We start from the raw sequence: 72,089 nt of genomic DNA on the forward strand, positions 1-72,089 counted from the left end.
ATGGCTACCCCCCCAAACAATGCTATGGTGCTAGGAGTCAATGTGAATGACTACAATCCACAACATGACAAACTAATACACTACCAATTTCCTTTGCTTATGGATTAGTTTGGTGAGAAGGTTGACATTTATAGGAATGAGTATTTTCCTGGAGGCAGCACTGAGCAATTTCCAGTGTCAAAGTCAAAATTGGCTATACATTGTGAAAATGTAGGGGGGGTAGATTTTAATTTAAGGTTAGGGTTAGGCACAAAGTTAGCAGTGTGGTTAAGGTTAGAGTTAAGGTTCGGTTTAAAATCAGATTGTATGACTTTGTGGCTGTGCCAGCTAGTGACTACCTGCAGAGCTGCCTTCAGTACGTGTCATCCTAATAAATGCCAACCTGCATGTGGCAAGAGCCTTCACATTAAATATTTCAGTTATTTAACTTCCTCTTAATGTATTTCATAGAGAGCACCGTTTATGTATTTTGGAGCAAAAGTACCAACCAAATCCTCATAGTCTTTCAACCCTGGAATTTAATCAGTGTTGAATGCGCCTTTGATGGAATCACAGCCTGGGTAGAAATTCAAGAACTGAAATATTTCATGTGAAGGCTTTTGCCAAACGCAGGTCTTTTTTTTCTCTTCTTTGTTTTTTTAACAGTCTTCATTCTATAAATAATTGAGTTGAATATTTTTCTGGTAATCAGGGGCTGCAGAGTCTGCTTAATTGATCACCTTTTCCAGACACAAGCAGACACTCCAGACACCAGAAGACTCTGCAGACACCAGCAGACATCAGACACTGCAGACAACAGCAGACACTGTAGACACCAGAAGACAGCAGCAGACACTTCAGACACCAGCAGACAACAGCAGACACCAGCAGACACTGTAGACACCAGCAGACACAGCAGACACCAGCAAACAGTGGAGACACCAGCAGAGACCAGCAGACACTGCAGACAACAGCACACACCAGCAGACACTAGCAGACACCAGCAGACACTGCATACACTAGCAGACACCAGCAAACACCAGACGCTGCAGACACTTCAGACACCAGCAGATACCAGCATACTCTGCAGACACCAGCAGATACAGAAGACACCAGCAGACACTGCAAACACTGGAGACACCAGCAGACAACAGCAGACACTTCTGACACCAGCAGACACTGTAGACACCAGAAGACACCAGCAAACACCACCAGACAGCAGACATTTCAGACACCAGCAGACACTGCAGGCACCAGAAGACACCAGCAGACATCAGACACTGCAAACACCAGCAGACACTTCAGACAACAACAGACACTGCATGCACCAGAAGACACCAGCAGACACTGCAGGCCCCAGAAGACACCAGCAGACACCACAGACACCAGAACACACCAGCAGACACCAGAATACACCAGCAGCACTGCAGACCCCAGTAGAGACCAGAAGACACCAGCAGACACCAGCAGACACTGCAGGCCCCAGAAGACACCAGCAGACACCGCAAACACCAGAACACACCAGCAGACACCAGAATACACCGGCAGCACTGTTTGCTTATGGCAGAATACAGCTCATTCAGTGCGGTCTTAGTGCCAGCATCAGTCTGTGGTGGCACTATGAAAAATACAGATGAAAACTCTAGGTAGATAGTGTGGCCTACAGCTTATCATTAGATACTCTACCTCAGGTGAGCAAAACCTTGAGACTTCCTTATATATCTTGCACCAGCTGTTATTTACAAAAATACATAGTCCATCGCCCCTTGTCTTACCAGACACCACAGTTCTATCCTGCAGATACAGCATATAACCAGCCAGCTGTATGTTGATAATGTCGTTTTTCAGCCACGACTCCGTGAAGCTTAAGATATTACAGTTTTGAATTTCCCGTTGGTAGTTTAAGAACAAACTCTCGGATAGCCTATAAACACCTTTTGATTATTTGCTGACTATTTATGATACTCTAGTTTGATTTAAGGACAGCTTTGGACTGTCAGAAGTATGAAGCATTGGCTGTAACAAACGTCAAAGCGTCACGTGCTATTCATACAGTTGTTAACGTCCCATAGTTGGTGCAAGATTGCAGTCTTCAGAGGGACCTACTGCTCTGTTTACTGTATTTTACAGGAAAGTTTAATTATGTTTAGATATAATCCATATAGCCTATATTCAAACAAATCCAGCATAAAGTGTTTGAACATCATCTTTCATTATGACATGGTGGTTGCCTACTAGAAGCAAGTTTGAACGAGTCTTTTTGAAGTGCAAATGCATTACAGCTATGCTGGAGTGGCAAGGACATATCCCAACATGCACCAGCTGCAGCACAGCCTGCCCAATAGGCTACATTTACAGAGACCTCATTACTTGTGTCACGCCCTGACCATAGAGAGCCCTCGGCACAGCCCGGTACGTCCTGTGCCGGCTCCCCGCACTCGCCTTGAAGAGCGTGTCATCAGTCCGGTGAAACCTGTGCCGGCTCCACGCACCAGGCCTCCAGTGCGCCTCCCCAGCCCGGTAGGTCCTGTGCCGGCTCCCCGCACTCGCCCTGAGGAGCGTGTCATCAGTCCGGTGAAACCTGTGCCGGCTCCACGCACCAGGCCTCCAGTGCGCCTTCCCAGCCCGCTACGTCCTGTGCCGTACAGACCGGAACCTCCAGCGACGGTTCACAGTCCAGAGCTTCCAGCGACAGTTCACAGTCCAGAGCTTCCAGCGACGGTTCACAGTTCAGAGCCTGCAGTGACGGTCCACGGCCCGGAGCGTCCAGTGATGGTCCAATTATTTATACGACGGTCGTGACAACTTGCTTCAGGTAGAAGTGACTGAGTATTTATTCCTGTCAACAGGGTTGGGGAGTAATTGATTACACGTACATATAATTTGATTGCAAAAAAACTGAAACTGTAATCTGTTATGTTAGCAAAAATATTGAAATCTGATTACAGATACTTTTGAAAAACGAGATGATTACTTATTGGATATTTTAAAGGCCCAGTGCAGTCAAAACGTGATTTCTTGTGTTTTATATCCATTTCCACACTATGTTGGAATAATGCTGTGAAATTGAGAAAATTATGATAATACCCTTTTAGTGTAAGAGCTGTTTGAAAGGACCACCTGAAATGTCAGCCTGCTGTGGTGGGATGGAGTGTTGGCCTGCCTGGTGATGTTACCAGGCAATAAGAAAGAGAGCTCCAAACCCCTCTGCCAATAACAGCTAGTTTTCCCCACTCAGACCACTCCCAGACAGTCCTAGAAAAATTCTAACTTGAGAAATTGCTCTTTGCTAAGAAGCTATTTTTGTAAAGAAAAAAAAAAAAGATTTTAATTGTAAACAATCACAGTAAGGTACTTAATTGTTACCCAGAAATTATTTGATAATGAGATTAAAACCGCTGCATTGGACCTTTTTAAATTCAGCTACCGTCATAGGGTGGATGGCTGTAGGTTGGTACACTCTTTTTGGGTGGGGCGAGATGGTCGAAAGCCATTATTGGAGTTAATCTTAAATATCTGACCGTTCAGCACAGTCCACGACTGAGTCAAGAGGGTATTTTTGACGGCGTAAGAACAGTGGATGAACTGCCTTTTTCAGGGGCAGAACGGCAGATTTGTACCTTGTCAGCTCGGGGATTCGTTCTTGCAACCTTCCGGTTACAAGTCCAACACTAACCACTAGCCTACCTACCGGCCCAACGTATTGTAACGTATGATCTGGAGCGTTTTCCTAAAGTTAGTTTGATTATTTACACTCTGCTTATCCATTGAAGAAGGTATTGTAACGGTTTATGCTTATTATTAGCCACCCAGATGAATCAATTATCGAAATACGCATTAGCCTAATTTTACATGCAATTATAGAAATCAGTAGGCCTACCTCGTTTATATTTTTGATACCTACAATTTCCATTATTTGTTGGTCTTATTAATCTAAAAAGTGAAAATAGCCTACATTAAACATGTTTCCATTGACACAGGTTTATTCGACAAAAGCAAAGTCGCAAAAAAATGATTACGACGTCTAATTGAAGCGGCAGATACAGGAGAAACCTTCTAAAGATCGACAACATTTTTATTCGTTCCACAGGGGGGGTGAATATTTGTTTTGTAGAACTTTCTTTATTGCGACAAATTATAATGGAAACTGTGTTTTTCGAATAAATGGTGATTGCCGAATCATGTTGAAGGTAGCTACGTTGGGCACGTTAGGTCACCGTGTAACTAACGTTCCACTTCACATTTAATTTTAAATGCCTACTGCTTGCAAAATAAACATTCGACTATACAAATAATGTGTATATGCAGGACAAGGATTGTACAGACTTTCAATAATGCCTGAATTGCTTCGCCTTACTTTTGTAGTTGGCTGGCAGGTTTAACCATCCACTTGTTTCCGATCTACAGGAGTGCACGTTTCACCATGGCACGGACCGTGGCGATACTCTGGCACATTATAATTTTTAGAATATGGCAAACATTACTCAATTCTTGCATTATATCCGTTCGGGCTTTTACGGGCTACCGGAGACATGAAACTGCGCAATTGGCCTAAATGGGTAATGGAAACACTTCAATCACCTCATAATTATTATTAGACACTATAGTTTTTTGCTAATATAAGGGCTCCGAAAGTGTTACAATTGTAATCAATCATGAGCGTTGAAATCCTACCTTGAGAGAACTGTCTTGCCTGTATTGCTATCAGCGCTGTACAGAGCGCATCAGCCACTGAAATAGCCGCCTTGCTAACGTTTCAATTATTTTCAATCACCATATTTGTCACTTTGGTCCAACATAGGCCGATATGTTCGCCTGCAATTTAATTGATGAATGAATTATCTGTCTTTTATTGCACTGATAAAAGATAGCTATTGCGACAAAAGGTGGTTAAATGGAAATGTACCATAGCTGGCTGGCAATTGTCGAATTTATTTTCTATATGCTGCTTTCTAAATGTCGACAAAACAAAATCACTGGACAAGTTCACGTAAACTAAGCAAATGACTTCCCTTTTCCGAGTATGTAGACTACTCAGTCCTTTACTTTTTTGTACCAGATTGTCGAGATGTGTTCCCCCCCATCTTGTTTCCCATGAAAGAAACAGTATGTTTTGTGTAATTTAAGTACATTATTGTAAAATAACAGTAATGGTGGTTCTCTTCACTAAAGCAGTGTCATTATCAGACCTATATGAATATTAGGTTAATGTATCTAATGCATCAAAATGTTTTCATTATTATTATTATTTACTTCAGTAGGCCTATATGGATTATCAATCATGGTTGTTCAGCCCATATACAAAAGAGCATAAGAGCCTACAGTGACAGTTTTGAAGGTATTTCGTACACTTTGTATTTTGGTGATCAATAAGGAAAAATATCACTCTTGGATTGAAACCTCCATTTAATAAGAACAAACTCTCGGATAGCCTATAAACACCTTTTGATTATTTGCTGACTATTTATGATACTCTAGTTTGATTTAAGGACAGCTTTGGACTGTCAGAAGTATGAAGCATTGGCTGTAACACACGTCAAAGCGTCACGTGCTATTCATACAGTTGTTAAGGTCCCATAGTTGGTGCAAGAGGGACCTACTGCTCTGTTTACTGTATTTTACAGGAACGTTTAATTATGTTTAGATATAATCCATATAGCCTATATTCAAACAAATCCAGCATAAAGTGTTTGAACATCATCTTTCATTTTGACATGGTGGTTGCCTACTGGAAGCAAGTTTGAACGAGTCTTTTTGAAGTGCAAATGCATTACAGCTATGCGGAGTGGCAAGGACATATCCCAACATGCACCAGCTGCAGCACAGCCTGCCCAATAGGCTACATTTACAGAGACCTCATTACTTGCTTCAGGTAGAAGTGACTGAGTATTTATTCCTGCCAACAGGGTTGGGGAATAACTGATTACAGGTACATATAAATTGATTGCAAAAAACCTGGAACTGTAATCTGTTATGTTTGCAAAAATGTTGAAATCAGATTACAGATACTTTTGAAAAACGAGATGATTACTTATTGGATTATTTTAAAGACCCAATGCAGTCAAAAACGTGATTCCTGTGTTTTATATCCATTTCCACATTTATGAGGTTGGAATAATACTGTGAAATTGTGAAAATTATAATACTCTTTTAGTATAAGAGTTGTTTGAAAGGACCACCTGAAATGTCAGCCTGCTGTGGTGGGATGGAGTGTTGGCCTGCCTGGTGACGTTACCAGGCAATAAGAAAGAGAGCTCCAAACCCCTCTGCCAATAACAGCTAGTTTTCCCCACTCAGACCACTCCCAGACAGTCCTAGAAAAATTCTTACTTGAGAAATTGCTCTTTGCGAAGAAGCTATTTTGGTAAAAAAAAAAAAAAACGATTTTAATTGAAAACAATCACAGTAAGGTACTTAATTGTTACCCAGAAATTATTTGACAATGAGATTAAAACCGCTGCATTGGACCTTTTTAAATTCAGTTACAGTCATAGGGTGGATAGCTGTAGGTTGGTGCACTATTTGGGTGGGGCGAGATGGTCGAAAGCCATTATAGGAGATAATCATAAATTACTGATCATTCAGCACCGTCTACGAGTGCGTCAAGAGGGTATTTTTGTGGAGTAGCGCTTGTTGTAAGGTAGCCTACGACCTTTACGTCGGTAAGTACAATATACTTTCAAAATAATACCTAGGGAATAAAGGAGACTTTGGAGAGTGGATGGAGAATATTATTTCATATCCGTTTTGTAGGTTAGGCTACCAGACATAATGAAAAATGGTAACATTTAACGTATGATCTGGAGCGTTTTCCTAAGAATAGTTTGATTATTTACACTCTGCTTATCCATTGAAGAAGGTATTGTAACGCTTTCGGTTTATTATTAGCCACCCAGATGAATCAATTATCAAAATACGCATTAGCCTAATTTTACATGGAATTATAGAAATCAGTAGGCCTACCTCGTTTATATTTTTGATACCTACAATTTCCATAATTTGTTGGTCTTATTAATCTAAAAAGTGAAAATAGCCTACATTAGACATGTTTCCATTGACACAGGTTTATTCGACGAAAGCAAAGTTGCAAAAATTTTTATTACGACGTCTAATTGAAGCGGCAGATACAGGAGAAACCTTCTAAAGATCGACAACATTTTTATTCGTTCCACAGGGGGGGTGAATATTTGTTTTGTATAACTTTCTTTATTGCGACAAATTATGATGGAAACTGTGTTTTTCGAATAAATGGTGATTGCCGAATCATGTTGAAGGTAGCTACGTTGGGCACGTTAGGTCACCGTGTAACTAACGTTCCACTTCACATTTAATTTTAAATGCCTACTGCTTGCAAAATAAACATTCAACTATACAAATAATGTTTATATGCAGGACAAGGATTGTACAGACTTTCAATAATGCCTGAATTGCTTCGCCTTACTTTTGTAGTTGGCTGGCAGGTTTAACCATCCACTTGTTTCCGATCTACAGGAGTGCACGTTTCACCATGGCACGGACCGTGGCGATACTCTGGCACATTATAATTATTAGAATATGGCAAACATTACTCAATTCTTGCATTATATCCGTTCGGGCTTTTACGGGCTACCGGAGACATGAAACTGCGCAATTGGCCTAAATGGGTAATGGAAACACTTCATTCATTATCAAACAACACTTCCTCATTATTATTCGACACTATAGTTTTTTGCTAATATAAGGGCTCTGAATGTGTTACAGTTGTAATCAATCATGAGCGTTGAAATCCTACCTTGAGAGAACTGTCTCGCCTGTAATGCTATCAGCGCTGTACAGAAGCGCATCAGTCAATCAGCCGCCTTGCTAACATTTCAATTATTTTCAATCACCATATTTGTCACTTTGGTCCAACATAGGCCGATATGTTCGCCTGCAATTTAATTGATGAATGAATTGTCTTTTATTGCACCGATAAAAGATAGATATTGCGACACAAGATGATTAAATGGAAATGTACCATAGCTGGCTGGCAATTGTCGAATTTATTTTCTATATGCTGCTTTCTAAATGTCGACAAAACAAAATCACTGGACAAGTTCACGGAAACATAGGAAATGACTTCCCTTATCCGAGTATGTAGACTACTCAGTCCTTTACTTTTTTGTACCAGATTGTCGAGATGTGTTCCCCACATCTTGTTTCCCATGAAAGAAACAGTATGTTTTGTGTAATTTAAGTACATTATTGTAAAATAACAGTAATGGTGGTTCTCTTCACTAAAGCAGTGTCATTATCAGACCTATATGAATATTAGGTTAATGTATCTAATGCATCATTATGTTTTCATTATTATTATAATAATTATAATTATTTACTTCAGTAGGCCTATATGGATTATCAATCATGGTTGTTCAGCCCATATACAAAAGAGCATAAGAGCCTACAGTGACAGTTTTGAAGGTATTTCGTACACTTTGTATTTTGGTGATCAATAAGGAAAAATATCACTCTTGGATTGAAAACTCCATTTAATAAGAACAAACTCTCGGATAGCCTATAAACACCTTTTGATTATTTGCTGACTATTTATGATACTCTAGTTTGATTTAAGGACAGCTTTGGACTGTCAGAAGTATGAAGCATTGGCTGTAACACACGTCAAAGCGTCACGTGCTATTCATACAGTTGTTAACGTCCCATAGTTGGTGCAAGAGGGACCTACTGCTCTGTTTACTGTATTTTACAGGAACGTTTAATTATGTTTAGATATAATCCATATAGCCTATATTCAAACAAATCCAGCATAAAGTGTTTGAACATCATCTTTCATTTTGACATGGTGGTTGCCTACTGGAAGCAAGTTTGAACGAGTCTTTTAGAAGTGCAAATGCATTACAGCTATGCTGGAGTGGCAAGGACATATCCCAACATGCACCAGCTGCAGCACATCCTGCACAATAGGCTACATTTACAGAGACCTCATTCCTTGCTTCAGGTAGACGTGACTGAGTATTTATTCCTGTCAACAGGGTTTGTGAGTAACTGATTACACATACGTATAATTTGATTGCAAAAATCCTAAAACGAATCAATTAATTTACCAGCAAAACGATTGTAATCAGGTGACGGATACTTTTGAAAAAATAGATTATTACTTCTTGGATTATTTTAAAGGACCAGTGCAGTCAAACTAGATTTTTCTGTGTTTTATGCTGCCTAGAAGGCCAGCATCCCGGAGTCGCCTCTTCACTGTTGACGATTCTGGCTATTTTGAGCCTGTAATCGAACCCACAAATGGTGATGCTCCAGATACTCAACTGGTCTAAAGAAGGCCAGTTAAATTGCTTCTTTAAACAGGACAACAGTTTTCAGCTGTGCTAACATAATTGCAAAATGGTTTTCTAATGATAAATTAATCTTTTAAAATGATAAACTTGGATTAGCTAACACAACGTGCCATTGGAACACAGGAGTGATGGTTGCTGATAATGGGCCTCTGTACGCCTATGTAGATATTCCATAAGAAATCCGCAGTTTCCACCTAAAATAGTCCTTTACAACATTAACAATGTCTACACTGTATTTCTGATCAATTTGATGTTATTTTAAATGGACAAAAAATGTGCTTTTCTTTAAAAAACAAGGACATTTGTAAGTGATCCCGAACTTTTGAATGGTAGTGTATACAGTTCAAATCAAATCAAATTTATTTTTATATAGCCCTTCGTACATCAGCTGATATTCTCAAAGTGCTGTACAGAAACCCAGCCTAAAACCCCAAACAGCAAGCAAAGCATGTGAAAGAAGCACGGTGGCTAGGAAAAACTCCCTAGGAAAAACTCCCTAGAAAGGCCAAAAACCTAGGAAGAAACCTAGAGAGGAACCAGGCTATGAGGGGTGGCCAGTCCTCTTCTGGCTGTGCAGGGTGGATATTATAACAGAACATGGTCAAAATGTTAAAATGTTAAAATGTTCATAAATGACCAGCATGGTCAAATAATAATAATCATAGTAGTTGTCGAGGGTGCAACAAGCACGTCCGGTGAACAGGTCATGGTTCCATAGCCGCAGGCAGAACAGTTGAAACTGGAGCAGCAGCACGGCCAGGTGGACTGGGGACAGCAAGGAGTCATCATACCAGGTAGTCCTGAGGCATGGTCCTAGGGCTCAGGTCCTCCGAGAGAAAGACAGAAACAGAGAAAGAGAGAATTAGAGAGAGCATATTTAAATACACACAGGACACCGGATAAGACAAGAGAAATACTCCAGATGTAACAGACTGACCCTAGCCCCCCGACACATAAACTACTGCAGCATAAATACTGGAGGCTGAGACAGGAGGGATCAGAAGACACTGTGGCCCCATCCGATAATACCCCGGACAGGGCCAAACAGGCAGGATATAACCCCACCCACTTTGCCAAAGCACAGCCCCCACACCACTAGAGGGATGTCTCCAACCACCAACTTACCGTCCTAAGACAAGGCCGAGTATAGCCCACAACGATCTCCGCCATGGCACAACCCAAGGGGGGGCGCCAACCCAGACAGGAAGACCACGTCAGTGACTCAACCCACTCAAGTGACGCACCCCTCCCATGGACGGCATGGAAGAACACCAGTAGGCCAGTGACTCAGCCTCTGTAAAAGGGTTAGAGGCAGAGAATCCCAGTGGAAAGAGGGGAACCGGCAAGGCAGAGACAGCAAGGGCGGTTCGTTGCTCCAGCCTTTCCGTTCACCCTCACACTCCTGGGCCAGACTATACTTAATCATAGGACCTACTGAAGAGATAAGTCTTCAGTAAAGACTTAAAGGTTGAGACTGAGTCTGCGTCTCTCACATTGGTAGGCAGACCATTCCATAAAAATGGAGCTCTATAGGAGAAAGCCCTACCTCCAGCCGTTTGCTTAGAAATTCTAGGGACAATTAGGAGGCCTGCGTCTTGTGACCGTAGCGTACGTGTAGGTATGTACGGCAGGACCAAATCGGAAAGATAGGTAGGAGCAAGCCCATGTAATGCTTTGTAGGTTAGCAGTAAAACCTTGAAATCAGCCCTTGCCTTAACAGGAAGCCAGTGTAGGGAGGCTAACACTGGAGTAATATGATCAAATTTTTGGTTTCTAGTCAGGATTCTAGCAGCCGTATTTAGCACTAACTGAAGTTTATTTAGTGCTTTATCCGGGTAGCCGGAAAGTAGAGCATTGCAGTAGTCCAGCCTAGAAGTAACAAAAGCATGGATTAATTTTTCTGCGTCATTTTTGGACAGAAAATTTCTGATTTTTGCAATGTTACGTAGATGGAAAAAAGCTGTCCTTGAAACAGTCTTGATATGTTCTTCAAAAGAGAGATCAGGGTCCAGAGTAACGCCGAGGTCCTTCACAGTTTTATTTGAGACGACTGTACAACCATCCAGATTAATTGTCAGATTCAACAGAAGATCTCTTTGTTTCTTGGGACCTAGAACAAGCATCTCTGTTTTGTCCGAGTTTAAAAGTAGAAAGTTTGCAGCCATCCACTTCTTTATGTCTGAAACACAGGCTTCTAGCGAGGGCAATTTTGGGGCTTCACCATGTTTCATTGAAATGTACAGCTGTGTGTCGTCTGCATAGCAGTGAAATTTAACATTATGTTTTCGAATGACATCCCCAAGAGGTAAAATATATAGTGAAAACAATAGTGGTCCTAAAACGGAACCTTGAGGAACACCGAAATTTACAATTGATTTGTCAGAGGACAAACCATTCACAGAGACAAACTGATATCTTTCCGACAGATAAGATCTAAACCAGGCCAGAACTTGTCCATGTAGACCAATTTGGGTTTCCAATCTCTCCAAAAGAATGTGGTGATCGATGGTATCAAAAGCGGCACTAAGATCTAGGAGCACGAGGACAGATGCAGAGCCTCGGTCTGACGTCATTAAAAGGTCATTTACCACCTTCACAAGTGCAGTCTCAGTGCTATGATGGGGTCTAAAACCAGACTGAAGCGTTTCGTATACATTGTTTGTCTTCAGGAAGGCAGTCAGTTGCTGTGCAACAGCTTTTTCTAAAATTTTGGAGAGGAATGGAAGATTCGATATAGGCCGATAGTTTTTTATAATTTCTGGATCAAGATTCGGCTTTTTCAAGAGAGGCTTTATTACTGCCACTTTTAGTGAGCTTGGTACACATCCGGTGGATAGAGAGCCGTTTATTATGTTCAACATAGGAGGGCCAAGCACAGGAAGCAGCTCTTTCAGTAGTTTAGTTGGAATAGGGTCCAGTATGCAGCTTGAGGGTTTGGAGGCCATGATTATTTTCATCATTGCGTCAAGAGATATAGTACTAAAACACTTTAGTATCTCCCTTGATCCTAGGTCCTGGCAGAGTTGTGCAGACTCAGGACAATGGAGCTTTGGAGGAATACCCAGATTTAAAGAGGAGTCTGTAATTTGCTTTCTAATGATCATGATCTTTTCCTCAAAGAAGTTCATAAATTTATTACTGCTGAAGTGAAAGCCATCCTCCATTTGCGAAGGCTGCTTTTTAGTTAGCTTTGCGACAGTATCAAAAAGAAATTTCGGATTGTTCTTATTTTCCTCAATTAAGTTGGAAAAATAGGATGATCGAGCAGCAGTAAGGGCTCTTCGATACTGCACGGTACTGTCTTTCCAAGCTAGTCGGAAGACTTCCAGTTTGGTGTGGCGCCATTTCCGTTCCAATTTTCTGGAAGCTTGCTTCAGAGCTCGTGTATTTTCTGTATACCAGGGAGCTAGTTTCTTATGACAGATGTTTTTAGTTTTTAGGGGTGCAACTGCATCTAGGGTATTGCGCAAGGTTAAATTGAGTTCCTCGGTTAGGTGGTTAACTGATTTTTGTCCTCTGACGTCCTTGGGTAGGCAGAGGCAGTCTGGAAGGGCATCAAGGAATCTTTGGGTTGTCTGAGAATTTATAGCACGACTTTTAATGCTCCTTGGTTGGGGTCTGAGCAGATTATTTGTTGCAATTGCAAACGTAATAAAATGGTGGTCCGATAGTCCAGGATTATGAGGAAAAACATTTAGATCCACAACATTTATTCCATGGGACAAAACTAGGTCCAGAGTATGACTGTGGCAGTGAGTAGGTCCAGAGACATGTTGGACAAAACCCACTGAGTCGATGATGGCTCCGAAAGCCTTTTGGAGTGGGTCTGTGGACTTTTCCATGTGAATGTTAAAGTCACCAAAAATTAGAATATTATCTGCTATGACTACAAGATCCGATAGGAATTCAGGGAACTCAGTGAGGAACACTGCATATGGCCCAGGAGGCCTATAAACAGTAGCTATAAAAAGTGAGTGAGTAGGCTGCATAGATTTCATGACTAGAAGCTCAAAAGACGAAAACGTCATTGTTGGTTTTTTTTTGTAAATTGAAATTTGCTATCGTAAATGTTAGCAACACCTCCGCCTTTGCCGGATGCACGGGGGTATGGTCACTAATGTAACCTGGGGGTGAGGCCTCATTTAACACAGTAAATTCATCAGGCTTAAGCCATGTTTCAGTCAGGCCAATCACATCAAGATTATTATCAGTGATTAGTTCATTGACTATAACTGCCTTGGAAGTGAGGGATCTAACATTAAGTAACCCAATTTTGAGATGTGAGGTATCACAATCTCTTTCAATAATGGCAGGAATGGAGGAGGTCTTTATACTAGTGAGATTGCTAAAGCGAACACCGCCATTTTTAATTTTGCCCAACCTAGATCGAGGCACAGACACGGTCTCAATGGGGAAAGCTGAGCTGACTACACTGACTGTGCTAGTGGCAGACTCCACTAAGCTGGCAGGCTGGCTAACAGCCTGCTGCCTGGCCTGCACCCTATTTCATTGTGGAGCTAGAGGAGTTAGAGCCCTGTCTATGTTCGTAGATAAGATGAGAGCACCCCTCCAGCTAGGATGGAGTCCGTCACTCCTCAACAGGCCAGGCTTGGTCCTGTTTGTGGGTGAGTCCCAGAAAGAGGGCCAATTATCTACAAATTCTATCTTTTGGGAGGGGCAGAAAACAGTTTTCAACCAGCGATTGAGTTGTGAGACTCTGCTGTAGAGCTCATCACTCCCCCTAACTGGGAGGGGGCCAGAGACAATTAATCGATGCCGACACATCTTTCTAGCTGATTTACACGCTGAAGCTATGTTGCGCTTGGTGACCTCTGACTGTTTCATCCTAACATCGTTGGTGCCGACGTGGATAACAATATCTCTATACTCTCTACACTCGCCAGTTTTAGCTTTAGCCAGCACCGTCTTTAGATTAGCCTTAACGTCGGTAGCCCTGCCCCCTGGTAAACAGTGTATGATCGCTGGATGATTAGTTTTAAGTCTAATACTGCGGGTAATGGAGTCGCCAATGACTAGGGTTTTCAATTTGTCAGAGCTAATGGTGGGAGCCGTCGGCGTCTCAGACCCCACAACGGGAGGAGTAGAGACCAGAGAAGTCTCGGCCTCCGACTCCGACTCGCTTAATGGGGAGAACCGGTTGAAAGTTTCTGTCGGCTGAATAAGCGACACCGGTTGAGCATTCCTACAGCGTTTCCCTCCAGAAGCCATGAGAAAGATGTCCGGCTGCGGGGACCGTGCGAGGGGGTTTATACTAACGTTACTATCTGTACTTACTGGTGGCACAGACGCTGTTTCATCCTTTCCTACACTGAAATTACCCTTGCCTAACGATCGCGTCTGAAGCTGGGCTTGCAGCACAGCTATCCTTGCCGTAAGGCGATCGTTCTCCTGTATATTATAAGTACAACGACTGCAATTTGAAGGCATCATGTTAATGTTACTTAGCTTCGGCTGTTTGAAGTCCTGACGAACCATGTCCAGATAAAACCTCCGGGGTGAAAAAGTTGAATGAAAAAAGTTGAGTGAGGGAAAAAGTAAAAATATACGGTAATGAAAAAGTAAAAAACCGTCAGGTATCAAAGTAAGATCGGCAACAAAAACGCACAGCAGCGTAAACAAGTCTGCAAGTTGAATTCGGAAATACACTCAATTAGTATTTGGTAGAATTGCATTTAAATTGTTTAACTTGGGGTCAAACGTTTCAGGTAGCCTTCCACAAGCTTCCACAAGCTTCTCACAATCAGTTGTGTGACTGAGTCAGGTTTGTGGGCCTCCTTGCTCGCACATGCTTTTTCAGTTCTGCCCACAAATTTTCTATAGGCTTGAGGTCAGGGCTTTGTGATGACCACTCCAATACCTTGACTTTGTTGTCCTTGATACCTCCAGTATCTTCACAAGGTCCTTTGCTGCTGTTCTGGGATTGATTTGCACTTTTTGCACCAAATTACGTTCATCTCTAGGAGACAGAACACGTCTCCTTCCTGAGCGGTATAACGGCTGCGTGGTCCCATGGTGTTTATACTTGCGTACTGTTGTTTGTACATGAACGTGGTACCTTCAGGCGTTTGGAAATTGCTCCCAGGGATGAACCAGACTTGTGGAGGTCTACACATTTTTTCTAAGATATTGGCTGGTATCTTTCTATTTTCCAGTGATGTCAAGCAAAGAGGCACTGAGTTTGAAGGTTGGCCTTGAAATACATCCACAGATACACCTCCAATTGACTCAAATTATGTCAATTAGCCTATCAGAAGCTTCTAAAGACATTACATAATTTTCTGGAATTTTCCAAGCTGTTTTAAAGGCACAGTCAACTTGGTGTATGTAAACTGCTGACCCACTGGAATTGTGATACAGTGAAATAATATGTCTGTAAACAATTGTTGGAAAAATTACTTGTGTCATGCACAAAGTAGATGTCCTAACCGACTTGCCAAAACTAGTTTGTTAACAAGAAATTTGTGGAGTGGTTGAAAAACGAGTTTTAATGACTCCAACCTAAGTGTATGTAAACTTCCGACTTCGACTGTGTTTCCACACTTTGAGTTTGGAATAATAGCCTACTGTGAAATTGCCAAAATTATGATAATGCCCTTTTAATGTAAACCTTTTCAGACAGTCAGCGGAATATTACCGAGTTCCCTGGTCTAGGTGACCAAAGCCACGAAATTAACAAACAAACAACAAATCAACATGCAAAAAAGTATTACTTTAACACCATAAGCATGCATAAAAAGGTATTTAACTGCAACAAAATGACTAATCCAAAACATAGATTTTTATTGGTAAAATGACAATGTAAACTGATAGTGTTAGCCAGCTAGCTAGGGTGGGCAAGTTAGCTGGTCCTGCTGATGGACATGGGTGCTGACGTATCACCACCCATACAATGTTTTCTACTGTGATTAGTCTTCTTCTTCAGTGAGGGTTAACATGGTTGGCGTCCAATAAATGTTGCATTACCGCCACCTACAAGACTGGAACGCAACTCCCTTATTCTTTGCTTGAAATAATAAATAAACAAACAAATACCCTACCATCTAACACTACACTCACAAAAAAAATAAAAATAAATAACCCCACCCTACTACACTATTTAAATCTATTTAGTCCTATTTCAGGCCAACAACTGGAAAGGATTGGACACCACTGCTCAACACACCCTGTAACTCTTCTGATTTCAAGTCTCGCACACCCAAATATCTCTCTGCAGCTGCCACCACAACCTCAATTTTCTGCGACTTATGTTCTATCCCTGAAGTACCGTTGCTATAAATGCAAAAAATCCAATCTTACTGAAACACATATCAGCTGTTGGCCTATCCCTCTGTACTGGTACAGATCTACTACTCCCATCACTCCTCTCAGGATCCCTCCCCCTTGGGCACCCCTACAATTGACACATACCACTACTTTCCCCAATGCTACACATTCCTTTGTCTCATGCCCTTCTGCACACTTCTCACACCTAAGAACCTCTCTCCTACACACTGCTGCCACATGCCCATAAGCTTGACACCTGTAACAACTTAATGTATTCGGCACAAAAGCTCATACAGGATAACTTACATATCCTAACATCACTTTGTCGGGCAAAGACTCAACATCAAAACTAAAAAAGAACAGACAATGACTCTTCTGTTTCACCACTTATGCCACCGTCTGCGTCGCACCAAACGACGAGTATCACAAACACCGGGAATCTTCCCCTTCAGTTGGTCAACTTTTACATTTACTGCTACCCCAGTATTCATTCCTTTCAATGGCGCCCTTTTCTTGAGAGCGAAACAATTCACATTTCTTGCTTCCATTCGTTTAACGCGGGGCACCTTCTCCCTCAGACCAGCAGAAACACAAATAATTATCACAAAACCACTTCTGGTTACCGTCACCGATTTTCCCCACAACCCAACTCTGTTTTCACGCACCCTTAAACCACACCTGGATCAGCCAAAAGGCAAGGGTCCACTTTTTCCAAAAACTTCACTCCTACTGTCACTTGTGATTGGTCAACAACGACAGCATCACTTCAAAAATAGAGCAGAATCCTATTTTCTCCGCCTTATCTGAGCAGCTTCCATTGGCACGAGCACTGCCGACTGCCCCACCTGGATATAATTTCTATCTAGAATTTTTATTATACAGCCGATTTTGACTTTGTCTGTGGTAACTAGTGGAAACGGTTGTGCCTGTTGTTCACATGCGTATCTGCCCTCTCATTGGCTAGAATTGTCCCACCTGATCTTGGCTCCTCCTGACTGCCTTCTATTTTTGAAGACATTTATTTTCCTTGTTAGAATGGCCACTAGAGTATCATGATATGATTATTTAGTGTCTCATAATTATTACTTGCATATCGCATAATTTTGAGATGGCCTACTACTCATAATGGATGAAAAAAAATTGTGTGTGGGGAGTGGGGTGACAGGAACTGGCTTCCATTAGATTAGACATCCATGTACCCATGAACAAAAGATTTGGTGCAAACCATGCATGTAAACTAGTTTTGGTTGCAGCCCAAGGAGTGGCAAGGAGGAACCTTTTGAGTAGGCTTAACAGAAAACAGCAACAGGGCGTCATCATTTTTACAGTACAGTGATAAGATTTCCTCTTTTTTTTGGGGTCATTTCATTTTGACAGTTTTTTTCCATCACTTTAGTGCAATTTTCACAAGTGTGTGTGTGGTACATTTTCAAAGCTCTTAAGCACATTTTCTATTGACTGAGTACAACAAACAAATTCACAAAGTCACTTGTTCACTGCACCAAATCACTCTTTCAATTTGCATACATCTGCTTTTCACAATGCAATATTCACATTCAATTTGACAAGATTTTCTTGTCATTTGTTAACAGTACATTTAACTGAATAAATACTGAACCAAAATGGAATAGTGTCAATATACATATACAATGAACACTACAAACAATTGAGACGAGCCTGCTACAGTTTATTTTATTTTTATATTGTTTTTGTGAAATACCATGTCAAGATTTAGTCACCAATACATCAGATAATTATAGGTTCATCATTTAGTCATTTTATATTCCACAATATAATACAAATGTCAATTGTGCACACAGCCTGGAATCAAACCAGGGTCTGTAGTGACGCCTGTAGCACAGAGATGCAGTGCCTTAGACAGCTGCGCCTTATAGAGTGACTCTTTCCACTTTGTCCTATTGAAGCACACTGGCTGATGGAGAATGATGATGTAGTATTTACAGCCACATCCATATAGGATTTGGTTTTACCTTCCAACATAAAATGTCAAATTGATACATGTATGATGAGAGAACCTAGAAATTAACAGTGTTTAGCAGTTATCAAACTATATATATGTTAAAGCTGCAATATGTAACTTTTGGGCGACCTGACAAAATTCACATAGAAATGTGAGTTATAGATCTGTCATCCTCAATGAAGGCAAGTCTAAGAAGCGGTAGATCTGTTCTATGTACACTAGTTTTGTTTTTTCATCCTTTACTTTCAGTTTTGTACACCAGCTCCAAACAGCTGAAAATCCAATCTATTTGGCTATGGAAAATGTATATTTCAGAGGTTTAGAAGGTACAATGATTCTCCAAGAATGTTTTAAAATTTAAGTAAGAAAATATTTGCTAAAAAAAACACTTGAGGCTGAGGAGCAAGTTTCACACATCCCCATGTTCTACACTGAAGCCTTGTTCACACCGCGGTTCTTACTGCTCAAATCAGTTGGGTTTTTCAAATCCGTTTTGGAATACTGACTGTCTAAACAGCAAGTTATGTGACCAAGTCAGACTTGTGTGTGTTCAGATAGTCATTTGCTAACATGGCTACGCTATTTGTCATAGTAACGACTGGTGTGTGTTCGGTAGTGTAGGCTGATTGGTGGTGGTGCTTGTGCTTCCTATCACTCAGAAGTTATGTAGCAAGCCAAGGTGACAACAATGCCTTCCATGGACGTTTCCCAGTTGCTTTGAATGTTCAAAATCATAGTGTTAGAACAATTTTATAGCCTCAAAGGATAAGATAATCCAACTTTCAAAATGTGTCCTTTTTGGCTAGCCACAGCAGTCAACTAGCCATCTATCTTATTGTTTAGCTCATATCACATTTTATTGGTTGCATACACATATTTTGCAGATGTTATCGCAGGTGCAGCAAAATGCTTATGTTTCTAGCTCCAACTGTGCAGTAATACCTAAAAACACAAAACACATAAATCCCAAATAAAGAAATGAAGAAATATCAGAACGAGCAATGTCAGAGTCCAGCACATTCACAAAAATGGATCGCACCTACAGACAGTGAGTCATGTGGCCGTGGCTTGCTATATAAAGCAGGCAGACAGGCATCGAGGCATTCAGTTACTGTTCGATTGAACGTTAGAATAGGCAAAACAAGTGACCTAAGCGACTGAGTGTGGTATGATCGTCGGTGCCAGATCCAGTATCTCAGAAACGGCCGCCTTCCTGGGCTTTTCACGCAGGGCAGTGTCCAGTTAGCGGCAGTCTTGTGGGCAAAAACAGCTCGTTGATGAGAGAGGTCGAAGCAGAATAACAAGGTTCGATTCCCACGGGGGGCCAATACGATTATTATTTTTTTAAATGCATGAAATGAAATGTATGCAACTGTAAGTCGCTCTGGATAAGAGCGTCTGCTAAATGACTAAAATGTAAATGTCTAACAGACGGGCCACAAACAGGCAAATAACAGTGGTGTGTAGAACGGCATCTCGGAATGCATAACTCATCGATCCTTGTCATTGATGGGCTATTGCAGCAGACGACCATGACGGGTTCCACTGCTATCAGCTAAAAACAAAAAGAAGTGGCTCCAGTGGGCACGCAATCACCAAAACTGGACAATTGCGTAGTGGAAAAACATTGCCTTGAACATGACAGCTAGTTAAATTTACTTGAGTGGCCTGCGCAGTCCCCAGACCACAACCCAACAAAACATATTCGGGATGAGATTGAACGGGCTGTTCTCAGCATGAATGTACCTCTGTCCAATCTGGAAAAAGTCTGCTCATCCATATTAACAAAAATGCTTGCTATTCAGATTGACTAACGTCACATATAGAGGAAGGAGCCCGATATCTCACAGGATGTATAAATCAGAAATGTCCCTTTTAGAACTGGCCACCAAATAGGGTAATAAGAGGAAGTCCAGCAGCGGGAAGAGGGAGAAGGTAGATGAAACTTGGCCGAAGTTCTACACATTTTTTCGTCGATGAAACATTCAATCTCAATTTAGTTTTCTTTTCCAGAACTATAATCTGTTACGAACAGAGTGAACTAAGTTTTGTGGAATTTTTGTGGTTTAAAAGTACAACGGCGAATTTATTTATTGCACTCGCGCACTTCACAGAGAAGGCGTTCCCTGATGGAAATATGCAAATACATGCTAAAACGTGCCAATAGGATCTCTCTAACTCTTGTTTGGCTCTGCCCACCTCCTTGCTTGTTCTGCACAATATGCTTCTTTTGCTCCCATCGGAAATGACACTGATGAGATATCTTGGGTTAGTTACCAGTATCTTTGCTAATGTTCTTGTCACTTGCTAGCAAACTAGCTAGCAAACTTCAGCTACCACAGTCATGTCAAACATTGCACCTGGAATGACACACTAGCTGCATTTTTGTTTGTTTGAGCTTTGTTCTATTGGTATTTACTTGGATATATCCATAATGATGTTAACCCCCTCTGTTACAAAACAAATAGTAGCCTTCAATATAAAGTTGTTTTTGATCAAATAAAAACCTGTCACTTTTTTTGTGCTTTTACCCATTTTTCGCGATATCCAATTGGTAGTTTCAGTCTTGTCCCATCGCTGCAACTCCTGTACGGACTCAGAAGAGGCGAAGGTCGGGAGCCATGTGTCCTCCGAAACACGACCCTGCCAAGCCTCACTGCTTCTTGACACACTGCTCGCTTAACCCGGAAGCCAGCCGCACCAATGTGTCCGAGGAAACACAGTACACCTGGCGACTGAAGTCTTCTTGCAGGCGCCCGGCCCGCCACAAGGAGTCGCTAGGACAAGGAAATCCGGCCAGCCAAACCTTCCCCTAACCCGGACGACGCTGGGCCAATTGTACGCCGCCTCATGGGTCTCACGGTCACAGCTGGCTGTGACACAGCCTGGGATCGAACCCGGGTCTGTAGTGATGCCTCAAGTCCTGCGATGCAGTGACTTAGTACCGCTGCACCACTCGGGAGGCCCACTTTATCACTTTCACAAGGTTGTAGTAATTAAAGTTTCAGCTATTATGACATTGGCTGAAATCTAGGTTTTGCCTTTAGATTTCGAGAAAATGAACAACAATAATATAATTCAGTTACCATGACCTTTATGAATTATGAAACCTTTCTGCTTTAAGTGATTTTTGGATTACATAAATGCATCAAGATTTACAAGAACTTACATTAGCTGATGAAGGTCTCCTAAACTTGTGTTTACCACAGACCTTATTTTTGGCATTTATCCAAACAATTAATTTCCCTATAGGCTTTGGCCAATGAGCCATGGTGGAGTTAGTGCCTACAAAAAGATGCCATTACTATTGCTCTCTATTGAGCCTCCAGACAGTGCCCATCTGCATCTCCTCCAGTGCGAGCACGAGCTGCAGTATATAGCTTCATGTAGGCTAGCAACAACAGTTGAATTCGCAGCTCTCTATTTTGATCAAGAACAAGAGTGGTAGGCTTTACCAAACAAAACTGAAAATGTGACCAGACAAGCAGCAAGTTGACAAAACAATGCATGCAGTCAGCTAGATAGCTAACTTTAGCATCCACCATCCTCATGTGTTTCTCTCTAGCAGTGAAGTTCTCTCCAAAGTCCAAGTACAAAGCAAAGCATATTGTTGATTTGCCCCATCCATCCTGCTGAGAACTTGATAAATTCAGCTTCCCCTCTGAGAATAAACCAGACCTACATTATAGGTCCATTCTATTAATTTACACATTTTCATTCATATTTGTATAATTGTGAATGTTTATTATTACTGTACTCAAGTTCACTTTGATGTTCTCTTTAATTTACCAACAGATATATGGAGGATGGGAAGACTGCTTCAGCTACTGATATTGGCTTTGATTCTATTGATCTGCATTTATGTTTTATTTGTAAGTTCTGAAATGGAACCCAAGCAAAATGTATAAACAGAGCTTCAGATGTTAAGACTGGCATGCCATCCACAGGATAATTTTAAACATTTTATTTTGTTTTAACCATTGTGAAGCTATACATTGTTTACGACAGCATTATTGATACAAGATTATACAGTGCATTCGGAAAGTATTCAGATCCTTTTCCCAAATGTTGTTACGTTACAGCCTTATTCTAAAATTGATTAAATAAAAAAAATCCTCATCTACACACAATGCTCCATAACATTTTAGAAAATGGATAAAAAATAAAACATAGAAATACCTTAAGTATTCAGACCCTTTGCTATGAGACTTGAAATTGAGCTCAGGTGCATTCTGTTTCTGTTGATCATCCTTGAGATGTTTCTACAACTTGATTGGAGTCCACCTGTGGTAAATTCAATTGATTGGACATGATTTAGAAAGGCACACACACTGTCAACTGTGGGACCTTATATAGACAGGTATGTCAGAGCAAAAACTAAGCCATGAGGTCGAAGGAATTGTCCATGGAGCTCTGAGACAGGATTGTATCGAGGCGAAGATCTGGGGAAGGGTACAAAAAAATATCTGCAGCATTGAAGGTCCCCAAGAACACAGTGACCTCCTTCATTCTTAAATAGAATAAGTTTGGAACCACCAAGACTCTTCCTAGAGCTGTCAGCCTGGCCAAACTGAGCAATCGGGGGAGAAGGGCCTTGGTCAGGGAGGTGACCAAGAACCCGATGGTCACTCTGACAGAGCTCCAGTTCTGCTCCAGTTCTGCAGCACACCACCATTCAGGCCCTTATGATAAAGTGGCCAGACGGAAGCCACTCCTCAGTAAAAGGCACAACAGCCCGCTTGGAGTTGAACAAAAGGCACCTAAAGACTCGCAGAACCTGAGAAACAAGATTCTCTGGTCTGACGAAACCAAGATTGAACTCTTTGGCCTGAATGCCACGCATCACATCTGGAGGAAACTTGGCACCATCCCTACGGTGGCAGGTAGCCTAGTGGTTAGAGTGTTTGGCCAGTAACCGAAAGGTTTCTGGTTTGAATCCCCGAGCTGACAAGGTAAAAATCTGTCATTCTGCCCCTCAACAGTTATCCCACTGTTCCCCGGTAGGTCGTCGTTGTAAATAAGAATTTGTTCTTAACTGACTTGCCTAGCTAAATAAAGGTTAAATTAAAGCGTGGTGGCAGCATCATGGTGTGGGGATGTTTTTCAGCTGCAGGGACTGGGAGACTAGTCTGGATTGAGGGAAAGATGAACTAAGCAAAGTAAAGAGATCCTTGATGAAAACCTGCTCTAGTAGACTCAGGACCTCAGACTGGGGTGAAGGTTCCCCTTCCAACAGGACAATGACCCTAAGCACACAGCCAAGACAACACAGGAGTGGCTTTGGGACAAGTCTCTGAATGTCCTTGAGTGGCCCAGCCAGAGCCCGGAATTGAACCCAATCGAACATCTCTGGAGAGACCTGAAAATAGCTGTGCAGCAATGCTCCCCATACAACCTGACAGAGCTTAAGAGGATCTGCAGAGAAGAATGGGATAAACTCCCCAAATACAGGTGTGCCAAGCTTGTAAGGCGTCATACCCAAGAAGACTCGAGGCTGTAATCCCTGCCAAAGGTGCTTCAACAAAAGTACTGAGTATAGGGTGTCTGAATACTTATGTAATTGTGATATTTCAGTTTTTAATTTGAATACATTTGCTAAAATTTCTAAACCTGTTTTTGCTTTGTCAATATGGGATATTGTGTGTGTGTAGATTGATGAGGGAAAATAACAATTTAATCAATTTTAGAAGAAGGCTGTGACTTCTCAAAATGTGGAAAAGGTCAAGGCATCTAAATACTTTCCGAATGTACTGTGTTTGGGGTTTTGATGGGGTAAGACAGCTATACTAAGCTCAAGAGGTATTAAGGTACCATAATTTCCGGACTATTAAGCGCACCTGAATATAAGCTGCGCCCACTTAATAAAAAAAAATATACACTGCTCAAAAAAATAAATGGAACACTAAAATAACACATCCTAGATCTGAATGAATTAAAGTAATCTTATTAAATACTTTTTTCTTTACATAGTTGAATGTGCTGACAACAAAATCACACAAAAATAATCAATGGAAATCCAATTTATCAACCCATGGAGGTCTGGATTTGGAGTCACACTAAAAATTAAAGTGGAAAACCACACTACAGGCTGATCCAACTTTGATGTAATGTCCTTAAAACAAGTCAAAATGAGGCTCAGTTGTGTGTGTGTGTGTGTGTGTGTGGCCTCCACGTGCCTGTATGACCTCCCTACAATGCCTGGGCATGCTCCTGATGAGGTGGCGGATGGTCTCCTGAGGGATCTCCTCCCAGACCTGGACTAAAGCATCAAAACTAAAAAAGAACAGACAATGACTCTTCTGTTTCACCACTTATGCCACCGTCTGCGTCGCACCAAACGACGAGTATCACAAACACCGGGAATCTTCCCCTTCAGTTGGTCAACTTTTACATTTACTGCTACCCCAGTATTCATTCCTTTCAATGGCGCCCTTTTCTTGAGAGCGAAACAATTCACATTTCTTGCTTCCATTCGTTTAACGCGGGCACCTTCTCCCTCAGACCAGCAGAAACACAAATAATTATCACAAAACCACTTCTGGTTACCGTCACCGATTTTCCCCACAACCCAACTCTGTTTTCACGCACCCTTAAACCACACCTGGATCAGCCAAAAGGCAAGGGTCCACTTTTTCCAAAAACTTCACTCCTACTGTCACTTGTGATTGGTCAACAACGACAGCATCACTTCAAAAATAGAGCAGAATCCTATTTTCTCCGCCTTATCTGAGCAGCTTCCATTGGCACGAGCACTGCCGACTGCCCCACCTGGATATAATTTCTATCTAGAATTTTTATTATACAGCCGATTTTGACTTTGTCTGTGGTAACTAGTGGAAACGGTTGTGCCTGTTGTTCACATGCGTATCTGCCCTCTCATTGGCTAGAATTGTCCCACCTGATCTTGGCTCCTCCTGACTGCCTTCTATTTTTGAAGACATTTATTTTCCTTGTTAGAATGGCCACTAGAGTATCATGATATGATTATTTAGTGTCTCATAATTATTACTTGCATATCGCATAATTTTGAGATGGCCTACTACTCATAATGGATGAAAAAAAATTGTGTGTGGGGAGTGGGGTGACAGGAACTGGCTTCCATTAGATTAGACATCCATGTACCCATGAACAAAAGATTTGGTGCAAACCATGCATGTAAACTAGTTTTGGTTGCAGCCCAAGGAGTGGCAAGGAGGAACCTTTTGAGTAGGCTTAACAGAAAACAGCAACAGGGCGTCATCATTTTTACAGTACAGTGATAAGATTTCCTCTTTTTTTGGGGTCATTTCATTTTGACAGTTTTTTCCATCACTTTAGTGCAATTTTCACAAGTGTGTGTGTGGTACATTTTCAAAGCTCTTAAGCACATTTTCTATTGACTGAGTACAACAAACAAATTCACAAAGTCACTTGTTCACTGCACCAAATCACTCTTTCAATTTGCATACATCTGCTTTTCACAATGCAATATTCACATTCAATTTGACAAGATTTTCTTGTCATTTGTTAACAGTACATTTAACTGAATAAATACTGAACCAAAATGGAATAGTGTCAATATACATATACAATGAACACTACAAACAATTGAGACGAGCCTGCTACAGTTTATTTTATTTTTATATTGTTTTTGTGAAATACCATGTCAAGATTTAGTCACCAATACATCAGATAATTATAGGTTCATCATTTAGTCATTTTATATTCCACAATATAATACAAATGTCAATTGTGCACACAGCCTGGAATCAAACCAGGGTCTGTAGTGACGCCTGTAGCACAGAGATGCAGTGCCTTAGACAGCTGCGCCTTATAGAGTGACTCTTTCCACTTTGTCCTATTGAAGCACACTGGCTGATGGAGAATGATGATGTAGTATTTACAGCCACATCCATATAGGATTTGGTTTTACCTTCCAACATAAAATGTCAAATTGATACATGTATGATGAGAGAACCTAGAAATTAACAGTGTTTAGCAGTTATCAAACTATATATATGTTAAAGCTGCAATATGTAACTTTTGGGCGACCTGACAAAATTCACATAGAAATGTGAGTTATAGATCTGTCATCCTCAATGAAGGCAAGTCTAAGAAGCGGTAGATCTGTTCTATGTACACTAGTTTTGTTTTTTCATCCTTTACTTTCAGTTTTGTACACCAGCTCCAAACAGCTGAAAATCCAATCTATTTGGCTATGGAAAATGTATATTTCAGAGGTTTAGAAGGTACAATGATTCTCCAAGAATGTTTTAAAATTTAAGTAAGAAAATATTTGCTAAAAAAACACTTGAGGCTGAGGAGCAAGTTTCACACATCCCCATGTTCTACACTGAAGCCTTGTTCACACCGCGGTTCTTACTGCTCAAATCAGTTGGGTTTTTCAAATCCGTTTTGGAATACTGACTGTCTAAACAGCAAGTTATGTGACCAAGTCAGACTTGTGTGTGTTCAGATAGTCATTTGCTAACATGGCTACGCTATTTGTCATAGTAACGACTGGTGTGTGTTCGGTAGTGTAGGCTGATTGGTGGTGGTGCTTGTGCTTCCTATCACTCAGAAGTTATGTAGCAAGCCAAGGTGACAACAATGCCTTCCATGGACGTTTCCCAGTTGCTTTGAATGTTCAAAATCATAGTGTTAGAACAATTTTATAGCCTCAAAGGATAAGATAATCCAACTTTCAAAATGTGTCCTTTTTGGCTAGCCACAGCAGTCAACTAGCCATCTATCTTATTGTTTAGCTCATATCACATTTTATTGGTTGCATACACATATTTTGCAGATGTTATCGCAGGTGCAGCAAAATGCTTATGTTTCTAGCTCCAACTGTGCAGTAATACCTAAAAACACAAAACACATAAATCCCAAATAAAGAAATGAAGAAATATCAGAACGAGCAATGTCAGAGTCCAGCACATTCACAAAAATGGATCGCACCTACAGACAGTGAGTCATGTGGCCGTGGCTTGCTATATAAAGCAGGCAGACAGGCATCGAGGCATTCAGTTACTGTTCGATTGAACGTTAGAATAGGCAAAACAAGTGACCTAAGCGACTGAGTGTGGTATGATCGTCGGTGCCAGATCCAGTATCTCAGAAACGGCCGCCTTCCTGGGCTTTTCACGCAGGGCAGTGTCCAGTTAGCGGCAGTCTTGTGGGCAAAAACAGCTCGTTGATGAGAGAGGTCGAAGCAGAATAACAAGGTTCGATTCCCACGGGGGCCAATACGATTATTATTTTTTAAATGCATGAAATGAAATGTATGCAACTGTAAGTCGCTCTGGATAAGAGCGTCTGCTAAATGACTAAAATGTAAATGTCTAACAGACGGGCCACAAACAGGCAAATAACAGTGGTGTGTAGAACGGCATCTCGGAATGCATAACTCATCGATCCTTGTCATTGATGGGCTATTGCAGCAGACGACCATGACGGGTTCCACTGCTATCAGCTAAAAACAAAAAGAAGTGGCTCCAGTGGGCACGCAATCACCAAAACTGGACAATTGCGTAGTGGAAAAACATTGCCTTGAACATGACAGCTAGTTAAATTTACTTGAGTGGCCTGCGCAGTCCCCAGACCACAACCCAACAAAACATATTCGGGATGAGATTGAACGGGCTGTTCTCAGCATGAATGTACCTCTGTCCAATCTGGAAAAAGTCTGCTCATCCATATTAACAAAAATGCTTGCTATTCAGATTGACTAACGTCACATATAGAGGAAGGAGCCCGATATCTCACAGGATGTATAAATCAGAAATGTCCCTTTTAGAACTGGCCACCAAATAGGGTAATAAGAGGAAGTCCAGCAGCGGGAAGAGGGAGAAGGTAGATGAAACTTGGCCGAAGTTCTACACATTTTTTCGTCGATGAAACATTCAATCTCAATTTAGTTTTCTTTTCCAGAACTATAATCTGTTACGAACAGAGTGAACTAAGTTTTGTGGAATTTTTGTGGTTTAAAAGTACAACGGCGAATTTATTTATTGCACTCGCGCACTTCACAGAGAAGGCGTTCCCTGATGGAAATATGCAAATACATGCTAAAACGTGCCAATAGGATCTCTCTAACTCTTGTTTGGCTCTGCCCACCTCCTTGCTTGTTCTGCACAATATGCTTCTTTTGCTCCCATCGGAAATGACACTGATGAGATATCTTGGGTTAGTTACCAGTATCTTTGCTAATGTTCTTGTCACTTGCTAGCAAACTAGCTAGCAAACTTCAGCTACCACAGTCATGTCAAACATTGCACCTGGAATGACACACTAGCTGCATTTTTGTTTGTTTGAGCTTTGTTCTATTGGTATTTACTTGGATATATCCATAATGATGTTAACCCCCTCTGTTACAAAACAAATAGTAGCCTTCAATATAAAGTTGTTTTTGATCAAATAAAAACCTGTCACTTTTTTGTGCTTTTACCCATTTTTCGCGATATCCAATTGGTAGTTTCAGTCTTGTCCCATCGCTGCAACTCCTGTACGGACTCAGAAGAGGCGAAGGTCGGGAGCCATGTGTCCTCCGAAACACGACCCTGCCAAGCCTCACTGCTTCTTGACACACTGCTCGCTTAACCCGGAAGCCAGCCGCACCAATGTGTCCGAGGAAACACAGTACACCTGGCGACTGAAGTCTTCTTGCAGGCGCCCGGCCCGCCACAAGGAGTCGCTAGGACAAGGAAATCCGGCCAGCCAAACCTTCCCCTAACCCGGACGACGCTGGGCCAATTGTACGCCGCCTCATGGGTCTCACGGTCACAGCTGGCTGTGACACAGCCTGGGATCGAACCCGGGTCTGTAGTGATGCCTCAAGTCCTGCGATGCAGTGACTTAGTACCGCTGCACCACTCGGGAGGCCCACTTTATCACTTTCACAAGGTTGTAGTAATTAAAGTTTCAGCTATTATGACATTGGCTGAAATCTAGGTTTTGCCTTTAGATTTCGAGAAAATGAACAACAATAATATAATTCAGTTACCATGACCTTTATGAATTATGAAACCTTTCTGCTTTAAGTGATTTTTGGATTACATAAATGCATCAAGATTTACAAGAACTTACATTAGCTGATGAAGGTCTCCTAAACTTGTGTTTACCACAGACCTTATTTTTGGCATTTATCCAAACAATTAATTTCCCTATAGGCTTTGGCCAATGAGCCATGGTGGAGTTAGTGCCTACAAAAAGATGCCATTACTATTGCTCTCTATTGAGCCTCCAGACAGTGCCCATCTGCATCTCCTCCAGTGCGAGCACGAGCTGCAGTATATAGCTTCATGTAGGCTAGCAACAACAGTTGAATTCGCAGCTCTCTATTTTGATCAAGAACAAGAGTGGTAGGCTTTACCAAACAAAACTGAAAATGTGACCAGACAAGCAGCAAGTTGACAAAACAATGCATGCAGTCAGCTAGATAGCTAACTTTAGCATCCACCATCCTCATGTGTTTCTCTCTAGCAGTGAAGTTCTCTCCAAAGTCCAAGTACAAAGCAAAGCATATTGTTGATTTGCCCCATCCATCCTGCTGAGAACTTGATAAATTCAGCTTCCCCTCTGAGAATAAACCAGACCTACATTATAGGTCCATTCTATTAATTTACACATTTTCATTCATATTTGTATAATTGTGAATGTTTATTATTACTGTACTCAAGTTCACTTTGATGTTCTCTTTAATTTACCAACAGATATATGGAGGATGGGAAGACTGCTTCAGCTACTGATATTGGCTTTGATTCTATTGATCTGCATTTATGTTTTATTTGTAAGTTCTGAAATGGAACCCAAGCAAAATGTATAAACAGAGCTTCAGATGTTAAGACTGGCATGCCATCCACAGGATAATTTTAAACATTTTATTTTGTTTTAACCATTGTGAAGCTATACATTGTTTACGACAGCATTATTGATACAAGATTATACAGTGCATTCGGAAAGTATTCAGATCCTTTTCCCAAATGTTGTTACGTTACAGCCTTATTCTAAAATTGATTAAATAAAAAAAATCCTCATCTACACACAATGCTCCATAACATTTTAGAAAATGGATAAAAAATAAAACATAGAAATACCTTAAGTATTCAGACCCTTTGCTATGAGACTTGAAATTGAGCTCAGGTGCATTCTGTTTCTGTTGATCATCCTTGAGATGTTTCTACAACTTGATTGGAGTCCACCTGTGGTAAATTCAATTGATTGGACATGATTTAGAAAGGCGCACACACTGTCAACTGTGGGACCTTATATAGACAGGTATGTCAGAGCAAAAACTAAGCCATGAGGTCGAAGGAATTGTCCATGGAGCTCTGAGACAGGATTGTATCGAGGCGAAGATCTGGGGAAGGGTACAAAAAAATATCTGCAGCATTGAAGGTCCCCAAGAACACAGTGACCTCCTTCATTCTTAAATAGAATAAGTTTGGAACCACCAAGACTCTTCCTAGAGCTGTCAGCCTGGCCAAACTGAGCAATCGGGGGAGAAGGGCCTTGGTCAGGGAGGTGACCAAGAACCCGATGGTCACTCTGACAGAGCTCCAGTTCTGCTCCAGTTCTGCAGCACACCACCATTCAGGCCCTTATGATAAAGTGGCCAGACGGAAGCCACTCCTCAGTAAAAGGCACAACAGCCCGCTTGGAGTTGAACAAAAGGCACCTAAAGACTCGCAGAACCTGAGAAACAAGATTCTCTGGTCTGACGAAACCAAGATTGAACTCTTTGGCCTGAATGCCACGCATCACATCTGGAGGAAACTTGGCACCATCCCTACGGTGGCAGGTAGCCTAGTGGTTAGAGTGTTTGGCCAGTAACCGAAAGGTTTCTGGTTTGAATCCCCGAGCTGACAAGGTAAAAATCTGTCATTCTGCCCCTCAACAGTTATCCCACTGTTCCCCGGTAGGTCGTCGTTGTAAATAAGAATTTGTTCTTAACTGACTTGCCTAGCTAAATAAAGGTTAAATTAAAGCGTGGTGGCAGCATCATGGTGTGGGGATGTTTTTCAGCTGCAGGGACTGGGAGACTAGTCTGGATTGAGGGAAAGATGAACTAAGCAAAGTAAAGAGATCCTTGATGAAAACCTGCTCTAGTAGACTCAGGACCTCAGACTGGGGTGAAGGTTCCCCTTCCAACAGGACAATGACCCTAAGCACACAGCCAAGACAACACAGGAGTGGCTTTGGGACAAGTCTCTGAATGTCCTTGAGTGGCCCAGCCAGAGCCCGGAATTGAACCCAATCGAACATCTCTGGAGAGACCTGAAAATAGCTGTGCAGCAATGCTCCCCATACAACCTGACAGAGCTTAAGAGGATCTGCAGAGAAGAATGGGATAAACTCCCCAAATACAGGTGTGCCAAGCTTGTAGCGTCATACCCAAGAAGACTCGAGGCTGTAATCCCTGCCAAAGGTGCTTCAACAAAAGTACTGAGTATAGGGTGTCTGAATACTTATGTAATTGTGATATTTCAGTTTTTAATTTGAATACATTTGCTAAAATTTCTAAACCTGTTTTTGCTTTGTCAATATGGGATATTGTGTGTGTGTAGATTGATGAGGGAAAATAACAATTTAATCAATTTTAGAAGAAGGCTGTGACTTCTCAAAATGTGGAAAAGGTCAAGGCATCTAAATACTTTCCGAATGTACTGTGTTTGGGGTTTTGATGGGGTAAGACAGCTATACTAAGCTCAAGAGGTATTAAGGTACCATAATTTCCGGACTATTAAGCGCACCTGAATATAAGCTGCGCCCACTTAATAAAAAAAAATATACACTGCTCAAAAAAATAAATGGAACACTAAAATAACACATCCTAGATCTGAATGAATTAAAGTAATCTTATTAAATACTTTTTTCTTTACATAGTTGAATGTGCTGACAACAAAATCACACAAAAATAATCAATGGAAATCCAATTTATCAACCCATGGAGGTCTGGATTTGGAGTCACACTAAAAATTAAAGTGGAAAACCACACTACAGGCTGATCCAACTTTGATGTAATGTCCTTAAAACAAGTCAAAATGAGGCTCAGTTGTGTGTGTGTGTGTGTGTGTGGCCTCCACGTGCCTGTATGACCTCCCTACAATGCCTGGGCATGCTCCTGATGAGGTGGCGGATGGTCTCCTGAGGGATCTCCTCCCAGACCTGGACTAAAGCATCAAAACTAAAAAAGAACAAACAATGACTCTTCTGTTTCACCACTTATGCCACCGTCTGCGTCGCACCAAACGACGAGTATCACAAACACCGGGAATCTTCCCCTTCAGTTGGTCAACTTTTACATTTACTGCTACCCCAGTATTCATTCCTTTCAATGGCGCCCTTTTCTTGAGAGCGAAACAATTCACATTTCTTGCTTCCATTCGTTTAACGCGGGCACCTTCTCCCTCAGACCAGCAGAAACACAAATAATTATCACAAAACCACTTCTGGTTACCGTCACCGATTTTCCCCACAACCAACTCTGTTTTCACGCACCCTTAAACCACACCTGGATCAGCCAAAAGGCAAGGGTCCACTTTTTCCAAAAACTTCACTCCTACTGTCACTTGTGATTGGTGAACAACGACAGCATCACTTCAAAAATAGAGCAGAATCCTATTTTCTCCGCCTTATCTGAGCAGCTTCCATTGGCACGAGCACTGCCGACTGCCCCACCTGGATATAATTTCTATCTAGAATTTTTATTATACAGCCGATTTTGACTTTGTCTGTGGTAACTAGTGGAAACGGTTGTGCCTGTTGTTCACATGCGTATCTGCCCTCTCATTGGCTAGAATTGTCCCACCTGATCTTGGCTCCTCCTGACTGCCTTCTATTTTTGAAGACATTTATTTTCCTTGTTAGAATGGCCACTAGAGTATCATGATATGATTATTTAGTGTCTCATAATTATTACTTGCATATCGCATAATTTTGAGATGGCCTACTACTCATAATGGATGAAAAAAAATTGTGTGTGGGGGGTGGGGTGACAGGAACTGGCTTCCATTAGATTAGACATCCATGTACCCATGAACAAAAGATTTGGTGCAAACCATGCATGTAAACTAGTTTTGGTTGCAGCCCAAGGAGTGGCAAGGAGGAACCTTTTGAGTAGGCTTAACAGAAAACAGCAACAGGGCGTCATCATTTTTACAGTACAGTGATAAGATTTCCTCTTTTTTTTGGGGTCATTTCATTTTGACAGTTTTTTTCCATCACTTTAGTGCAATTTTCACAAGTGTGTGTGTGGTACATTTTCAAAGCTCTTAAGCACATTTTCTATTGACTGAGTACAACAAACAAATTCACAAAGTCACTTGTTCACTGCACCAAATCACTCTTTCAATTTGCATACATCTGCTTTTCACAATGCAATATTCACATTCAATTTGACAAGATTTTCTTGTCATTTGTTAACAGTACATTTAACTGAATAAATACTGAACCAAAATGGAATAGTGTCAATATACATATACAATGAACACTACAAACAATTGAGACGAGCCTGCTACAGTTTATTTTATTTTTATATTGTTTTTGTGAAATACCATGTCAAGATTTAGTCACCAATACATCAGATAATTATAGGTTCATCATTTAGTCATTTTATATTCCACAATATAATACAAATGTCAATTGTGCACACAGCCTGGAATCAAACCAGGGTCTGTAGTGACGCCTGTAGCACAGAGATGCAGTGCCTTAGACAGCTGCGCCTTATAGAGTGACTCTTTCCACTTTGTCCTATTGAAGCACACTGGCTGATGGAGAATGATGATGTAGTATTTACAGCCACATCCATATAGGATTTGGTTTTACCTTCCAACATAAAATGTCAAATTGATACATGTATGATGAGAGAACCTAGAAATTAACAGTGTTTAGCAGTTATCAAACTATATATATGTTAAAGCTGCAATATGTAACTTTTGGGCGACCTGACAAAATTCACATAGAAATGTGAGTTATAGATCTGTCATCCTCAATGAAGGCAAGTCTAAGAAGCGGTAGATCTGTTCTATGTACACTAGTTTTGTTTTTTCATCCTTTACTTTCAGTTTTGTACACCAGCTCCAAACAGCTGAAAATCCAATCTATTTGGCTATGGAAAATGTATATTTCAGAGGTTTAGAAGGTACAATGATTCTCCAAGAATGTTTTAAAATTTAAGTAAGAAAATATTTGCTAAAAAAACACTTGAGGCTGAGGAGCAAGTTTCACACATCCCCATGTTCTACACTGAAGCCTTGTTCACACCGCGGTTCTTACTGCTCAAATCAGTTGGGTTTTTCAAATCCGTTTTGGAATACTGACTGTCTAAACAGCAAGTTATGTGACCAAGTCAGACTTGTGTGTGTTCAGATAGTCATTTGCTAACATGGCTACGCTATTTGTCATAGTAACGACTGGTGTGTGTTCGGTAGTGTAGGCTGATTGGTGGTGGTGCTTGTGCTTCCTATCACTCAGAAGTTATGTAGCAAGCCAAGGTGACAACAATGCCTTCCATGGACGTTTCCCAGTTGCTTTGAATGTTCAAAATCATAGTGTTAGAACAATTTTATAGCCTCAAAGGATAAGATAATCCAACTTTCAAAATGTGTCCTTTTTGGCTAGCCACAGCAGTCAACTAGCCATCTATCTTATTGTTTAGCTCATATCACATTTTATTGGTTGCATACACATATTTTGCAGATGTTATCGCAGGTGCAGCAAAATGCTTATGTTTCTAGCTCCAACTGTGCAGTAATACCTAAAAACACAAAACACATAAATCCCAAATAAAGAAATGAAGAAATATCAGAACGAGCAATGTCAGAGTCCAGCACATTCACAAAAATGGATCGCACCTACAGACAGTGAGTCATGTGGCCGTGGCTTGCTATATAAAGCAGGCAGACAGGCATCGAGGCATTCAGTTACTGTTCGATTGAACGTTAGAATAGGCAAAACAAGTGACCTAAGCGACTGAGTGTGGTATGATCGTCGGTGCCAGATCCAGTATCTCAGAAACGGCCGCCTTCCTGGGCTTTTCACGCAGGGCAGTGTCCAGTTAGCGGCAGTCTTGTGGGCAAAAACAGCTCGTTGATGAGAGAGGTCGAAGCAGAATAACAAGGTTCGATTCCCACGGGGGCCAATACGATTATTATTTTTTAAATGCATGAAATGAAATGTATGCAACTGTAAGTCGCTCTGGATAAGAGCGTCTGCTAAATGACTAAAATGTAAATGTCTAACAGACGGGCCACAAACAGGCAAATAACAGTGGTGTGTAGAACGGCATCTCGGAATGCATAACTCATCGATCCTTGTCATTGATGGGCTATTGCAGCAGACGACCATGACGGGTTCCACTGCTATCAGCTAAAAACAAAAAGAAGTGGCTCCAGTGGGCACGCAATCACCAAAACTGGACAATTGCGTAGTGGAAAAACATTGCCTTGAACATGACAGCTAGTTAAATTTACTTGAGTGGCCTGCGCAGTCCCCAGACCACAACCCAACAAAACATATTCGGGATGAGATTGAACGGGCTGTTCTCAGCATGAATGTACCTCTGTCCAATCTGGAAAAAGTCTGCTCATCCATATTAACAAAAATGCTTGCTATTCAGATTGACTAACGTCACATATAGAGGAAGGAGCCCGATATCTCACAGGATGTATAAATCAGAAATGTCCCTTTTAGAACTGGCCACCAAATAGGGTAATAAGAGGAAGTCCAGCAGCGGGAAGAGGGAGAAGGTAGATGAAACTTGGCCGAAGTTCTACACATTTTTTCGTCGATGAAACATTCAATCTCAATTTAGTTTTCTTTTCCAGAACTATAATCTGTTACGAACAGAGTGAACTAAGTTTTGTGGAATTTTTTGTGGTTTAAAAGTACAACGGCGAATTTATTTATTGCACTCGCGCACTTCACAGAGAAGGCGTTCCCTGATGGAAATATGCAAATACATGCTAAAACGTGCCAATAGGATCTCTCTAACTCTTGTTTGGCTCTGCCCACCTCCTTGCTTGTTCTGCACAATATGCTTCTTTTGCTCCCATCGGAAATGACACTGATGAGATATCTTGGGTTAGTTACCAGTATCTTTGCTAATGTTCTTGTCACTTGCTAGCAAACTAGCTAGCAAACTTCAGCTACCACAGTCATGTCAAACATTGCACCTGGAATGACACACTAGCTGCATTTCTGTTTGTTTGAGCTTTGTTCTATTGGTATTTACTTGGATATATCCATAATGATGTTAACCCCCTCTGTTACAAAACAAATAGTAGCCTTCAATATAAAGTTGTTTTTGATCAAATAAAAACCTGTCACTTTTTTTGTGCTTTTACCCATTTTTCGCGATATCCAATTGGTAGTTTCAGTCTTGTCCCATCGCTGCAACTCCTGTACGGACTCAGAAGAGGCGAAGGTCGGGAGCCATGTGTCCTCCGAAACACGACCCTGCCAAGCCTCACTGCTTCTTGACACACTGCTCGCTTAACCCGGAAGCCAGCCGCACCAATGTGTCCGAGGAAACACAGTACACCTGGCGACTGAAGTCTTCTTGCAGGCGCCCGGCCCGCCACAAGGAGTCGCTAGGACAAGGAAATCCGGCCAGCCAAACCTTCCCCTAACCCGGACGACGCTGGGCCAATTGTACGCCGCCTCATGGGTCTCACGGTCACAGCTGGCTGTGACACAGCCTGGGATCGAACCCGGGTCTGTAGTGATGCCTCAAGTCCTGCGATGCAGTGACTTAGTACCGCTGCACCACTCGGGAGGCCCACTTTATCACTTTCACAAGGTTGTAGTAATTAAAGTTTCAGCTATTATGACATTGGCTGAAATCTAGGTTTTGCCTTTAGATTTCGAGAAAATGAACAACAATAATATAATTCAGTTACCATGACCTTTATGAATTATGAGACCTTTCTGCTTTAAGTGATTTTTGGATTACATAAATGCATCAAGATTTACAAGAACTTACATTAGCTGATGAAGGTCTCCTAAACTTGTGTTTACCACAGACCTTATTTTTGGCATTTATCCAAACAATTAATTTCCCTATAGGCTTTGGCCAATGAGCCATGGTGGAGTTAGTGCCTACAAAAAGATGCCATTACTATTGCTCTCTATTGAGCCTCCAGACAGTGCCCATCTGCATCTCCTCCAGTGCGAGCACGAGCTGCAGTATATAGCTTCATGTAGGCTAGCAACAACAGTTGAATTCGCAGCTCTCTATTTTGATCAAGAACAAGAGTGGTAGGCTTTACCAAACAAAACTGAAAATGTGACCAGACAAGCAGCAAGTTGACAAAACAATGCATGCAGTCAGCTAGATAGCTAACTTTAGCATCCACCATCCTCATGTGTTTCTCTCTAGCAGTGAAGTTCTCTCCAAAGTCCAAGTACAAAGCAAAGCATATTGTTGATTTGCCCCATCCATCCTGCTGAGAACTTGATAAATTCAGCTTCCCCTCTGAGAATAAACCAGACCTACATTATAGGTCCATTCTATTAATTTACACATTTTCATTCATATTTGTATAATTGTGAATGTTTATTATTACTGTACTCAAGTTCACTTTGATGTTCTCTTTAATTTACCAACAGATATATGGAGGATGGGAAGACTGCTTCAGCTACTGATATTGGCTTTGATTCTATTGATCTGCATTTATGTTTTATTTGTAAGTTCTGAAATGGAACCCAAGCAAAATGTATAAACAGAGCTTCAGATGTTAAGACTGGCATGCCATCCACAGGATAATTTTAAACATTTTATTTTGTTTTAACCATTGTGAAGCTATACATTGTTTACGACAGCATTATTGATACAAGATTATACAGTGCATTTGGAAAGTATTCAGATCCTTTTCCCAAATGTTGTTACGTTACAGCCTTATTCTAAAATTGATTAAATAAAAAAATCCTCATCTACACACAATGCTCCATAACATTTTAGAAAATGGATAAAAAATAAAACATAGAAATACCTTAAGTATTCAGACCCTTTGCTATGAGACTTGAAATTGAGCTCAGGTGCATTCTGTTTCTGTTGATCATCCTTGAGATGTTTCTACAACTTGATTGGAGTCCACCTGTGGTAAATTCAATTGATTGGACATGATTTAGAAAGGCACACACACTGTCAACTGTGGGACCTTATATAGACAGGTATGTCAGAGCAAAAACTAAGCCATGAGGTCGAAGGAATTGTCCATGGAGCTCTGAGACAGGATTGTATCGAGGCGAAGATCTGGGGAAGGGTACAAAAAAATATCTGCAGCATTGAAGGTCCCCAAGAACACAGTGACCTCCTTCATTCTTAAATAGAATAAGTTTGGAACCACCAAGACTCTTCCTAGAGCTGTCAGCCTGGCCAAACTGAGCAATCGGGGGAGAAGGGCCTTGGTCAGGGAGGTGACCAAGAACCCGATGGTCACTCTGACAGAGCTCCAGTTCTGCTCCAGTTCTGCAGCACACCACCATTCAGGCCCTTATGATAAAGTGGCCAGACGGAAGCCACTCCTCAGTAAAAGGCACAACAGCCCGCTTGGAGTTGAACAAAAGGCACCTAAAGACTCGCAGAACCTGAGAAACAAGATTCTCTGGTCTGACGAAACCAAGATTGAACTCTTTGGCCTGAATGCCACGCATCACACCTGGAGGAAACTTGGCACCATCCCTACGGTGGCAGGTAGCCTAGTGGTTAGAGTGTTTGGCCAGTAACCGAAAGGTTTCTGGTTTGAATCCCCGAGCTGACAAGGTAAAAATCTGTCATTCTGCCCCTCAACAGTTATCCCACTGTTCCCCGGTAGGTCGTCGTTGTAAATAAGAATTTGTTCTTAACTGACTTGCCTAGCTAAATAAAGGTTAAATTAAAGCGTGGTGGCAGCATCATGGTGTGGGGATGTTTTTCAGCTGCAGGGACTGGGAGACTAGTCTGGATTGAGGGAAAGATGAACTAAGCAAAGTAAAGAGATCCTTGATGAAAACCTGCTCTAGAACACTCAGGACCTCAGACTGGGGTGAAGGTTCCCCTTCCAACAGGACAATGACCCTAAGCACACAGCCAAGACAACACAGGAGTGGCTTTGGGACAAGTCTCTGAATGTCCTTGAGTGGCCCAGCCAGAGCCCGGAATTGAACCCAATCGAACATCTCTGGAGAGACCTGAAAATAGCTGTGCAGCAATGCTCCCCATACAACCTGACAGAGCTTAAGAGGATCTGCAGAGAAGAATGGGATAAACTCCCCAAATACAGGTGTGCCAAGCTTGTAGCGTCATACCCAAGAAGACTCGAGGCTGTAATCCCTGCCAAAGGTGCTTCAACAAAAGTACTGAGTATAGGGTGTCTGAATACTTATGTAATTGTGATATTTCAGTTTTTAATTTGAATACATTTGCTAAAATTTCTAAACCTGTTTTTGCTTTGTCAATATGGGATATTGTGTGTGTGTAGATTGATGAGGGAAAATAACAATTTAATCAATTTTAGAAGAAGGCTGTGACTTCTCAAAATGTGGAAAAGGTCAAGGCATCTAAATACTTTCCGAATGTACTGTGTTTGGGGTTTTGATGGGGTAAGACAGCTATACTAAGCTCAAGAGGTATTAAGGTACCATAATTTCCGGACTATTAAGCGCACCTGAATATAAGCTGCGCCCACTTAATAAAAAAAAATATACACTGCTCAAAAAAATAAATGGAACACTAAAATAACACATCCTAGATCTGAATGAATGAAATAATCTTATTAAATACTTTTTTCTTTACATAGTTGAATGTGCTGACAACAAAATCACACAAAAATAATCAATGGAAATCCAATTTATCAACCCATGGAGGTCTGGATTTGGAGTCACACTCAAAATTAAAGTGGAAAACCACACTACAGGCTGATCCAACTTTGATGTAATGTCCTTAAAACAAGTCAAAATGAGGCTCAGTTGTGTGTGTGTGTGTGTGTGGCCTCCACGTGCCTGTATGACCTCCCTACAATGCCTGGGCATGCTCCTGATGAGGTGGCGGATGGTCTCCTGAGGGATCTCCTCCCAGACCTGGACTAAAGCATCCGCCAACTCCTGGACAGTCTGTGGTGCAATGTGGCGTTGGTGGATGGAGCGAGACATGATGTCCCAGATGTGCTCAATTGGATTCAGGTCTGGGGAACGGGCAGGCCAGTCCATAGCATCAATGCCTTCCTCTTGCAGGAACTGCTGACACACTCCAGCCACATGAGGTCTAGCATTGTCTTGCATTAGGAGGAAACCAGGGCCAACCGCACCAGCATATGGTCTCACAAGGGGTCTGAGGATCTCATCTCGGTACCTAATGGCAGTCAGGCTACCTCTGGCGAGCACATGGAGGGCTGTGCGGCCACCCAAAGAAATGCCACCCCACACCATGACTGACCCACCGCCAAACCGGTCATGCTGGAGGTTGTTGCAGGCAGCAGAATGTTCTCCACGGCATCTCCAGACTCTGTCACGTCTGTCACATGTGGTCAGTGTGAACCTGCTTTCATCTGTGAAGAGCACAGGGTGCCAGTGGCGAATTTGCCAATCTTGGTGTTCTCTGGCAAATGCCAAATGTCCTGCACGGTGTTGGGCTGTAAGCACAACCCCCACCTGTGGACGTCGGGCCCTCATACCACCCTCATGAAGTCTGTTTCTGATCGTTTGAGCAGACACATGCACATTTGTGGCCTGCTGGAGGTCATTTTGCAGGGCTCTGGCAGTGCTCCTCCTGCTCCTCCTTGCACAAAGGCGGAGGTAGCGGTCCTGCTGCTGGGTTGTTGCCCTCCTACGGCCTCCTCCACGTCTCCTGATGTACTGGCCTGTCTCCTGGTAGCGCCTCCATGCTCTGGACACTACGCTGGCAGACACAGCAAACCTTCTTGCCACAGCTCGCATTGATGTGCCATCCTGGATGAGCTGCACTACCTGAGCCACTTGTGTGGGTTGTAGACTCCGTCTCATGCTACCACTAGATTGAAAGCACCGCCAGCATTCAAAGTGACCAAAACATCAGCCAGGAAGCATAGGAACTGAGAAGTGGTCTGTGGTCACCACCTGCAGAACCACTCCTTTATTGGGGGTGTCTTGCTAATTGCCTATAATTTCCACCTGTTGTCTATTCCATTTGCACAACAGCATGTGAAATTTATTGTCAATCAGTGTTGCTTTCTATGTGGACAGTTTGATTTCACAGAAGTGTGATTGACTTGGAGTTACATTGTGTTGTTTAAGTGTCTCCTTTTATTTTTTGGAGGAGTGTATTATTCTGAACATAAATAAGCCGCAGGTGCCTACCGGTACATTGAAACAAATTAACTTCATATAGGCTTTAACGAAACATGGCTTGTAACAAAAATAAATAGGCTTTATGAAACACGGCTTGTAACAAAAATAAATAGGCTTTAACGAAGCACGGCTTGTAACAAAAATAAATAGGCTTTAACGAAGCACGGCTTGTAACAAAAATAAATAGGCTTTAACGAAACATGGCTTGTAACAAAAAATAAAAAATTAGCAGTAAACAGTAGCCTACCAAGAAAGTCAGTGGTCACTATCTCCTTCGGTGTCGGAGTTGAATAGCCTCAGAATTGCTTCATCTGATATTGGATTGTTTTCATTGTCGCTCTCGTCACTTTCATCCAGAGGCAAAACCCCCGCTGAGCCCTCTTCAACACGCAGCAGTCCAGCCTTTCGAAACCCGTTGATGATAGTGGATTTTTTGACAATGCTCCACGCTGTCAGGACCCACTGGCAGACTTGACCATAAGTTGCTCTTCGCATGCGGCCCGTTTAGTGAAGGATTTCTCCCCACTTGTCATCCAAGCCTCCCACTGAACACGGAGCGCCACCTTAAATGCACGATTTACACTGATGTCGAGTGGCTGCAAATACTTTGTTGTGCCCCCAGGAATCAGGGTGACAAAATGACTACCGTAATCAGAATGATGGGAAGTTAGAGAGCGCTCGATTTAATCTAAACAGCAAACAAAAAGGTTGTTTGACCTTAACCCGTTCTGCAATTTCATTGGTCTAATGAAAACTTCATGCCGCCAAAAAACTGAGCACGTCACAGAACGTTTTCTTTGTGAAAAAAAAAAAAATTGAAAGCGGGAAAAATCCATATATTAGCCGCGTCATTGTTTAAGCCGCGAGGTTCAAAGCCTGGGAAAAAGTAGCGGCTTATAGTCCGGAAATTACGGTACACTTTCTATGTGCCTTTTGGCTTTAGTCAACATAATGTTTAGGTCAATAGTTTGTTTGGTGATAAACAGATTGTCTCTTTGTCTCACTTTAGGTATGTCAATTCAACCAATGCCTACTGAATGTGTCACCATCCAATCATCTCAAACACAACCACACTAGCTTCACAAGTCATAGTGGAATCACCAACAGGACATTTACACCAACCAATGACTCCTTAATAAGTAAAGAGGAATGGGAATCTCTGCTCACAGAGCTACAATGGTCACTACCGCCTGCTTTCCTCTTTTCCACAGATGAGGCCACAAACCCCACTAAGTGCTCATTCTCTGTTGTCAACCCCAATTCAAACCACACAGTTGGAGGGTTTATAGATGTGATTTTGATAGCTAGAGATACTAAAAACAGGATCAAAACCTATGGAGGGGACTTTTTTCAGGCCAAGTTGTTTAACTCAGAACTTAAGGCCAGTACTTATGGAGCTGTAACAGACCACTTTAATGGCACCTACACTGCCCGCTTGGCCCTGCTTTGGCCTGGACCTGCCAAGGTGTCCATCCGCCTAGTGCACTCCAGCGAGGCCGTGCAGGTACTGTGTAGGCAAAGGGAACAGGACCCAGATAAGGTCTACTTCCAAGGCTACTTTGAGGAGGGTGGCAAGCAGGAAACGGCGATATGCAATGCCCAGAGAAGTCCTAGGCTGGTGGGAAATGACGCACAGTGTTGCTGTGAGTACAGAGAGCCAGTCACTGGGGAGACCTGGTTCTGTCGTCGGCCATCTTCCCTGCCTTGCCGTGCTTTGACCTACCACAGCATGGGCGGTTACCAGGCAGTACTGTCCAAGTTGGAGACGACCCTTCTTAAGAGGTAGATACAGTGCCTTCAGAAAATATTCATACCCCTTGACTTTTCCTTTTTTTTGTTACAGCCTAAATTCAAAATGGATGAAATGGATTTGTTTTCTGACCCGTCTACACACAATACCCCATAATGACAAAGTGAAAACATGTTTTTAGACATTTTGCAAATGTATTGAAAATGAAATCCAGAAATGTAATTTATGTAAGATTCACACCCGTTCTGGGTAAGCTTTCCACACCTCAATTGTGCAACATTTGCCCATTATTCTTTTCAGAATTCTTCAAGCTCGGTCAAATTGGTTGTTTATCATTGCTAGACAACCCTTTAAAAGTCTTGCCATAGATTTTCAAGCAGATTTAAGTCAAAACTGTAATTCGGCCACTCAGGAACATTCACTGTCTTCTTGGTAAGCAACTCCACTATATATTTGGCCTTGTTTTTTAGGTTATTGTCCTGCTGAAAGGTGAATTTCCCAGTGTCTGTTGGAAAGCAGACTGAACCAGGTTTTCCTGTAGGATTTTTCCTGTGCACAGCTCCATTCCGTTTTGTTAAGGACTCTCCAGCAGTTATTTTTACGATATATGTTTTTGACAACTGTTACTTTTACTTCACTACATTCCTGAAGAAAATAATGTGCTTTTTACTCCATACATTTTCCCTGACACCCAAAAGTACTCCTTAGCAGGACAGGAAAATGGTCCAATTCATGCACTTCTCAAGAGAAGATCCCTGGTCATCCCTATTGCCTGGCGGACTCACTAAACACAAATGCTTCATTTGTAAATTATATCTGAGTGTGACCCTGGCTATCCGTAAATAAAAAAGAAAACGGTGCCGACTGGTTTGCTTAATAGAAGTACATTTAAATTATTTATACTTTACATTTTGATACTTAAATATATTTTAGCAATTACATTCACTTTTGATATTTAAGTATATTTAAAACCAAATACTTTTAGACTTTTAATCAATTAGTGTTTTACTTGTTGGCTTTTACTTTTACTTGAGTCATTTTCTATTAAGGCATCTTTACTTTTACTCAAGTATGACATTTAGGTACTTTTTTCACAACTGCTCCCCAGGGCTTAATGATTACGAGCATACCCATAACATGATGCAGCCACCACTATGCTTGAAAATATGGAGAGTGGTACTCAGTAATGTTTTGTTTTGGATTTTACCTATACATAACACTTTGTATTCAGGACAAAAATCGAATTGCTTTGCAGTATTACGTTAGTGCCTTGTTGCAAACAGGATGAATGTTTTGGAATATTTAATAATGTACAGGCTTCCTTATTTTCACTCTGTCAATTAGGTTGGTATTGTGGAGTAACTACAATGTTGTTGATCCATCCTCAGTTTTGTCCTATCACAGCCATTAAACTCTGTAACTGTTTTAAAGTCACCATTGGCAGGAAGGACAACTGTATCTTTGTAGTGACTGGGTGTATTGATACACCATCCAAAGTGTAATTATTAACTTCACCATGGACCATGCTTTTTTAAATTACCCATCTACCATTAGGTGCCCTGCTTTAAGAGGCATTGGAAAACCTCCCTGGTCTTTGTGGCGAATCTGTGTTTGAAATTCACTGCTCGACTGAGGGACCTTAAAGATAATTGTATGTGTGGGGTACAGAGATGAGGTAGTCATTCAAAAATCATGTTAAACACTATTATTGCATGCAGAGTGAGTCCGTGCAACTTATTATGTGACTTGTTAGGTGGATTTTTGCTCCTGAACTTATTAAGACTTGCCAAAACAAAGGGGTTGAATACTTAATTAATTTGAAAAACAGGATTCCACTTTGATATTATGGGGAATTGTGTGTAGGCCAGTGACGACAAAATCTCAATTAAATCCATTTTAAATTCAAGCTGTAAAACAACAAAATATGGAAAAGTCAAAGGGTGTGAATTCTTTCTAAAGGCTCTGTATGTGCAAATTTCTACAACTCACAGGGTTTATATGAAATTATACGCAATACAATCCATATAATAATTATGTTAACCACAAACTGAGCTGGTAGATTAGTTGGTCTACATGTAGAGAACAAATTTAGATCATTTCAATTCATTCTTTAGTGAGATTGAATGTAGCCAGTAGGATACTACATTGTGCACTACCGTTCAAACGTTTGGGGTCGTTTAGAAATGTCTGTTTTCCATGAAAACATACATGAAATGAGTTGCAAAACGAATAGAAAATATAGTGAAGACATTGACAAGGTTATAAATAATTATTTTTTTAAATTGTAATAATTGTGTCCTTCAAACTTTGCTTTTGTCAAAGAATCCTCCATTTGAAGCAATTACAGCCTTGCAGACCTTTTGGCATTCTAGTTGTCAATTTGTTGAGGTAATCTGAAGAGATTTCACCCCATGCTTCCTGAAGCACCTCCCACAAGTTGGATTGGCTTGATGCGCACTTCTTATGTACCATACGGTCAAGCTGCTCCCACATCAGCGCAATAGGGTTGAGATCCGGGGACTGTGCTGGCCACTCCATTATAGACAGAATACCAGCTGACTGCTTCTTCCCTAAAGAGTTCTTGTGTAGTTTGGAGCTGTGATTTGGGTCATTGTCCTGTTGTAGGAGGAAATTTTCTCCAATTAAGCGCCGTCCACAGGGTATGGCATGGCATTGCAAAATGGAGTGATAGCCTTCCTTTTTCAAGATCCCTTTGACCCTGTACAAATCTCCCACTTTACCACCACCAAAGCACCCCCAGACCATCACATTGCCTCCACCATGCTTGACAGATGGCGTCAAGCACTCCTCCAGCATCTTTTCATTTGTTCTGCGTCTCATGAATGTTCTTCTTTGTGATCCGAAAACCTTTGCAAATCTGCCTAGAAGGCCAGCATCCCGGAGTCGCCTCTACACTGTTGACAGTGAGACTGGTGTTTTGCGGGTACTATTTAATGAAGCTGCCAGTTGAGGACTCGTGAGGCGTCTCTTTCTCAAACTAGACACTCTAATGTACTTGTCCTCTTGCTCAGTTGTGCACCGGGGCCTCCCACTCTTCTTTCTATTCTGGTTAGAGCCAGTTAGTGCTGTTCTGTGAACGGAGTAGTACACAGCGTTGTTCGAGATTTGTTTTGCCAATTTCTCGCATGGAATAGCCTTCATTTTTCAGAACAAGAATAGACTGACGAGTTTCAGAAGAAAGTTATTTTGTAATTGAACACACAAATGCTGATGCTCCAGATACTCAACTAGTCTAAAGAAGGACAGTTTTATTACTTATTTAATCAGCACAACAGTTTGTAACTGGTAAAAGGGTTTTCTAATGATCAATTAGCCTTTTAAAATGATAAACATGGATTAGCTAACACAACGTGCCATTGGAACACAGGAGTGATGGTTGCTGATAATGGGCCTCTGTACGCCTATGTAGATATTCCATTAAAAATCTGCCGTTTCCAGCTACAATAGTCATTTACAGCATTAACAATGTCTACACTGTATTTCTGATCAATTTGATGTTATTTTAATGGACCAAAAATGAGCTTTTATTTCAAAAACAAGGACATTTCTAAGTGACCCCTAACTTTTGAACGGTAGTGTATTACTGTATGTTGACTGATATGAGGTGAATGGAATGTAGTTACCAAGGCCCTTTGCTTAAAAATGATCGTTTGTAATGTGTAATGTATTACAGTCTGATTTGCGTGGACGGTTTCCCATTTGATGCCGAAAATGACTCTATGTAGAATTATCTTTTAATCATCTCAGGAATACAATGTTATTATGTCATTAAATTGCACATCCCATTTTTCTCACTGCTATACAGTCATATAAGCATGACATAAAATGAGGCTGGGAATGTAGGAAATATCTCAATACTTTTAGTAACAACACAAAATGTACATTTTGGGGGAAATTTCTCCTGTGGGAATTAAGTCAGACCAGCCCACATTCAACCGTTAGTGATTGAAACCATTATAAAAAATATATGTATTTTGAACCATTACGGATGAAAGAGAGGACTTGAGGTGAGAGTACATTGAACTTAAACATCATAACTATTGAATTGTTCTGTAATTTGGTTTGTAGTATTGATGGCTGTCTCAGGTTGAGTATTGCATGTGGAACTCTTTTATTTGGAAGAGGCCCTGGTGTGAAACATAAAAATGTTTCTTGCAGCAAAGATGTTGAAACATACGGCACAGCAGCCACGTAGTAAACAGTACTAAGAACAAAAACTCAAGAAAATACTTTTGGTTACTTGTTAACAACGTTTGAAATAATTGTAAACATCCTTCTTCTCTGGCAGTTCCACAAACATTATTGTACCAGGTGACGATTCAGCTATCGATGTCCAGCAACAGGACACTGAAATCCGTAAGTTGTTCCAAACTACTTCTCCTTTGCTTATCTTATGAACCAACAGCCAAGTCTGACATAGGCCTAGCTAATTGACTGTAACTCACAAGACTTTTGCAGAGACATTCGTATGTGTTTCTCACAGCTTTGACTTTCATGAGAATTCATAACCACAATGATTGCACATAATGGTTGCTTCAAGGTGATGCAAGTCCTTTGCCAGTACAATTTGTTTTGACGACGTTACATTACTTGTTTAATAATCTCTCATTTGAATAATTTATGTTAATAGATGATACTAAAAACATTTAAATTAATCACATGATTAGTTGTGGGATTATCACAATGAATGTCAAAATGAGGATATAAAAACATTTCAAATAAGTCACATGCTTTAGCCTAACGCATATGATTACTTATTAACCCACTGTTATCTATTAACCCCATGTTGTTCTAACATAGGCCTGAAAGTATTTTTTCTCTCTCTAGGATCACAAACAAAATGTCGTCCTGGTTTGCACACCCCAGTACCGGCTGGATTCTACCTCCAGGATCACTGGACGTCCCTGGTGTGTGACTCAAAATCCTTTCCCTCAGCTGAACTGATATCTGGATGCCTGAAGGACAAACAGATCCTTATGATGGGTGACTCCACTCTCCGTCAGTGGTTCGACTACCTGGAGGAAACTGTGCCAAGTATGATATAGTTTGTAATCAGTTTATTATGTCAATATGTTTGTAGTGAAGTCCATGCGTTCAAATGGGTTTACATGGGTTAATAAAGCTTTGGCCAGGCAATTATGTAACTAGCATTGTTGAATGAAAAGACACCCAAGTAAGTCATGGTATACGGCAAAACAGTAATAATAACTTTTATAACTTCTTTCTTTAATGCGTATCCCAGCGCGTTGTTTGTCTGAATTCATATATTTGCATTAAACTTATGATCCTTCTGCAGCATTGAAACGCCTGAACCTTCACACATCAAGCAAATCGGGCCCCTTTGAGGCAGTCGACACCCAGTCCAACACCCGCATCATCTGGCGGGCCCATGGGATACCTATACGGACAAGCAAGACCCCCTGGGCTGACCTCCACTACATCGCCAGTGAGGTGGAGGGTCTGGCAGGGGGTGCACACTCTGTAGTCGTCTTCACCATCTGGGCTCATTTCACCACGTACCCACTGGCTATGTACGCACACCGTCTGGTCGTCATCCGTAGGGCTGTGGCGTCGCTCCTACGACGATCTCCCACTACTCTGGTAGTGATCAAGTCAGCCAACACGGGCTACAAGGATGTGTACGGCAGCGACTGGCTCTCCTGGCAGCTCGACATGGCACTCAGGGAAATATTCAGGGACCTGCCTGTGGTCCTCATCGACGTTTGGCAGATGACCTCCTGCCACTATTCTCCGGACAACATTCACCCGCCCTCTGTGGTGATCCAAAATGAAGTGGATCTCTTCCTGTCCTTTGTTTGTCCACAGTGAAAAAATTTGAAGTCATGCCTGGAATAACATTGTGCCTTACTGTATACAAAATGTTGTCTCCAAAAAGAATCTACAGTATATTGGAAAAGGGATTGTAATGTTAGGAAGATAATTCCTTTAAAAACTGTTTGTCTTATTCAAAATGAATGTAAAGCTTGTCTAAGTGGCCTTATTTTAAAATAAAATCTACTTAACTATGAACACTTGTCAAAACTATGGCAAACCACAAAGCTCAATGTTTTCTTTACAACCAAAGTCCCCTCAACCTTAATCATTTCTGTTCTCACACATTTCTGAGAATAGCATAACTATTAATATCCACAGAAAATCGATTCAAGAGAGCGCTGATACCCAGTGCTCCTGGTTGTATTTTGAGCACTTCATGAGATTTTCATTTAAATAGAATTGATAGATTATTATTGACACTTACTACAGATTATGTGAATTTACTTTTAGATACATTATGTGCAATTGAGAAGGACACATGAGATTTGCGGTAAGAAACCCGTTGCAGGTTTTGAAAATCAGTGTTTTACTTTTAATCTTACCCTGTGATGTCACGGATACCTTTAGTCTCATATTTTGATCCACAGATTATAGAAAAGCAAGTGACACAACCTATTGTTAGATTGTTGTTTACTCAGTACTTGGTTGAAGCACCTTTGGCACAGTTTCTTGATAACATTTTACAATAAATACCATTGTCTTAGCTTGTCTTTCTCAATCATTTTTCTTCTTCTAAGGAACCACACATGGATAACACAGCATGGACTTGGTTGAGTTAAAATAAAGGCAGTTCCTTAGAAGTTTGGCTACAACCATTTTAACCGTTATCTTTCTCAGCAGACCACTTCCTCTGTATGCCAAAGAGAATGTGTTTGTTTACAGGCCCAATATATTTGGTACAAAAACTCCAAAAAGCAGTGGTGTAAAGTACTTAAGGAGAAATGCTTTCAAGTACAACTTAAGTAATTTTTTGGAGGTATCTGTACTTTACAAGTAATATACTTGGCTACTTTTACTTCACTACATTCCTAAAGAAAATGATGTACTTGTTGTTCATTCAAGATTGGCTTATCAGCTGATGTACTGCAGTAAGATTTGCTGGGCTGTGAGGGTCCCTAGGGCAAGGCCAAACCGGAAAGTGGCAACAATAGGAGAATGTCCTGTTAGAGTGAATGACGTTTTATTAATTTTAGAGGCATTCCTCTGGTTTTAAGGAGTGGTCCCACTGAGGCAGGGAGCACAGTGGGAACGACGATACAGTATACAGTATTAGTGTGTATTGCTTTGTGGGTCATTTTCAATTGAGCTGTGAACTACAATACATAGTAGGTCCTATATTTATTATTATTAATAAATAGACCCCTAACTTTTGAACGGTAGTGTATTACTGTATGTTGACTGATATGAGGTGAATGGAATGTAGTTACCAAGGCCCTTTGCTTAAAAATGATCATTTGTAATGTGTAATGTATTAAAGTCTGATTTGCGTGGACGGTTTCCCATTTGATGCCGAAAATGATTCTATGTAGAATTATCTTTTAATCATCTCAGGAATACAACGTTATTGTGTCATTAAATTGCATGTCCCATTTTTCTCACTGCTATACAGTCATATATGCATGACATAAAATGAGGCTGGGAATGAGTAGGAAATATCTTAATACTTTTAGTAACAACACAAAATGTACATTTTGGGGGAAATTTCTCTTGTGGGAATTAAGTCAGACCAGCCCACATTCAACCGTTAGTGATTGAAACCATTATAAAAAAATATATATATTGTGGCAAAGAAGGGGGTCGAGTGATAAATGGCAGATATGTGAGGGCAGAACTAATAAACGGGCTCTGCCCGATCACTAAAATGGCCACCCCGATCAGAACTACAGATCACAAAATGGCCGACTGCCAAAACTACAATTCCCAGAAGCAAGGGGAACCCTCAGAAGGTGGAGCCGACCCACAGATAAAAGGTCAAGAAAAACCAGGAAGAGAGAGAGAGAGGGCGGGAAGGATCTATGAACCATAGAGAAAGAGACAATCTACATTGGCTGGATTTACCGTGTACGAGCTGGACTGTTTTGGACTTACCTGTTGGCGTTTAGACCTGGACCTACCGAGAACCAGATTTATGTACCGAACCCTGCTATCCTTGACCTTACCTGCGGCCTGGGTGGACCAGGACAGCGAAACAAACACACAGGTACTGTCATGTTCGAAAGAACTTTCATTCTGGGCTGACTTTGGTGACAGTTTCCCACTTAATTTGTGACAAACGCTCCTAACTTTGAAGAGGTTTGCCACAATATATAGAACCATTACTGATAAAAGAGTACTTGAGGTGAGAGTACATTGAACTTAAACATCATAACTATTGAATTGTTCTGTAATTTGGTTTGTAGTATTGATGGCTGTCTCAGGTTGAGTATTGCATGTGGAACTCTTTTATTTGGAAGAGGCCCTGGTGTGAAACATAAAAATGTTTCTTGCAGCAAAGATGTTGAAACATACGGCACAGCAGCCACGTAGTAAACAGTACTAAGAACAAAAACTCAAGAAAATACTTTTGGTTACTTGTTAACAACGTTTGAAATAATTGTAAACATCCTTCTTCTCTGGCAGTTCCACAAACATTATTGTACCAGGTGACGATTCAGCTATCGATGTCCAGCAACAGGACACTGAAATCCGTAAGTTGTTCCAAACTACTTCTCCTTTGCTTATCTTATGAACCAACAGCCAAGTCTGACATAGGCCTAGCTAATTGACTGTAACTCACAAGACTTTTGCAGAGACATTCGTATGTGTTTCTCACAGCTTTGACTTTAATGAGAATTTTTTTAATTCATAACCACAATGATTGCACATAATGGTTGCTTCAAGGTGATGCAAGGCCTTGGCCAGTACAATTTGTTTTGATGACGTTACTCCAAGGTGAAAGCTTGTTTAACAATCATTTGAATTATTTATGTTAATAGATGATACTAAAAACATTTAAATTAATCACATGATTAGTTGTGGGATTATCACAATGAATGTCAAAATGAGGATATATAAAAACATTTCAAATAAGTCACATGCTTTAGCCTAACGCATATGATTACTTATTAACCCACTTATCTATTAACCCCATGTTGTTCTAACATAGGCCTGAAAGTATTTTCTTCTCTCTCTAGGATCACAAACAAAATGTCGTCCTGGTTTGCACACCCCAGTACCAGCTGGATTCTACCTCCAGGATCACTGGACGTCCCTGGTGTGTGACTCAAAATCCTTTCCCTCAGCTGAACTGATATCTGGATGCCTGAAGGACAAACAGATCCTTATGATGGGTGACTCCACTCTCCGTCAGTGGTTCGACTACCTGGAGGAAACTGTGCCAAGTATGATATAGTTTGTAATCAGTTTATTATGTCTATGTTTGTAGTGAAGTCCATGCGTTCAAATGGGTTTACATGGGTTAATAAAGCTTTGGCCAGGCAATTATGTAACTAGCATTGTTGAATGAAAAGACACCCAAGTAAGTCATGGTATACGGCAAAACAGTAATAATAACTTTTATAACTTCTTTCTTTAATGCGTATCCCAGCGCGTTGTTTGTCTGAATTCATATATTTGCATTAAACTTATGATCTTTCTGCAGCATTGAAACGCCTGAACCTTCACACATCAAGCAAATCGGGCCCCTTTGATGCAGTCGACACCCAGTCCAACACCCGCATCATCTGGCGGGCCCATGGGATACCTATACGGACAAGCAAGACCCCCTGGGCTGACCTCCACTACATCGCCAGTGAGATGGAGGGTCTGGCAGGGGGTGCACACTCTGTAGTCGTCTTAGTATATTAGTAATTGACTGACCCGGTCTCTCTAGATCTCCTAACAGTACTATTTCTAGGGTCAATTATAGATCAATGCTATGCATTTTCAGCCATTCCTGAACCTGAGACCGGAAACAGGCTACCTGAGGGCAATACCAAAATAAATGGTCTATTGATTCTTTATCCTCACAACAAAATCTGCAGAGCTTCGATGATTGAAATATTCAACATTTTTTTGGTGGCAAGAATTCTATAAAATAATTTTAGCTGAAAAGCACAAAGTCTTGAATCTTACGTTGTTTTAGATATCAACTCATACACCCTGTACCATGGAATCGGTATATCAAAAATCTCTTCCCAACTATTTTGCAATCTGTATGGCACAGTTGTCAACATCCTGGTCCTCAAATGAAACTGGTATACTTTCCTATTTATGCTATTTTTATTCCTCTGCCAGTTTTGATCCTTTATATTGGGCAGACAGACCAGTTCCCTACCTCCTCCCGCTGCCACCCACCTCCTCATTTTTGGGGCAATGCTGTAATCAATTGGTTGTACTCTTGGATTGAGCAGACCTTCCCGTACAATTCTGATAACTCCATGAAGGACATAACTCTACCATTACAATTTACAATATCATTTAAGAACAAAATACCCTTTTCAAACATCTTTCCCATAAATACAGGTATTTTATCAACCAGCACATTTGAGTTCAGCCATAATATTTGTTGTAATATTTGTTCTATCTTTTCAGGGGGATGAAATTGAAATTGTAGCCAGCTCTGCAATGCTTGTTTGAAAAAGACAGATACTTTGAAAAAAGTATAATTTTCAATTAATCGAAAATGAGACATGGCAATCTGCACAAAGGCAATTTTTAAACATTCGATGAGCTTTTCTTAGTAATCTACTTGAGAACCATTTAGGGTTCAAATAAAACTTATGAATGAGTGAAGCTTTTAGAGAGGTTTAGTGCTTTTATATTTAATAATCTCAACCCACCCACCATCAGCCCATTTGATAGGTAAGCTGCAGGGTAATGTAAAAGTTGTACTTTTTAAAGATCCAATACGTAATATTGTACACTTATGATAATTAGGTTTTAGTCCAGAGAGTACAGAAAAGTTATCTAGATCTTCAATGAGACATTGAAGGGATCTAGCTTGCGGACTTAACATAAAACTTGAGTCATTGGCATACATGGACACCTTTGTTTTTAAGCCTTATATTTCTAATCCTCTAATGTTGTTATTGGATCAAATTTTAATAGCTAGAATTTCAATGGCCATAACGAATAGATATGGTGACAGCGGAGACCCTTGTTTAACTCCTCTTGACAATTCAAAACTCTCTGAGAAGTAGCCGTTATTTACTACTTTACACCTGGGGTTGCTATACATTATTTTGACCCATTTTATAAGAGAATTACCGAAATGGAAAGAATCCAGGCATTTATAAATAAAATCCAGTCTTACTTTATCAAATGCCTTTTCAAAATCTGCTATAAATACCATTCCTGGCTTCTTATATGTTTCATTATGTTCTATTATTTGTCGTAGTTGTCGTATATTATCTCCAATGTATCGTCCATGTAAAAACCTGTCTGATCAGGATGAACAATACCTGGTAAAACCCTTTTAATTCTGAGTGCCATGCATTTTGCTAGTATTTTTGCATCACGACATTGAACTGTAAGGGGCCTCCAGTTTTTTAGATAGACTGGGTCTTTATATTTGCCATCTGAAACTTGTTTTAATAATAGAGAAATCAAACCTTCCTGCTGAGTACCTGACAGACTACCGTTTCTATAGGAGTAGTTAAACAATCTAACAATGGAGCTTTTAGTATATAAAAAAAACTTGATATACCTCTACCGGCATGCCATCAAGCCCTGGGGTTTTTCCAGACAAAGGATTTAATAGCCTCAAAGTTATTCCTCTGTAATTTGGCCTTCGCACTGATCTTTCTGTACATTTTGTTAATTTTCAGTTTTTTATATTATTTGGAAAGAATTCCTTACCGTAATCTTCATTCAGTGGGAGAGGATGAGACGGAAAAGAGAACATCTGCCTAAAATAATTAGCTTCCTCTTTTAAAATATAATTTTAAAAGAATCATAGATGACTGCATCTTCAGTAACAAGTTTCTGCAAATTCTTTTTGTTAGCGTTCCTGTATTGGAGATTCAGAAATAATTTTGTGCATTTTTCTCCATATTCCATCCAGTTTGCTTTATTTTTGTAATAGATTACATTAGATCGTTCTTGAATAAATTCGTCAAGTTCTATTTGTTTTTCCTCTAACTTATTTTGTCTCTGTAGTATCATTTTTATTGCTATCTACCTGTACTGTATAGTGAAATGGTTAGTTACTAGCCCCTAACCGACAGTGCAGTTTCAAAAAATGCAGATAAGAATAAGAGATAAAAGTAACAAGTAATTAAAGAGGAGCAGCAAAAAATAACAATATATACAGTCTTTCGGTACAGCTGGTGCTCTCATGCATATTTCAGTGTTATTTGCCTCGACGCGAGCATAGAAGTAATTTAGCTCGTCCGGTAGGCTCGTGTCACTGGGCAGCTCTCGGCTGTGCTTCCCTTTGTAGTCTGTGATCCCAATCAAAGGTGTTATCACATGCTCCACTAAGGCAATTATTTATCTTATAATTTGTCCTTGTGGTAAAAATGATGTGGATAAAACAAAGCGTGAATTAAAAGTACGTATCGCGGAGCATCGTAGCACCATTAGGTGCAAAAACTCGACTTATCCAGTTGCGACCCACTTTTTGGAAGCAAACCACTCGATTTCGTCTCTACGTTATATCAGCATCGAACATGTTACCCTCCCTAGGAGAGGGGGTAACCTCGACAATATATTGTTAAAATGAGAGGCTACCTGGATCTTTAATTTAAAGACCCTTGCTCCCTTCGGTCTCAACGTAGACTTTGATCTGAAGCCATTGTTGTGATTATTGTGATTTTGCTATTGTAAATGTTTGTAGGCTTATGTAGCCAAATTGTATCTATGAGCGTACGCTATCCATTTATGTTTTTTGTATGCTATTTTAATATATGAGAATTAACCAATTATATCAGGCCACACCCGGCCATGATTACACCTGTGTGTCTTTTGACACTATATAAATGAGTCACTCCGCAGTGTTTGTCATAATACCCTGATGAAGACAGCTTGCCTGTCGAAACGTTGGACATAACATTTTTGCATCTGAGCTTCTAGAGTGTGCGGCTCTCTTTATTTTAATGGTTTGCAGGCCCTGCCACATCCGTCTTGCGTCAGAGCCGGTGTAGTACAACTCGATCTTAGTCCTGTATTGACGCTTTGCCTGTTTGATGGATCGTCGGAGGGCATAGAGGGATTTCTTATAAGCTTCCAGGTTAGAGTCCCGCTCATTGAAAGTGGCAGCTTTAGCCTTTAGCTCAGTGTGGATGCTGCCTGTAATCCATGATTTCTGGTTGGGGTACGTACGTACGTACGGTCACTGTGGGGACGACGTCATCGATGCACCTATTGATGAAGCCAATGACAGATGTGGTGTACTCCTCAATTCCATTGGAGGAATCCCGGAACATATTCCAGTTTGTGCTAGCAAAACAGTCCTGTGGCTTAGCATCTGCTTCATCTGACCACTTTTTTTATTGATCTAGTCATTGGTACTTCATGCTTTCATTTTTGCTTGTAAGCAGGAATCAGGAGGATAGAATTATGGTCAGATTTGCCAAATGGATGGCGAGGGAGGGCTTTGTATGCATCTCTGTGTGTGGAGTATAGGTGGTACAGAGTTCTTTTCCCTCTGGTTGCACATTTTAAGTTTCCCTACATTAAAGTCCTCGGCTACTAGCAGCGCCGCCTCTGGGTGAGCGTTTTCTTGTTTGATTATAGCGGAATACAGCTCATTCAATGCTATCTTGGTGCCAGCCTCTGATCGTGGTGGTCAGTGTTGCCAACTAATTTTCAGGGTAAGTTGCTAGAGGCAGGTTGATTTGTTGCTAAATTATGTTGTGATGTCATTGTGTGATAACGTAAAACTGCGTCATTACGTAGAATACACAATAACGTTACTCAAATTGACTGGCCATCTCGGCAAAAAATATGATTTGACATTTGTTCAGGTACAGACTCCCACTCTTTTCTGTACTTCTGACTGTACAATTTTGATTGAGATATGTTGTAAGTTCTGTTCAAGATCAAACATTCGTGACCAACTATATTCATTGGGTTTGGCTTGTCGAACCCGTACTACTGCTGCTGCAGTCAGCCAACAATGATTTGCAATTTGCTGAAATTGCTGCTGGCCTGCTGCTGCCTGTGCACGAGCTGAGCGCCTGGTGCTGACATCACTCACAATGCACTTTTGCAGCCAGGCACGTGTGTTGTGACTGAGTGTGTGACAGAGATTTATTTTTTTGTGTCATTTAGAGGGAAAATGCGTGCATTTTAGCGCTTGAGTCACTTTTCAAAAGTTGCAAAAAGTCCCAAATACATTTTTTTGTAGCTAAATTGGTTGCTAGGTGCTGTTTGACAAAAAAGTTGCCAGGGTAGTCTGAAAAGTTGCTAAATCTAGCACCAAAATTGCTAAGTTGGCATCACTGGTCTCAGTTTCAAGGTCTCAGCTTGGAGAGAAGAAGCATTGTGAGGTATTGGTCGGTCACATGCATCAACCAAACATTAATGATGACTTAATTATGAATAATCTAAATCATGCAAATATAACTTGTAAGCAGTATATAAGAAGACTAATTGGACTGCCCCAATAGAGCTTCTGATCCGAGCTTGCTGATTAAAACTTATGATTAATTTAAGTTTGACTTCAGGTGTCCCTGGTGGTAATTTCCACGACAAAATGCTTGCGGCATGCTCAACCAGTGTCGCTCATTCAGCCGACATTAACTTTTAACCGGTTTTCCCCACTAAGCAACCAGTCGGAACCTCAGGTCTGTCCTCCACCTGTTACGGGGTCTGAGCCACCGAAGCCTCCCACCATTAGCTCTGACAAATTGAAAACCCTTGTCATTGGCGACTTCATTACCCGCAATATTAGACTTCAAAAGAATCACCCAGCAATCATACATTGTTTACCAGTGGGCAGGGCTAACGACGTAAAGGTGAATTTGAAGATAGTGCTGAAACGGCTCATTTTATAGGGATATTGTTATCCACGTCAGCACCAACAATGTTCGGATGAAACAGTCAGATGTCACTAAGCGCAACATAACTTCAGCGTGTAACTTAGCTAGAAAGGTGTGTTGGCATCAAGTAATTGTCTCTGTCCCCCTCCCGACATATCAACCGCGAGACTCAGCAATCCATTTATTGGATTCCTATCTCCTTTCTATAATATCTCTGGCAATGGCACAATGCAATGCACCCTGAATTAAAGAGGCAGACAAATAGAAAAAATGTGGTAGACCCTCAGTTAAATAAAAAAAAATTAATGTAGGAATATCACAAAAATATGATCAATGGCTCATTCGAGAGAAGACATCCTCCCAAAATATGACATCAGCCAGTATTGAAATCTGACATGGATGATAGAAATTTTGGCGATCTAAAAGTCGTATTCCTATTAACTTCCAGGGTAGTGAGAGCAACTTTATCACGGTGCTACATCCTACCGGACAGATTTCTGCCTGATTGAATGCCAATAACTCAGATACACATGAAAACATAAAATGACCCAGGGAATCGATAGACCATCACTCAGATGCACAAAAACAATATAACATTCAAAATGGCCAAAATGGGTGAACCTTTACTTTAAGCATACAGAGGAAGATATCCAATGATATGTCCATCTATATCACTCATAAAACAAACGGCTCATTTTATTTTTTGGGACTGCCATCGCTATTGAATGTGTCGGTTTTAAAAATGTTGATATTAGCAGTTGGCTGTGGCTAGTTAAAAAAACGCAATCTCTCTTTGGCATACAGACGAAAGACTCTGCTGAGAAAGATAACCAACAAAATGGTTGTAGCTGAACTTCTAAGTAACTGCCTCTATTCTAACTCAATGAAGTCCATGTTCTCTAATAGGGCTGGGAATTTCCAGAGACCTCAAAATACAATATTATTACCATACTTAGGTGCTTTTATGATATTTATTTGCGATTTGATAGCGATTTTATTGAGATTCAATGTTCACAACATATTGCTCACCATACAGTATGTCTTCTGTAGAGGGACAAGTGAGAGCCATGAGAACTGGTTTTGATCAGTAAGGGAAATAAAAGTGCTGAAAACAAATTGGCTCCCTATTTAAAAAGAAGATGGAGAACAAACTATGAAGGCAAAATACTGGAGTTTTGGTGCAGGTATAGCCAACGAGCGTAAAAATAATATTGCAATAGTCAAAACGATACAATATGATATATCGTCAAAAATAATATTATGAAAACTGTATAGGTTTTTCCCCCCTATCTGTAACGTCTGCTTCCAACTCACACCCTCAAACACCTAGATCCCCTGAACGCAGCTCACTCTCCAGATCCCAATCACTTGAATTGAATTATCTGTTCACACACCTGTATGTCATTATCACACACTATTTAGTGCAGTTCTTTTCACCCCATCACTTTGATGTATTGTTTGTTTTGTGACCCACAGCTTTCAGAGCGCTGGGTTTCCTGTAATGTACTCCTCCCGTGTATGATAGTTTTTGGCTGCCTCACTAACGATGCATTTTTTTCCTATTCCCTGCCTGTACTTTATCCTATCGGATTACCTGTTATCAACCTATTGCCTGATCTCCCGGACTACGTTAGTAGCCTTTTCCCTGCCTGTACTGTTGCCCTTTTGGACCCCCTATGTATGACCTTCTGCCTGCCCCTGGACTCAGCTACCTGCCTCCTCTTGCAGTTTAGTCTATTTAAAGGCCCAGTGATTTTCCTATGTTTTATATATATTTCTTAACTGGTGATTGAATAATAACTGTGAAAATTATGATAATGCCCTTTTAGTGTAAGAGCTGTTTGAAAGTCCTAGCAAAAGTCTTGCTTGAAAAATGGATTTTTGCTAAGTTTCTTTTTTTAAATCACAGTACGGTACCTAGTTGTTATCCAGAAATGATTTTATATTGAGATAAAAATGGTTGCATTGGTATCTTGTTAGGATCCCCATTAGTTGTTGCAAAAGCAGTAGCTACTCTTCCTGGGGTCCACACAAAACATGAAACATGACATAATACAGAACATTAATAGACAAGAACAGCTCAAGAACAGAACTACATAATTAATTTATACCAAAAGCACACGTAGCCTACATATCAATACATACACACAGACTATCTAGGTCAAATAGGGATAGAGGCGTTGTGCAGCGAGGTGTTGCTTTATCTGGTTTTTGAAACCAGGTTTGCTGTTCACTTGAGCAATATGAGATGGGAGTTCCATGCAGTAGTGGCTCTATATAATACTCTACGCTTTCTTTAATTTGTTCTTGTTCAGAGAATTAAGTTATCAATGTTCTTAAACCGAACTTCAATTAAACTACTCAGTCTGCCCCACCAGAGGGTGTAAGATTCTGGTTGAATGAAGCAGACGGATAGCCAGCCTACAAGGGTCAAAACCTTTATTTATGAGAGCTCTGAAAATCCTTACAATGTACAAAGCCTTTTATATTAACACACACACACAAATGAACTTACATCAGTAGAGAACTCCACCCCGCTTTAGGCAGCTGTATTTTTCACAGTATCTAGACCACCTGTCTCATCTTTTGCCAGTCTAGCTGTTTTCGGGCAGTTGTTCCCCTCCCTAGGGAGGCCCTGTTCCTGTTCCTCTCACAAGGTCGTCTTATCAACTATGCCCTGTTCATTTTGAAATAGTAACAGTGTCTTACTCACACACAGTATTGGAATATAGTTTTCAACCCATTATTATAGCCTTATAATTTCAAATACATTTCAACAGGTTATATGTTTTCTGAGTGAAATCATTTAGTCAAACCTTTAATTATATAATTTCCATTACAGATCTGGACCTGGGAACTGTAAAAAGACCCCTGGTGGCATGTCTGGGGGATTAAGTGTGTGTGTCAGAGCTGTGTGTAAGTTGACTATGCAAACAATTTGTGATTTTCAACACATTTACATTTACATTTTAGTCATTTAGCAGACGCTCTTATCCAGAGCGACTTACAGTAGTGAATGCATACATTTCATTAAAAAAAAAATCCCCGTACTGGCCCCCTGTGGGAATCGAACCCACAACCCTGGCGTTGCAAACACCATGCTCTACCAACTGAGCCACACGGGCTATAGAATTTGTTCTTCACTGACTTGATGAGTTAAATAAAGGATAAAACATTAATCTTTCTTATAAAAACAAGAAGTGATGCATTCAGTCTTTCCTAAACTCTTAACCAAGGAAGACTGGCATGCATAGTATTTATATCAGCCCTCTGAATACAATGAAGAGCAAGATGTGCCACTCTGTTTTGGGCCAGCTGCAGCTTAACTATGTCTTTCCTTATTTATTTTATCCTTTATTTAACTCATCAAGTCAGTGAAGAACAAATTCTTATTTACAATGATAGCTTAGGAACAGTGGATGAATTACCTTGTTCAGGAGCAGAATGACAGAATGTACCTTGTCAGCTCAGGGATTTAATCTAGCAACTTTGCGGTTACTATTCCAGCACTCTAACCACTAGGCTACCTACTGCCCCTTGCAGCACTCCACCACACAACTGGACAATAATCAAGATAAGACAAAACAGGACTTGCTTTTTGGCAGTGTTGGAAAAAGTACACAATTGTCATACTTGACTAAAAGTAAAGGTATCTTAATAGAAAATGACTCAAGTAAAAGTGAAAGTCACCCAGTAAAATAGTACTTGAGTAAAAGTATCAAAGTATCAAAATAAATGTAAAAATATAAATCATTTCAAAGCAAACGACCACATTTTCTAGTGTTTTATTTATTTTACGGCTAGCCAGGGGTACACTCCAACTCTCAGACATAATTTACAAAGGAAGCATGCGTTTTGTGAGAAACGAAGCATGTGTTTAGTGAGTCCGCCAGATCAGAGGCAGTAGGGATGACCAGGGATGTTCTCTTTATAAGTGTGTGAATTAGACCATTTTCCGGTCCTGCTAAGCATTCAAAATGTAACAAGTACTTTAGGGTGTCAGGGAAAAAAATGGAGTAAAAAGTACATAATTGTCTTTAGGAATGTAGTGAAGTAAAAGTAGTCACACATTAATTGTAAAGTAAAGTACAGATACCCCCCAAAAATGACTTAAGGAGAAATACTTTAAAGTGCTACTTAAGTACTTTACACCACAGCTTTTTGGACTGTGGTGTCAAAAAAGCAGAGCATCTCTTTACTACAGACAGACCTCTCCCTGTCTTTACAACCATTGAATCTATATGTTTTGACCATGACAGTTTACAATCTAAGGTAACGCCAAGTATTTTAGTCTCCTCAACTTGTTCAACAGCCACACCATTCATTACCAGATTCAGCTGAGGTCTAGAACTTAGGGAATGAATTGTACCAAATATATTAGGCCTTTAAAACAAACACATTCTCTTTGGCATATAGAGGAAGTGGTCTGCTGAGAAAGATAACCATCAAAAATGGTTGTAGCCAAACTTCTAAGTAATGCCTTTATTTTAACTCAACGAAGTCCATGTTGTGTTGTCCATGTGTGGTTCCTTAGAAGAAAAAAATGATTGAGAAAGACAAGCTAAGAAATGTTATTTATTTTAAAAAGCTATCATGAAACTGTTCTTGTTTTTAAGAAAAGTGATTTCAAAATATATATATTTAAGCCAAACCTGTAAGGTTTGTCCTTCCTGTTCAATGTTTAAGTTGAGGGACTCTTATGAGAGAAAAAGAACTGTCCCCATTCAACCTGACAGAGTTTGAGAGGATCTGCAGAGACGAATGGGAGAAACTCCCCAAATACAGGTGTGTCAAGCTTGTAGCATCATACCCAAAAAGACTCGAGGCTGTAATCGCTTCCAAAGGTGCTTCAAAAAAGTACTGAGTAAACAACAATCTAACAATAGATTGTGTCACTTGCTTTTCTGTAATCTGTGGATGAAAATATAAGAATTAAGGTATCTGTGACATCACAGGATAGGATTAAAACAATGTGATTTTCAAAACCTGCAACGAGTTTCTTACCGCAAATCTCATGTGTCCTTCTCAATTGAACATAATGTATCTAACAGTAAATTCACATAGTCTGTAGTAAGTGTCAATAATAATCTATCAAATAATATTTAAATGGAAATCTCATGAAGTGCTTAAAATATTTCTAGGAGCACTGGGTATCAGCGCTCTCTTGAATCGATTTTCTGTGGATATTAATAGTTATGCTATTCTCAGAAATGTGTGAGAACAGAAATGATTAAGGTTGAGGGGATTTTGGTTGTAAAGAAAACATTGAGCTCTGTGGTTTGCCATAGTTTTGACATGTTCATAGTTAAAGTAGTTTTTATTTTAAAATAAGGCCAGTTAGAAAAGCTTTACATGCATTTGGAATAAGGCAAACCGTTTTTAAAGGAATTATCTTCCTAACATTACAATCCCTTTTCCAATATACTGTAGATTCCTTTCGGAGACAGCATTTTGAATACAGTAAGGCACAATGTTTTTACAGACATGACTTCAATTCTTTTCACTCCTGACAAACAAAGGACAGGAAGAGCTCCACTTTTTTTTGGATCACCACAGAGGGCGGGTGAATGTTGTCCGGAGAATAATGACAGGAGGTCATCTGCCAAATGTCAATGAGGACCAGATGCAAGTCCCTGAACATTTCCCTGAGTTCCACATGCAATACTCAACCTGAGACAGCCATCAATAGTACAAACCAAATTACAGAACAATTCAATAGTTATGTTTAAGTTCAATGTACTCTCACCTAAAGTACTCTCTATCATCAGTAATGGTTCAATCTATATATATTATAATGGTTTCATTCACTAACGGTTGAATGTGGGCTAGTTTGACCTAATTCCAATAATTATCTGACTGTACGTATAGCAGTGAGCAAAATGGGACGTGCAATTTAATGATGTCATCACATTGTATTCCTGAGATGACTAAAAGATAATTCTATATAGAGTCATTTTCGGCATTAAATGGGAAACCTTACAAAGCAAATCAAACTGTAATACATAACATGAGTCATATTATAAATGATCATTAACCAAAGGGCCTTGGTAACTACATTCCATTCACCTCATTTTGGTCAACATTGACAGTAATACAAGGTACTATCCTACTGGCCATGTCCAATCTCACTTAAGAATGAATTGAAATTATATACATTTGTTCAATATGAAAAGCAATATAGAAGTTGAATGTATTATTATTAATAATAATAAATATAGACCTACTATGTATTGTAGTTCACAGCTCAAATGATAATGACCCACAAAGCAATACATACTAGTACTGTATAGTGTATCCCCGTTCCCACTGCTCCCTTCCACAGTGGGACCACTCCTTAAAACCAGAGGAATGCCTCTAAAATTAATAAAACGTCATTCACTCTAACAGGACATTCTCCTATTGTTGCCACTTTCCGGTTTGGCCTTGCCCTAGGGACCCTCACAGCCCAGCAAATCTTACTGCAGTACATCAGCTGATAATCCGATCTTGAATAAACAACAAGTGTTTTGTCTGTCACGCCATAGGAGGTTGCACCAAAATACGTTCTGCAAGATACACATTTTCCCCCCCGTATCTTCTAAATGAAAATCTTTGTATTAAACCAATAACGTCTTCTTTGTAAACATATTTTAGTTATTCTTCTTCATGCAATATAGCAATTTGTCATTTGGGGAGATTTTGTTTGGGTTTATCATAAACTTCTGTAGTTTTGTCATACTGTTCTAATTTAGAGGATTAATCCAAACTAGTCGCACCCTGCCCTTACGGGCGGTAAATCTGAAATAATACATTTGATTCAATGCAACTTCATCTTTGAGGACTGACAGTGAAGAACCCATCACAGAATCTTCAACTCAATAACCCCCCTGCAAATATATATGTTTGTGTTTATTCTCTTTAGCTTTTTGGTCTGCATATGCCTCAACTCTGCATGGTCTCAACTCTGTCCCAAATTTCCTGTGGTATCAAGGCTTGGGTTCCATGTTATCCAATAGGACACCTAAGGCCAGCTAATTGTTTTTGGTCCTGGATGTGCATTGCTCAAAACTAAACTTGGAGTGAAGGCTATATTTAGCCCTCTACATGTAGACCGACTAATCTACCAGCTCAGTTTGTGGTTAACATAATTATTATATGGATTGTATTGCGTATAATTTCATGTAAACCCTGTGAGTTGTAGACATTTGCACATACAGAGCCTTTAGAAAGAATTCACACCCTTTGACTTTTCCATATTTTGTTGTTTTACAGCTTGAATTTAAAATTGATTAAATTCAGATTTTTCATAACTGGCCTACACACAATTCCCCATAATATCAACGTGGAATCATGTTTTTCTACATTTTTACAAATTTATAAAAAAATTAATCTGATATCTGTAGTCTTAAGTCTTAAATTCAGGAGCAAAAATTAACTTAACAAGTCACATAATAAGTTGCATGGACTCACTCTGTATGCAATGATAGTGTTTAGCATGATTTTTGAATGACTACCTCATCTCTGTACCCCACACATACAGTTATTTTTAATGTCCCTCAGTCGAGCAGTGAATTTCAAACACAGATTCAACCACAAAGACCAGGGAGGGTTTCCAATGCCTCGCAAAGAAGGGCACTTAATGGTAGATGGGTAAAAATGAAGAAGAAAAAAAACAGACATTGACTATCCCTTTGAGCATGGTGAAGTTAATAATTACAATTTGGATGGTGTATCAATACACCCAGTCACTACAAAGATACAGGTGTCCTTCCTGCCAATGTTGACTTTAAAGCAATGTTATTTGAGTGATAGGCTGTTTTGTGAACTGTGCTGTGAACTGCGCTCCATACTGAGATGGGCTGTCTGTCCCCACCCAGTCATAAACTTCGTCATCTGAAGAGGAGAAATCATCGGACCAATACGCAGCGTGGTAAGCGTCCATACTTATATTTATTTACTGGTGAACACTGAAACAAAACAAGAAACCGAACGACAGTCCTGTAAGGTACAATGACTATACATGGAAACAACCACCCACAAAACACAAGACAAAAAACCCCTACTTAAAAATGGCCTCCAATTAGGCAACGAAGAACAGCTGCCTCCAATTGAAGGCCAAACCAAAACCCTGAACATAGAAATAGAACTAGAAATACAAACATAGAAATACATGACATAGAACAGTAACCAAAAACCCCGAAACACACAAAACAAACACCCCTGCCACGTCCTGACCATACTACAATAACAAAATGACCCCTTTACTGGTCAGGACGTGACATACCCTGAGCGTTGATTCATCAAGCAGAGGTCATAGAGAAGCCATATTTAGACATTGCATATAATTTAAAAGTTCCATTTCACACCATACTGTTCATATAAATGATTTATTATAATTTACCGGTTTCTCGCAGTTGTTTATCCTGGGAAAAGGGAGTGGTTTTGGGTGGTAAATCTCAGTAACCGGGTTCCTACCATTCAACCCTAGTAGGGACCACAAATATCAATGATGAAGTGGAACTTTAGCAAGCAAAAAACAAGAGATTTTCTGTCAGAGAAGGAGTACTCATTTCAATCTTCTATTTTATTAATTTGCTTGAAAGTCCACTACTAAACTTGTAAATGGGACTAACAGCCTTTTTGCATCAAACTATGCATATGCAGGCTGTCAAATTAAAGGCACTCCTTCAAAATAGTTGTTTTTTAAACAAAACACCGAAAGCAACTTTGTATTGAGGTTGAGCACGTCTGAGACCTGTTGGATTGGATGATGAGGGCTAGGGCCATTCCCCCCAGAAATGTCCGGGAACTTGCAGGTGCCTTGGTGGAAGAGTGGGGTAACATCTCACAGCAAGAACTGGAAAATCTGGTGTAATCCATGTGGAGGAGATGCAGTGCAGTTTTTAATGCAGCTGGTGGCCAAACCAGATACTGACTGTTACTTTTGATTTTGACCCCCCCTTTGTTCAGGAACACATTATTCCATTGCTGTTAGTCACATGTCTGTGGAACTTGTTCAGTTTATGTCTCAGTTGTTGAATCTTGTTATGTTCATACAAATATGTACACATGTTAAGTTTGCTGAAAATAAATGCAGCTGAGAGTGAGAGGACATTTCTTTTTTTGCTGAGTTTACATAATTACATTTCTTCCCAAATGTGCGGCGTTGTGGCACTAAGTGATGGTTGTATGGGGAACTTGTTTATGGTTCTATCACTCCCTAAGTGTCAAAGGAAATTAAACAAAAAGGAATAAAAGCATAACAAAATATATAGTTATCACACCGTATTTATTTAATTGTACTGTATTCTATATACGTCCACGGTCTTGGCAAAATTACCCTATCACGGCATTGTCTAATGTCATATGTAGGGCATTCCTCATTCACGGTGTGTTGCTTAGGCCACTATCCTTAGTTGATAACTACATGATAAGTCTACAGCTGTAAGGCACCAGCTTCGGGCAGTCTACAGGGATGACCTATGGACCTCTGTTGAGAAACTTGTGAGTACTGTAGCTGTAGAGTCAAAGGCCTCAGAGTAAATTTTCCACTTTACTAAGGCTGGTATTTTGCTCGGACCCTTTAGTGATTCTACCATAAACCCTCATTAAATGTTCCGTTGTACATGTGCGTTTATGCTTACATGCCAAGGGAAAGAAAACCAAGTATCCTAGTAGGCTGCAACCTGTTCAGAATGAGTGACGTAATCAGATAATTTCCAAGTCAATGCCTGGAGGTCAGTAAGAATTGATGTTGACCTCAAGACATATGTTAACCTCCCTGGGCAAGGTAGTCAACAGCCAGTGGAAATCGCGTGGCGCGAAATACAAATACCTCATAAATGCTATAACTTCAATTTCTCAAACATATGACTATTTTACACCATTTTAAAGACAAGACTCTAGTTAATCTAACCACACTGTCCTATTTCAAAAAGGCTTTACAGCGAAAGCAAAACATTAGATTATGTCAGGAGAGTACCCTGCCAAAAATAATCACACAGCCATTTTCAAAGCAAGCATATATGTCACAAAAACCAAAACCACAGCTAAATGCAGCACTAACCTTTGATGATCTTCATCAGATGACACTCCTAGGACATTATGTTATACAATACATGCATGTTTTGTTCAATCAAGTTCATATTTATATCAAAAACCAGCTTTATACATTAGCATGTGATGTTCAGAACTAGCATACCCACCGCAAACTTCCGGTGAATTTACTTAATTACTCACGATTAACGTTCACAAAATACATAACAATTATTTTAAGAATTATAGATACAGAACTCCTTTATGCAATCGCGGTGTCAGATTTTAAAATAGCTTTTCGGCGAAAGCACATTTGCAATATTCTGAGTAGATAGCCCGGCCATCACAGCTAGCTAATTTGACACCCACCAAGTTTGGCCCTCACCAAACTAAGATTTACTATAAGAAAAATTGGATTACCTTTGCTGTTCTTCGTCAGAATGCACTCCCAGGACTTCTACTTCAACAACAAATGTTGTTTTGGTTCGAAATAATCCATAGTTATATCCAAATACCTCCGTTTTGTTAGTGCGTTCAGGTCAGTATCCGAAGGGTGACGCGCGAGCGCATTTCGTGACAAAAAATGTCAAAATATTCCATTACCGTACTTAGAAGCATGTCAAACGCTGTTTAAAATCAATTTTTATGCGATTTTTATCGTAAAATAGCGATAATATTCCAACCGGGCGACGTTGTATTCATTCAAAGAGAGAAAGAAAAACATGGAGAATTCACATGAACGCGCATCTCCAGTGTCACTGTTCTCAGCCTGACCACTCATAAAATCTCCTGCTGTTTTTCGCCCAGAGACTTGAGAGACGTCATTCCACTTTCTGGCGCCTTCTGAGAGCCAATGGAAGCCTTAGAAAATGTCACGTTACAGCAGAGATGCTGTATTTTTGATAGAGATGCCGCAGAAGGAGAACAAATTGTCAGACAGGGCACTTCCTGTATGGAATCTTCTCAGGTTTTGGCCTGCCATCTGTTATACTCACAGACACCATTCAAACAGTTTTAGAAACTTTAGAGTGTTTTCTATCCAAATCTACTAATTATATGCATATTCTCGTTTCTGGGCAAGAGTAGTAACCAGTTTAAATCGGGTACGTTTTTTATCCGGCCGTGCAAATACTGCCCCCTAGCCCCAACAGGTTTTAAGGGGACCTGTAGCAGTTTAACTTCGCACCAATGTGTCTTACACCATTGTAGTGGTGATAGGTATGAAGGAGTCTAAACTTTCCTCCTGAATGGATGGTTCTATTCATTCGTGGTATGTGCGTTAACCATTAGAAGAGTGTTCTGGAGATTCCCTTACACGTTTTGCAATCTGAGTGACTACTAACTCCTCTGTCGTTGTTATGAATAGCAATTTGACTTGAGAGGTTTCTAACCTTCTTACTGATTGTGGCTGGACTGACTGTGCTGGAACTGGTACTGGTACTTAAGGGGACCAGTTATCCAACCGATTTATTCTGCAATTTTATCCTACCGGAAACACATGATTAGAGCATTTTACTAGTTGCATTGTAGTTGAAACTACACATGGCAAGGAATGATTATTTTTGCCATTTGCTTTGGAGGTGGAAAGTCCACTGTACTTCATTTACAACCAGTTTGGCACACCTCAGTAATATCTTAGATGTGTTCTAAGGTTATCCCCGTCGAGGGGCCTGTCCGCTCCTCTCTGTTCTCATGGGGAAGTTTACAACTAGGTTTGTTTTCTGTTCTGGCAGCCTCGTACAGTGTTGCACGTAGTATCGACTCTCCCCCCCCCACCGGCCTCGATGAGGCTCATCATGAGTCTGGGTCCCCCTTTGTGTCTCGTGACCCCCTCACCAGCGGTTGGTGTTGGTATCCGAGGCACAAACGAAAAGATTGGACCCTATGTACAAGTTGTTAGTAGCCGCGTTATTAGATTGGCTGTAACCTTTCAACCAAATCTCCTGGTGTTTCAAACCGCTCAGCGGCTGTCGAGGCCTGTCAGTCACCACAGCGTCCGCGAGCGGGAACCTCTTCAGTACCTGCGAACTGAGACGAGGATATCTGTCTGTGATATTGCAAAGTGTTTCACCAGTGGGAGTCATTGGGTCAGTTGCAGGACTGACACCGTTAGTGTCATTGTAAGGGGTGACAGTCCCCCCCAAAGTTGAAAATCTATCATCCGAAGCACATCGATGCTTTTATTGCTGATACAGCCACAGTGTTTGCAGAAGTGTCTGAAAGGGCAAGAGACATTCATCTCAACTACAGTATTGCATAACTTCAAGGAGCAGGGAAGTTGCTTATTCACAGAGACTACTGGCTCAAAATCATGGAAATAATTGTCGATCAGTTTTGCTGATGGAATGTGTTGAGATATCGTAATATCTCCTTGGATCGGATTCCTCATCAAGAGGTTTTGAAATGTATTTTTCTCAAGGGGTGCTGTTGACAGATACCCCTCGTGGATGACTGCATTACAGCAATCGTTAGGAGAAGACAGTGTGGTCAGTGGATACGGTACAGTGACCTGTGACCATACGTGGTTGGGATTCCAATCCATCAGTGGGACTAAACAATCCATCAAGTCTGCACCGAGTAGCAAGGGTTCAGATTCGAGGCTAGTAACATACACAGGGTGAAGCGATACGTCCTGGAATTGTGGTTTCAGCATGAGTCTCAATGTGAGAGGTGAGGTAGTCTGAGTGAAACATCGAAGTATTGTGTCGCATCGTTCCCTTTTTAACCAACGTCTAGTTGGCTTCAAAGCCATTTTGAGATCATTGAACAATGTTCGAGAGATGAGCGATATTGTCGACCCCAAATCAAATAGCATATGACAGGTTAGGACTGTTTCCAATTATGGCCGTTTTGAGTTGAGTTTAGTGGACATATTCCCCGCAAAGGGGATTGGTTGTTCGCAACAACGTGATGTGTCATTTCTGTTCAAGGTGAAAGCAGATCAACTTATTGAGTTTCGAGTTGAATTGGCTTTGTGAAGCTTTTGACCTTTTTCTTTGCAACTTTTTTTATCAGAGTCTATAGACAAAGCCTGTGGGCTTGTGTCTTGATCGACCTGGCCTTGGATACGGTCTCGAGGGAGTAATTTGATTGTTAACGTCCATTAAGGGTGTTAAGTTCGGCGGACCTGTTGTCCTAGGGTTCCACGTCTAGTCCTAGGTTGTTAACTTTTTCCCTTTTCTCATTTTAGTTTTCCACGTAGTAGAACTTCTAGAGAACATTGGTCTACATTTAGATCATCCTTGAACTCTTTGTTACCCTTGTGCTCTGACACTCTGTGTAGGTTGGGTGCAGGAATGGAGCAATCAGGTCGATTGTAGCGGTAGTCGTTTCAATGGCGACATACTTCATAGTTATTTTGACAGCAGTGGGTATTGGTATCGTGGTTTCGTGGTAGAAACCATTGTTGTGCGTCATCTCTCAATGCTCCAATACCTGATAATACACCCTCTAACTGGAATGAGTGATCCTGGTCAAACTTCAAAACCAAGAGGTCTTGAGTATTGAGCGAGATTCAGTTATGAGATTTCCTCCGCTTGCTTAGAAATCAATATTTCCATCATCACCTGAGTTCTCTCATCATTCATTTGGTCAGCGACTTCAATGAGTTCTGCTATTTGTCATCCAACTTAGTCATTGTGTTCATTAAC

The 72,089-nt window shown here is 40.7% G+C and overlaps 1 protein-coding gene and 1 long non-coding RNA gene across 2 annotated transcripts; both read left to right on the forward strand.

Moving 5' to 3' along the window:
* The first annotated feature begins 6,575 nt into the window (after positions 1-6,575).
* On the forward strand, positions 6,576-45,323 carry fa55c (FAM55C). The gene is given in 3 exon segments (NM_001173775.1): positions 6,576-6,641; positions 22,366-22,442; positions 42,866-45,323. Coding segments are annotated over 2 exon segments (843 nt in total). The 5' UTR covers positions 6,576-6,641; positions 22,366-22,376; the 3' UTR covers positions 43,643-45,323.
* A 6,227-nt stretch (positions 45,324-51,550) lies between these two features.
* LOC106604489 (uncharacterized) lies at positions 51,551-53,419 on the forward strand. The gene is made up of 4 exons (XR_006769836.1): positions 51,551-51,662; positions 52,082-52,149; positions 52,636-52,842; positions 53,103-53,419. It is a non-coding gene; the product is annotated as an uncharacterized lncRNA (long non-coding RNA).
* Positions 53,420-72,089: the final 18,670 nt, after the last annotated feature.

The sequence above is a fragment of the Salmo salar genome, chromosome ssa05 (assembly GCF_905237065.1).
Source record: "Salmo salar chromosome ssa05, Ssal_v3.1, whole genome shotgun sequence".
Taxonomy (NCBI): domain Eukaryota; kingdom Metazoa; phylum Chordata; class Actinopteri; order Salmoniformes; family Salmonidae; genus Salmo; species Salmo salar.